General features: G+C 52.7%; 1 protein-coding gene across 5 annotated transcripts; it reads left to right on the top strand.

Moving 5' to 3' along the window:
- Positions 1-12,564: 12,564 nt before the first annotated feature.
- On the top strand, positions 12,565-53,127 carry CD6 (CD6 molecule). 5 transcript variants are annotated; one of them, XM_019414565.2, is made up of 13 exons: positions 12,568-12,816; positions 40,203-40,271; positions 41,348-41,695; positions 42,491-42,802; positions 43,532-43,834; positions 45,025-45,090; positions 47,232-47,372; positions 47,711-47,809; positions 48,857-48,979; positions 50,678-50,749; positions 50,847-51,101; positions 51,405-51,506; positions 52,036-53,127. In XM_019414565.2, the coding sequence occupies exons 1-13, from the start codon at positions 12,756-12,758 to the stop codon at positions 52,098-52,100; spliced, it is 2,016 nt and encodes a 671-aa protein (XP_019270110.2). In that variant the 5' UTR covers positions 12,568-12,755; the 3' UTR covers positions 52,101-53,127. The 5 variants fall into 5 exon arrangements, with proteins under 5 accessions (XP_019270113.2, XP_019270112.2, XP_019270110.2 ...); XM_019414564.2 differs by having other exon boundaries at positions 51,405-51,524; XM_019414569.2 differs by lacking the exon at positions 43,532-43,834 and having other exon boundaries at positions 12,569-12,816; positions 51,405-51,524.
- Positions 53,128-70,209: the final 17,082 nt, after the last annotated feature.

Raw genomic sequence — 70,209 nt, 5'->3', positions numbered from 1 at the left:
TTATCTGCAAAATGGAGAATGAAAATACTTAACCGTACGGGTTTTTCTTCGAGTATCCAAATGAGATAACCCAGCCCGGCGGCTGGCATATCGTAAGAGCTCAGGAAATGTCTGCACCTTAATGAACTAATAAATAAATAAAAACAAATGTGTAGAGATCGTTTACTATGTGCTGAGTGCTGTTCACGGGGCTGAGGATACAACAGGGAAGCAAATGGAGACAGTGGGGATGCTCCAGTGCTGGGGGAGACAGACAGGGAGCAAGCGAAGAGAAGGGAGTCAGAACGGGGTGCATTTAATGTCACATGTAACAAAGGCTGCAGTGAAACATAAAGTTGCAGCAAGACACAGGGATGACAGTGGAGGCTTCTTAGACGGGGTAGAAAATAATAATAATTTATTATAAAGTCTTTTCTCAACCTTGCCACTATTGACGCTTCGGACCAGATGCTTCTTTGTTGCGGGGACTGTCCTGTGCATTGGGGGGGTAGTTAGCAGTATCCCTGGCCTCTGTCAACAAGATGCTAGCTGTCCTCCTCCCCCTCAGTTGTAACAATCAAACTGTCTCCGGACATTACCAAACGTCCCCTGGTTGAGAACTGCCAATATGCAAATGTCTGCGGTTAAAGGGTATGGCGGGCTGATGGGTGGCCCCCCCCCAAATGTGTCCACATCCTAATCCCTGGAATCTATGAATATTGTCTGATATGACAAAAGATGTCATCAAATTAAGGATCTTGAGAGGGGGTGCTTATCCTGGGTTATCCCGGTGGCCCTAAATGCCATCGACAAGTGTCCTCGTAAGAGCAGGGCGGAGGGAGGTGAGACAGGGCCACGCAGAAAAGAAGGCACTGGGAAGACAGAGGCTGAGAGTGGAATGATGTGGCCACAAATCCAGGAATGCCAAGGAACTCCTGCCACCATGAGACAGGGAGGGGGCAAGGGACAGACTTTGTTTTTTGTGTTTTTTTTAATGTTTGTATTTACTTTTGAGAGAGAGACAGAGACAGAGTGCAAGCGAGGAGGGGCAGAGAGAGGGAGACACAGGATCCGAAGCAGGCTCCAGGCTCTAAGCTGTCAGCACAGAGTCCGATGCAGGGCTTGAACCCACGAATGCTGAGATCAGAGATCATGATCTGAGCCAAGTCGGACATTTAACTAACTGAGCCACCCAGGCACCCAAGGGACAGTCTTTGTGAGGGCCTCTGGAAGGAGTGCGTCCCTACCAACGTCTTGATGTCAGACTCCTGGCCTCCTGAACCGTGAGAGCATACATTTCTGTTGTCTGTCACCCGATTTATGGTCCTTTGTTAACAGCAGCCCCAGGAAACGAAAACAGAGGATATACATCATCAGTGTTTCTCAACATCGAATGTTCTAATCTAAGGTTCAAGTTGCCACATGGAGAATTTATGAAAGGGGTTGCTGATGTTGGATGAGGGTGATCTCATTTGCAGGTCACCCGAAGCCAGAAAAATTAGTAAAAACTTTGGCCACTGGACTCCAGACCCCAGAAGATGTCCACGGGGCAGTGGACAGATCTGAAGGTCAGGCTGTCTTCATGGGACACTGCAGCCCCATATGGAAAGGGCCAGGATGACGTGGCTTAGCTAGCAGGACAAAAAAAAAAAAAAACAACCTTGGGGATTTCATCAACAGATTCAGGATGAGTCAACATTTTTGGGGCCACGGTGTAACAGTGGCTGTCAAGGTGATGAGATTATAGGGCTTTGTTTTCTTTTCCTAAACTTCCGGGGTTCCTCTAATGTAGTTCTGAGGCTTTGATTGTGACACAAAGGTCAAATTTGGTATCACCTCTGCTCCAGGTTGGGTTCAGCAGAACATTGGGTCCAGTAGGTTCCACACTTAAAGATTCAATGGGGAGCGACCAGGAGGAGGAAGGGGCTTGAAATCCTGCCCACGGGAGAGAAGAGACAACGGGGCGGAAGGTCCCGGTTGCCGAACGTCCACAAGGCTGCCCCTCAAAGAAGGCTGACGTGTCTGGGGCAACGCTTTAGCAAAGAGCTAGGATTTCATGGTGATAGGTTTCAGCTCTGAGCACCATGGCCCTTTCCTTAGAACCAGCAGTTTACAAAGTCAGGTCCATGGACGCCCCTATGGGTCCCCGAGGCCACTGCCGGAATCTAGAGGGTCAAAACGATTCTCATACTAACATTAAGACAACATTCGCTTCTTTACTGTCATAATCTGCCTCGTACAAAAGCCTTGATGGCTATAACTGCAGTGGCATAAAGTTGTCCTAGAAGTCACAGAATTCTCCAACCCCGTGCTCAGAGGACAAGCGGGAGACGCATTGCTAGCTTTACTTAAGAATGTCCTCAACGAAGCAGCTAAAATTACTAACGTTATCAAATCACAACTCTTGCGTGCACAATTTTTTAGTATTCTGGGTGACAAGAGGAGAATATATAAAGCCCTACTGCTGAATCCCACGGTGCAGTGGCCACTACTGGGAAGAGTCTCGTGTCATCTGACTTGCCAGTGAGCTGGCTGGGTCGTCGTTTTTTGGGTTTTTTTTTGTGTTTTTGTTTTTTTTTTTTTTTGTCATGGAATGCCACCTTTACTTGAAAACTCTGGCTATTCAGACTGGAGAATTTGGCAGATAATTTTTTGAAACTGAGCAAAGGAAGCCTGTCACTTCCAAAAAAACCAAATGGCAGTATTTGCTGCCAGTCGTGAATTTGGAGCTCTCAAGTGAAATTTCGAATTTGAGAGAAACTCTTATCTACCACTGCGCTCTTGACAGCTTCCCACTACTTAAAGTTTTCTGAGGAGATCAGAGACGACATTAACGAAGGCGACTTTTTTCCTCTCATATAATGCCACATGTCAACATTTGGAAGATCTGCATAACTTTTGTGAGCCAGCATGCTCCAGAATGATCGATGCATGTTATTACACAAACATGCATGCATGAAAGATCCATTCAAAGTGCCAGGTAGGTCAATGGATTTTAATTTAACAGAGGATTAAAGTTCATTAACACAATTTTAGATCCCATACTCCAGCTAACCTTTAGAAAACATCACTCGTCAAACTTTGTTGCAGTATCGGCGAAGGATATCTAAATTATCTTTAAAAGGTATAAAAATATTTTTAAAAAATAAAAGGTATAAAAATGCTCCTTCTTTTTCCAACTGCATATTATGAGGCCAGATTTTTTTTTTCCATATACAGTGTGCTTCGACCAAAACAACACATTTCAACAGACTGAATGAAAAAGCTGATATGAGAGTCCAAACATCTTCTATAAAGTCAGACATTAAAGAGATTGCAAAACATGTGGAATCATGCTACTCTTCCCCCCCCCCCAATTTTTTTTGGTTTGGAATATATGGTAATTTTTCATTGAAAGTATTATTTACATTGACATGTGATGAGCTCATTGTTGCTACTTTTAAATGACTTAAATAAATGTTTAGAATATGTCAGTTTAATTTCTTTTTTTTTTTAATGTTTATTTCTGAGACAGAGAGAGACAGAGCATGAGTGAGGGAGGGGCAGAGAGAGAGGGAGACACAGAATCCGAAGCAGGCTCCAGGCTCTGAGCTGTCAGCACAGAGCCCGACGCGGGGCTCGAACTCACAAACCATGAGATCACGACTTGAGCCGAAGTCGGTCTCTCAACCAACTGAGCCACCCAGGCACCCCTATCAGTTTAATTTCTAATACGGTAAGTATCAATAGATACAACCCACATAAACAAAAGTTCTTTGGGTCTTTGATAATTTTTAAGAATATAGAGGAGGCTGGAAGGATCAGTCAGTTAACTGTCTGACTCTTGATTTTTGGCTCAGGTCATGATCTCACGGTTTGTGAGATTGAGCCCAGTGTCGGGCTCTGTGCTGACAGCGCGGAGCCCGCTTGGGATTCTCTCTCTCCCTCCCTCTCTGCCCTTCTCCCACCTCTCTTTCTCAAAAATAAATAAACAAACAAACAAACATTTAAAAAAAAATTGGAGGTGCCTGGATGGCTCAGTCTGTTGAGCATCTGATTCTTGATCTCAGCTCAGGTTATGATCTCAGGGTCCTGAATTCAACCCCTTTATTGGGTTTCATGCTGGGCATGAAGCCCACTTAAAAAAAAAAAAAGACCATAAAGGAGACTTGAGACCAACAAGGTTGAGAACTGTTGCCCCCTGTGTGCTAGAAGGTGGGAGACACCCCCCCCCCAAAGAGTCAGGTGGCTGCCATATTGGGCAAGATTTTAGGTGTCCAAAGGTCTGGGGCATGCCGGGACACTGCCTCTATGGCAAAGACCAAGACTTTGTTGGGGCGCCTGGGTGGCGCAGTCGGTTAAGCGTCCGACTTCAGCCAGGTCACGATCTCGCGGTCCGTGAGTTCGAGCCCCGCGTCAGGCTCTGGGCTGATGGCTCAGAGCCTGGAGCCTGTTTCCGATTCTGTGTCTCCCTCTCTCTCTGCCCCTCCCCCGTTCATGCTCTGTCTCTCTCTGTCCCAAAAATAAATAAAAAACGTTGAAAAAAAAAAATTAAAAAAAAAAAAAAAAAAGACTTTGCACCTGCAGCCCCTCCCACCAAGAACAGGGCCCAGTACGCAGTGGGCCTTTTGGGAACTTGGAACATAGACCATCCTTGGCAATTCTGTTCCCACCCGTTTATCATGTGACATGAGGGGCTGCCGGTTCTGAGTGGGGTCCAGAGCAAAAGAAGGCTTTGTGGCAGTTCCAGGCAGTGGCACAGGCTGCTGTGCCCCGCCCCGGCCCCCGGCTGTGAGACCTGGACAGTCCAATCATGCCAGAGACACCAAGATGGATACGGATGCTGTGTGTAGTCTCTGGAAGGCTGTAAAGGGGGAGACCTTGCAACACAAGCCTCTAGAGCCCTGGAGAAAAGAGGTCTGACTCCTGCAGCAGAGAACCACTTGTCATCTGAAAACCATCTCCTAGGGGCGTCTGGGTGGTGCAGTCGGTTAAGCATCTGACTCTTGGCTTAGGATCAGGTCATGATCTCATGGTTCGTGGGTTCAAGCCCCGTGTCAGGCTCTGCATTGACAGTGCAAAGCTTCCTTGGGCTTCTCTCTCTCCCTCTCTCTCTGCCCTCTCCCTGCAAAATAAATAAACTTAAAAAAGAAAACAACAAAGAACCATCTCCTGCTGGGCTACCAGGCCCTGATAGATACTTGTGTCTGATGATGGGTGGCCAACGACTAGGCGACCTAAGTGCTGGTCATCAGCTGGAGACTGTAAGATCTGTGGGGCGGGCAGCGGGGATTCACTGCACGCAACAGCTTCAGGCCCAAACGGGCCCAGAAGGTGCAATGATGTTCCAAGAACAGATGGCCCCGACCTCTGTGGCATCCATGTTTCTCTTTGAACTCATACCTCTGGCCTCTATGGAGCTGCCATTGATGGAAGAGAAAAAGCTCAGCCCCGGCTCACAAACGGGACAGCAGAGCAGGCCGTTAGTGAGCAGAAATGGGAATCTTGCCGGTGGGCAGAGATATGAAAGTACCTTTGGTCATCCGCTGCCTGTGGAAGGAAGTGGCTGAAGGCATGGGTGTGCGTGAACCCCTGGGCAGGGCCTGTGGACAGGTCTGGGGGAGCGGGCGTGTCTTACGTGAATGCCCAGCACAGAAGGTCTACCCAAAGGAGGCTCCAGCAATCCGGTGGGCGTGATGCCTTTTCCCGGAGGTGTTAGCCAGCTTCTCTCCTTCTGTCCTTCAGCGCTGGTGCATTGGGAGGCGGGAATGGGGGCTGGACCTGGGGTGGACTGTTCTGAGAACCATCACGGAAGTCTGACATCCAGTACCACTCGCTATAGTGGGGCCAACCCAATGGTGCTCCATTTTATTGACTTTCCTTCTTCTCCTTTGTCATCCCTCCACGTTCCTCTCTGTTCCCTGGGATCACATTCCCTAATAACCCATCTGCAACCAAGGCTCATCTGAGTAGGGGGGGCAGGCTAAGCCCCTATTTACAACTGTAACCCCTTCCTGGTTCTCCTAGTCCCCCTGCTTCAGCTCGACTTCTTTTCTCCATATAATTGACTTATTTGCTATGTCCGTTGTCTATAATGGGACTCTCCCACCAAGAATAGCAATGTTTGCCCGTTTCGCTCAATGCTGTGTCCCCAGTACCCAGAACACACGACATCTGTGCTGAATGCGTGACCAAGTGATGTGGGTTACTATGTGTACATTTAAGGACCGGATGTATAGACTGTGGTACAGAACGCTGGGCCTCAGGAAAGACGAGGACTGGCTGTGGACCTGCTTCGGGGATTGTCTCAGGACTCCGGAGACTGAGGAGGGGGCTTGACTTGAGCTGGGCAGGACTGGTCCAAATTCAGAGCCCCATAGAGCCAGAGCCTTCCTGCCAGAGATGCTGTGTCTCAGCCAAAGCATTCATGCTTCGACCACTCCCCCCCCACCCCCTCCATCGCAACAAGGCTGACCTGTCCAAGGCTAAGAGCTCAGGGTCTTGGGTTGGACAGACCTGAGTCGGGAGCCTAGCTCTACACCACTCCTTAACTGCGGGTCCTTGAGCAAACTGCCTAACCTCAGTTTCCTGATCTGCACAGGTGTATTAAGGACAGTACCCGTTTCATTGTGCTGCTGCGAGAACCAGAGTGTGTGTGGTGGCGGGGGCGGGGGGGGGTCCCATGTGAAACACTGGACACAAGACGATGAACTCACTAAGTGCCTGTCAGCATGAGGCTTCCCCCCTGTGCCACATGGCAGGGATGAAGTTTGAGGGCCTCCCTTCCTTCGGGCCAGAAAGGCAGACTTACTTCCCTCAATAATGTTGCTTATTCCACTTTGCTGGGCCAAGGTCAGGAGAGAGACACAGTGTAGATGGAAGATGCCAGGGGCACTAGGTGTCCCTGCAAATGGAGTTCAATGGGTCTTGGCTCCAGGGTGCCTGGCCCGCTCTGTCAGTAGAGCACGTGACTCTTGATCCCGGGGCCGTAAGTTCGAGCCCCATGTTGGGCATGGAGTTTCCTTTAAATCAATACATCAATAAATCAATACATAAAATCTTAAAAAAAAAAAGGTCTTGGCTCCAAGAGTTATAAATAAAAACGAGCTCATTGAGTTGGGTATCCAGCTGGGTTCATTTTCTAGGGTTCTGTTCAGAGCTTCACGTCCGTGACACGTTCCTGAGGTACGTCACATCAATTCCCAGGGATGCTCCCACCACGACGTCCTGCCTCAACTTACCCCATGCCCTCTGCCAGGAAACCTGCCATCCTTCTGTTTGTCCTGCTTGTCTTATTTCATTTCTTTTCCTTCCCTTTCCTGCACGTCTTTCTATCAGGCTCTTCAAGTCATTCCATGTTATTGTTCCGCTGGCTTAACATGCACGTTTCATTGAACAAAATCAAAAGCTGGTCGATGTTTTATGGGTCTGCCACAAAACAGATCTTTCCAACTCTGCGCACTCCTTCCTCGTTCATGCCATTATCTTCTGGTTCTCTGTTTTTATCTTGTGTTTCCTAACCCCACAAATTAGACGTTATTGTAATTGTTACATACCACCCATGCTTATTTAATTTGCCTCCGTGTTGACGTATTTCTTTCCTCACCATTCTTACTTGAAACGTATACTTTCCTTCTCGGATTCTTTTCTTTTCTTTTTTTTAATTAAAATTTTTAAAAAAAAATTTTAATGTTTATTTTTGAGAGAGCAGGAGAGGGGGAGGAGCAGAGAGAGAGGGAGACACAGAATTCTGAGCTGTCAGCACAGAGCCGGATGCGGGACTCAAACTCCCAAACCGCGAGATCATGTTTGAGGTGAAGTCGGATGCTTAACTGAGCCACCCAGGCACCCCTTGGACTATTCTCCTTGTTCTTGAAGATTGTCCTTTAAAATGTCCCTAGCTGGGGGTCTGTTAGTTGTAAATGCCCTCAATGTTTATCTGAAAATGATTCTGTTCAGCCTCATTTTTGTTTGAGTCTGTAGCAAAGCCATTTTGGTCTTTTTTTTTCTAATTGAGGCATAATCGATCTACATCATATTGGTTTCAGGTGTACAGGGTAATGATCTGATGCTTGTATACACTGCAAAATGATCACCACAATAAGCCCTATCGCCATCTGCCACCATCACAAGCTACAAAAAAAAGCTTCTGTGTTTTCCTTGAGATGAGAGCGTCCAAGATCCACCCTCCCGGCAACCTTCAAGCCTGCACCACGACACCCCTGCCGTGGTCGCCCTGCTGCACACATCCCGATGACCCGTTTGGTCCACACCTGGAGTCTGTACCTCCTGACCCCTTCATGCATTTGTGCACCCACAACTGCATCCCCTAGCAACCACCGCTCTGTTCTCTGTATCCATGAGTTTTGCTTTGTTGGTTTGGTTCGGTGTTTGGATTCCACACGTAAGTGAGATCATGCGGTATCTGTCTTTCCCTGTCTGACTTATTCCACTCAGCGTAATACCCTCGAGGTCCATTCGTTGTTGTTGCAGATGGCAAGATCTCATTCTTTTGTATGGTCGAGTAATAGTCCATGGCCTATACGTAGTTTTTATTTTTGAGGGGGGTCTAGCGGGGGAGGGACAGAGAGAGAGGGAGAGACTGATGTTCGGAAGCAGGCTCCACTCTGACAGCAGAGAGCCTGATGCGAGGCTCGGACTCACAAACTGTGAGATCATGACCTGAGTTGAAGTAGGGTGCTTGACAGACTGAGCCACCCAGGGACCCCTATCCCGTTGTGACTTTAATTTGCATCTCCCTGATGACTGGTGATGTTGGCACCTTTTCATGTGCCTGTCGTTCATTCGAATGTCTTCTTTGGAAAAATATCTATTCACATACCCTGCCCATTTTTAATCAGATTTTTTTTTTTTTTTTTGGCTACTGAGTTGTATGAGTTCTTTACATATTTTGGATATTAACCCCTCATCAGATAGATATATGATCTGCAAATCTATTCTCCATTCAATCTCCTTCTTGAAACATAGTCAAAATCGACTGTTATTTTCTTAGCACTTCGAGATGTTATTCCATTGTCTTCTGGCTTCCATTGCTACCATGAAAAAGTTAGCGGTAAATCTACTTTGTAGTTCATCTTTCTAGATTAACAATTTTGTTACCAGAAGTAATTGGTGTAGCTTGATTGATTGATGTGTGTATGAAAACATTTTCATTCTTTTAAAATTCTTTTTCCTCCTGGTTTTAATGAGAGAGATTTATTTTTATTTAACAGCTGGTGGTTGGAGGGAGCTTCTGGGATCGGAGGGCTATGTATTTCATCGATTCTGAATTCGAGCCATTCACCTTGTTCCGTCCTCTACGTTAACTTCTTTTTTAAAAATTTTTTAGGGGCGCCTGGGTGGCTCAGTCGGTTGAGCGTCCGACTTCAGCCCAGGTCATGATCTCACGGTCCGTGGGTTCGAGCCCCACATCGGGCTCTGTGCTGACAGCTCGGAGCCCGGAGCCTGTTTCAGATTCTGTGTCTCCCTCTTTCTCTGACCCTCCCCTGTTCCTGCTCTGTCTCTCTCTGTCGCAAAAATAAATAAACATTAAAAAAAATTTTTTTTTAATTTTTTTAATGTTTATTTATTTTTGAGAGAGTGAGAGCGTGAGCAGGGGAGGAGGAGAGAGAGAGAGAGATACAGAATCCGAAGCAGGCTCCAGGCTCCAAGCTGTCACCACAGAGCCCGATGTGGGGCTCGAACTCATGAGCCGTGAGATCATGACTTGAGCCAAAATCGGACACTCAACCAAGCTACCCAGGTGCCCCTGTGTTCTTAACTTCTGTTTCATAATTTCCTTTTTTGTCTCTCTGGGTGGCATTCTCAGTAAGTTCTTCAGGTCTACTGTCCAGCTCATTTGTTCTCTCTTCAGCTACATTAATCTGCTAGTTAATCTGTCCATTACATTGCTAGTTTTGAAGGTTACATTTTTCATTTATTGTATTTTTTTTTTTTTCCAAATCTTCCTGGTCACTTAGTGTCTTATCCATAGTCCCTTGTTCCTTCTCTATAGCCTCAATGATCAACTTTATTTTTCTTTGAGTATATGAAACAACCTTATTTGATATTATGTATACCATAATTCCAGCAGCTAAAGTGTTTGAAGGTCTGAGTTTACTGCTTCCTGCTTTGTGCAATTCTCACCTCAAGGGCCTTGTTGTGATGCTTACTTTTAGATGTCAGTTTGACTGATTCATAGGGTGCCCAGATATCTGGCTGACCATTATTCTGGGTGTGTTTGTGAGGGTGTTTCTGGATGAGATTAGCATTTGAATCAGTGCGCTGAGTAAAGCAGATTGCCCTCCCCACTGTGGATGGGCTTTATTCACTGAGGGCTTGAATAGAACAGGAAGGGATAATAGAGAATTGTCTCTCTCTGCCTGTCTTCAGATTAGGATGCCAGTGTTCCCCTGCCTTTCAGCTCAGGCTCCAACTGGAGCTTGTACCAATGGCTCTCCTGGGTCTTGGGCCTTTGGACTTAGACTGGAATGGTACCACCAGCTCTCCTGAGTTTCCAGTTTTCCAGCTGAGATCTTGGGGCTTAGTTTCCAAAATCACTTGAGACAATTCCATATAATAAATCTCATATAAATTCCATTAATTCTATTTCTCTGGAAAACCATGACTAATACACTTGCGTCCTATGTTTTATGTCTTCTTCTCTTCTCTTCTCTTCTCTTCTCTTCTCTTCTCTTCTCCCCTCCCCTCCCCTCCCCTTCCCTCCCTTCTTCCTTCCCTTCCTTTCTCTTTTCTTCTCTCTCAGACCCCATTGCAGGCGACCTTGTGGTTAGGAACATTCAGGGTTAGCATTTCTTTTTCTTCTACTCAGAAGTCAGTGCTGAGCCAAGCACATTCTATGTCGGATCCTTTTGAGAGGTTTCTCTTTCCTGTTCCTCCTAAGTGGGTGTTGTTTTTCATTGTTTTGCTTTAGGTGGGAGATTTCTGATTTTGCTTTTCATTTGCTCAGGCGCTAGGTTTTGTCCCATTAAACTGAAGTTCTTGGCCACCTGGGGCCAAGCGGGTACCTCAGGGCACCCTCTGCTTCTGTCGTCAATCATGTCTTCGGATTTGTGCTTTCTTGTCCTGTTGGTCTATCCTTACTTTCTTACCACCTCGCCTTTGCATTTCTAAAGGCGTTTAAAAATAGTTCTTGTAGCAGGAGAACTTTCAGCATATGCTGCTTACCGTATTGTCAGAAATGGAAGTCTAGCCTCTCCTCCAGCCCGTTCAGACGTGTCTCTCTTAGGACACTACTCATCAGCAGGAGACCTCTCCTGTGTTCATCTCACCCTGGCCTGTGGTTTGGTCCTCTGGGCTTGTGAACTCTGTTCTCCTTGAAAGCAGGTTCTGCTTTCTTGCGTTCACCTTCCACAGAGTTCCCCACACCAAAGTCTCCCTAAGAGTCCGTTAAAGGGAAGTGAACCCAGGAGGTAGAGGTCCCCGTCCCCTGCCTGTGCTACCAGTGACCCTCCACAAGAGGGCAGCGTCAGCTGGTGCCAGAGCCCTGTCCACCCCGCAGGTCTGGGCCGGGTTTACAGTGGAGGGGCCTGGCTCCCCGTGGCTCCCATACCGGCAACATCAGAGGCGCCCTTGGAGCGGGATCCAGTGGAGAAATCCTCCCCATTCCACAGACGGGGAAATGAAGTCAAGCAGGGAGGGGGGGAAGCGTCAGGCCAGGCCAGGTAAATCTGAGATGAGGTCACACGGGGAAGGGCCAAGATAAAACCAGTCTCTTCCGGACTCAGTTTCTTCAAGGGCTCTGCTTATACAACCAAATTAAATTGTCCATTCCTTCCTTCACTCAGCATTTATTCAGCGCCTACAGTATGCCCTGCAGGGAGTGCCCCACAGGGAGGGCAGTGGTGAATGAAACACACAGGTCCCTGCTTCCTTCCTACAGCGTTCACCATAGACCAACTGAACAACTCAGCACCTCCCAGCAGTCCTGGCCCTTTGCTCCTGCTGTTCCTTCTGGCCCTTCCAGACACTTTCCACCATCTGCCTGTTGAAATCCTGCTCATCCTTCTTGGACCAGCTCCCCTGCCTGACTCTCACCAGGGAATGAACACCCAGCCCCGTGACCATAGGTGGGGGCGGGGGGGGGCACTGGAGCCTCTTGTGCCATCTCAGAGGACAGGTCCAGCCTGGGAGGATGTGGGGGACACCCCATCTCTCAGACCCTTCTCCATTTACAATTCTCCAAAGGGCATCTGGGACTTTCCCCTCTCAAAAGTGCAGGACCCCACCCTCCTCCTGACCAGCTACAAACACACCCAAGGACGAGGTAAATGTTGCAATTTTATCCCAGAAGAGCTGGCTTCCGTGGACCGGGACAGGGGTGGGTCAGGCGCTCACTCTTCCCACATGGACTGATTGATCATCTACTGTGCTTCAGGTCTCCAGAAAGGAAGCGTGTCCGCATTTCCTTTTTCTTTGGGAGACACTTGGAGGAAGTGTGTGTGCGTGTGTGTGTCCCTCTCTATGACTTCTGGGGTTCAGCAGGGCTGGGTGGGCTCACAGGCATCTGGGCTCTCCCCCTCAGCCCCTGTGATACCAGCCTGGCTTCCTGGAGACCAAAACCACAAGTAGAGAGCACAGAGGTGTGAGAAACACACTCACAGGCTGGTTTGGTCGCATGCGTGCAAAGGAGCGCTCTCTCTTGCGGAGAGAGAGTTATAAACAGGAGCAGCCAAGGTCCGAGCGAGCGAGCGGGTGCGAGGAGCACCCAGCAGCCACGTCCACCTCCTGGCCCGGGGATGGGGCTTCCCGCTGGCTGGCGCGCATAGCTGCCAGAGATGGCCCCGGACATGTGGCTGTTCTCTGCCGTCCTTGGATTGCTGTCGGCAGCCCTCTCAGGTAGGGCCCCTTTGCCACCTCCTGCCGCTCATGCTGGGCGACCTGGGTCCTGGCCTCTTGCTTGGCCCCCTTTCCGGTCATTTTCTCACTCACCTTTCTAGAACCTTTTAGCCGAGACGGTGCCAGGGAGGCCCCAGCTACGGCAACAGCGGCTGGGACCTGGAGAGGGGCCAGGATCCCCCCGGGGGAGCTGGGCTGTGCCTGGACGGTGCCAGAAGGCTCAGCATGCACGCGTGATGTCTTGTCAGCGGGCTCCCAGGGTCTGAGGAGGGAGACGCCTCCCACCATAAGTTTGGGAACTCCCCATCCCCATTTCTCGGCGACTCTCAGGGAGAGAGAGAACGGTCCAGAGACAGAATTCAGGGAAGCCAATGGGAATTGAGGACAGCTGGGGGCTTGTGGCTCACATGCAACCAGTCAGGGGTAGTTTAGGGCACAAGTGAATAGGAGAGCTCTTGAGGACCCCCTCCTGCCCCCTCCTGAGCTCCCCCTGGGTGCCAAGGCACTTTGTGACCTGGGCAGGGGCATCAGGCAGGCAGTTTGGGGGCCGGCTGTGTTCATCAGACGCTGTTGGCCTCTGTCAAGTGCAGGGTCCTAGCTGGCGGGAGCTGGGCGGGGGCCTGCTCCTGTTGGGACCTTTCAGGGGATGGGGAGACTCATGGAAACAGAATTCTGGGCCAGGGAGCCCGGGTCCGCCTGGCAGTGGAGATACCAAGTGCTTTCACTTTGCTTTCACAAGGGGACCCAGAGAGGCCCCATCAGGAGGGCCACCCAAGCCCAAGCCGACTCGGAGAGCTGAGAGAGGTGGGGAGTTATTTGGGATGGCGGACAACTCCTCTCTCGGCCTCCATCTAGAGGCATGTGCTCCTGAACTCACCCCGGTTCGGGGAAAGCCATTTAGCTGGAACGCGTGTGCCTTCAGCTCCGTGTGGGGTCGTGTGGTCTCTCTCGCTCTACCAGGAGCACCCGGACTCAGCCGCCTTCTGCCCCTGAGCTAAGAGCTAAGACCTAAGACGGACAGAGGGTCAGAGCAGGGGCCCCTCCTTCCCCATCTCCACTGTCGCCACCCTCCGTCCTTTTCCATGAGGCCCGACCGCCGGCCTAGGCTCAGAATGAAATCTGGGGCAGAGAGGGTGGCTGGCCGGCCCCTGGGCCCCGGGGAACCGGCCTTGAGTGGTGCCGCAAGCAGGTGGGAACCCAGGGCCCCGGGAGAGCCCAGGAGGGTGAAATGAAGGGACTCCTGGAGCCAAGGTCCCTACACCCCAGCCCTTTTTGTCCCCTCCTGACACTCCTGCCCGCCTCACCCCACTCCCAGCACAGATATTTCACTCCGTGTTTCTAAAACCACATTCATATTCAATGGTCTCACTTGTTACTAATACCAGTTTAGTCTTGAAAGGAAACTTGATGTCACGATTCTAAGTGGAAAACCGACATCATGTGCCATAAATAAAAGATGAAGGTAAGCATAAAAATAAATGGGGGTGGAAACCAATTTCTATTACGTGCTAGCAAAAAGTTGAAAGAAAGCAAAGGTCCTTGAGCTTGAAGCCGACACCTGTCCCCCCTGTTAAAGGGGAGATGGGGTGGCGATAGAGATACCCTGGCTCCAAATTGTTACTTTCTTCTTGATCTTTCAGGGGGACTGATAGCACTTGGAATAGGGAATAGTTTCCCTGCCGTGTGATTTAATGGCACTAAATGCTGCTTCCTGAAAGCCTCCTAAAGGGTCCCCAGAGGCATATGTCCTACTGCTGACAAATAGGGCCTGGCAGGAAGAACATTGCCGGCAGAAGGAAACGGTGTCCCCAGGAGTAAGGTGGGGAAGGCCAGAGCGAGCTGGTGTAGGGAGGCTGCTCCCCGGGCCTGCCAGAATGTTCTTCCCCGCCCCGCCCAGGTCCAGCAGGCCCAAACCCCAGCAGAGCTGAGCCCTAGGCAGGCAAGATGGACCCCGATCTGCCTGAGGGGTTCTCCTTGGCGAAATCAGTGTGTTGGGCCGATCAGAGTTGGGGAAAGGAAATGAGGGTCTCCAAGGAAAGAAAGAAAAAGAAAGAAAGGAAAACAACAGAGACGAGGGAGGAAAGGATCCTGGAAGAATGAGGCCCCAGAGGGAGTCCCAGGGCCTTCACTCTGACAACTGCATAGAGCCCCGGAGAGGTTAGCAGGCTGCGTCTGGGGCCGCAGGAGGCCGGAGGCTGGCCCTCCTGGGCCCCGGAAGACCCAGCCATGGCTCTTTCGCGTTCAGCAGGCCTCCCCTCTCCGGCTGTCCTCTGTAGTCCTAGCACCAGGCTCCATCTTGGGCCTCACACAGCCATTCCTCTGGCCAGGCTGGCCTGGGTTCTGGGCCCTTCTCTCCTCAGGTCTGGGTGCCTGCTGTTCAATGACCAGGGCAGGGACCACGTTTTCCAGTTCTGCTGGTGCTCCCTGGAGGCCTGGGTCCAGGACCAGTTTGTCCACATGCCCTCCAGTTTTGTGCCTCAGTTTCCTGATCAGTCATCTGGGGACAAAGAGGGAGAAGGAATGGACTCGAAGCCTTTTTACTGGGGAAGATTGGGTGGGGTCAGGAGGCCAGGGTATTGCCTGGGCCCCGTCTCTGACTCACCCTGTGTTCTTCTCTGATCTGGACTTGGGTTTCTGCGCCAGTGAAATGGGGTGCTTTGGGTGGACGATCCCGAAGGGCTCGGTCAGACCTGACATTTCTGTGTGCAGAGCGATAACATAGAACCAGGCCTCTCCCCCAAGGGCCGTGCCGAGGTTGGTGACTCTAATTCCATCTGGACGGTGGTGGGTTGAGGGCTTCTGTTGTGCACTAAAAAGGCTGTTTGTGGTTGCTTTATTAAAAAAAAAAAAAAAGTTTCTTAAATTAACAAATTTTTTAACATCGATTTTTCCCCTTGGCTTGTAAATTCAATATACAAAAATCACTTTATTTATAAGTCCAGTAATTTTCGACAATGACTCTCAGGGAGCCTTTGATGAATATTTCATCAAATCAGGTTGAACGGAGTAAGCGCCTTAAATAATAAATACCACTCACAAAGGTAGCTGATTAAATTCCCTTAGATCTGTAATGTCTAATATAGCGGCCAGCGGAAGTTGCATTTGAAACGCGGTCGTCTGAGTTGAGAAGGTTGGAAAGGTAACATACACAGCAGATTTCGAAGATGGGTTCAAAAAAAGAACACAAAATACCTCATTAGTTACTTTTATGTGAATTGTATGTTGAGATGATAATTTGCTGGATATGTTAGGTTAAATACATTTTATCATTATAATTAGGTTGATCTATTCCTTCTTAACGTTTAAAAAATGTGGCTACTAGGACATTTTAAATGACCCAGGTAGCTTGCATGATGTTTATATCGGATAGCACTGCCTTACCTAATCTAAGCTGCATTTGCACATCTAACGAACTCGATTGTCTTATAAATGCTTCAAACAGCTCTAAGAAACACAACTGTTCCAAGGATTTCAGAGAATACTTACAGATCTAAAACACTAACTTTTAAACAGAGTATTAAGTTCTCTGAAATATGCCAATAATGTTTACAGACATTACCAAACTCTCTTAAGTTTTTAACTCAAAATTTCAACTGAAGTCAATTACTCGGTCACACACACGAGAAATTCCAGTGGCCACGTGTTCTTAAACATCACAGGTAACAGGACTTCATGCAGCAACGCACAGAAATTGATCCAACCGAAACTTAACATAAATTATATAATTACTCAGGGTTTCCACGTCTTTCCATCATCTTTATTTTTCAAATTCTAATCTTCTTGGGCTTCAAAGCCACTTGCCAAGGAGAAAAGGATTGTCCCATAGCAGATAACATGGATTATCCCCCCGGAGACTGGAGGGTCTGTCTTAGTGCATTGAGAGGAGGTCAGCTTTTCTATTGTTTTGCCGAAATAGAAGATTAAGATTCTCCTGCGCTGCTGATGCGTGTGAGATGAGCTTTTGGATAGGCTGTGCCCTTCACTTGAGCCGGTCCCTTGACCTGTGACCTCTGGACCCAACTTCTGCAAGCCTAATTCTCTATGTGTCCTGGATCAGATTTAATCCAATCCACCCGATTGGATTAAAACAAACAAATGTGTTTGCTATTCAGTTCTTCTTCTTTTTCTTCTTTCTTCCCCCCTCTCATTCTTCCCAGCTGGCAAGACAGATGTATAAATAATATATGACCGGCATCTGTGTATTTCTCCTGGCTTAGTCTGGCTCTCTGGTCACAGGTCAATGACTGGTGGGGGACGTTGGCATGACGGTCACCATCGTGGTGATGTGGGATGATGCGGCTCCTAGGGTAACGTGGCTTATTACAGAGGCATCTAGAATGGGTAAGAAACACTGTCCACTGACTGCCTCACTCAGTCTGCATTTATTGAGGCCTGCTGGGAGCCAGTCTCATTGCCTGATAGGGAAACTCAAGCATCACATTGGGCCCCCAGCTGTTGGATTCAAAGGCTGAAGAATCAGCCCTATTCCTGGGGACAAGGGAGGGATTAAGCAGGTGGCCCCAATGGAGGCTTTGGGACAGGGGCTTGGAGGAAAAGACTAGGCCATGTGGATGGCTGTGAAACCAGCAACCCGTACCCATGTTGATGCTCAGTCCTGCACTGAACAGACCCTGGCGGGGGCTGGAATCCCCAAGCCCATCTCCTCTCTACTCACAATGTCCTCAGACTCTCCATCCCAATCCCCGGCACTGCCTCCTACCCCCCCCCCCAAGCCTCCCCCAGAGTCAGGGCTACCAGAGTCCCTCAGAGCAGGACTTCCTGGGGCCCTCATTCCTGTCCCTTCCCAGGGTTTTCGAAAGCTGCCAATTCACTGATAATTTACTTAATATTTTCAGTGGATATTTTATTTTTGTTTTTATTTTTCAACAGCAGAGATCCCAATGCAGGGCTCAAATTGTCTTTTTGAGATCATTTTCTGAGCTGAAGTTGGATGCTTAAACAACTGAGCCACCCCAGGTGCCCCTAAGCTGATGTTTCAAAGTGTAAATACTTTCGTTTTTAGAAAAAAACTTTATGTTGCTCCCTTAAAGATAAAGCCATTGTAAATCACCTTAATGGTGGTAATGGTGAAAATAAACATCATGGAAACAAAATGTCACTAAATTCTAGCCAGATGTGTTGCTGTTTTCCTTGAGCTCAAATGGGAGGGTTTCTAGATGTCAGAGAGGCATTAGGGACTAGCGCCCTGAGAGATTTTCTCCTGCAAGTAGTCAGAAAGGCTGAAAAGGCATAACTGCCTTCATGTAGTTTAACACCATGTCAGTGACCACCTAAATCATTTCTCAAGGCTTCAGCTAAGGGCCTCACCCTGGTCCGGAGAAAGGGCGAGGGTGGTGGGCAATCTGTTCCCCTTACGGGACAAAGCCTGGGGAAGCCTTCTGCTTACCTTCCTGGTGGAACCCTAGACATGGCGACCCCGTTTCAGGCTGTCCCCAGGCCCCCAGGACAGCCCCTAGGCTCCTGGTGAGCCTTGAAGGTGAGAATGGTGCCCAGATTCACATCCCCCCGGTTTACCTCTGGGAACGAGCCCCTGTAGGGTGGGGACAAGGAACCAGGAAGACGGGTGAGCGTAGAATTTTAGAACTCATTCTGGCTCTCGATTGCAGGGGAATCTTGGGCAGGCCCATTCCTTCCTCTGGCCTTAGTTTCTTCTCTGGAAAATGGGCAAATTGAACACTAAAAACCCAGCCTAAAAACCCTCGTACTCTGTGGCTTTGCCGTTTGTGGAGCAGGGCAGCGGAGATCCAGCTGTTAGAAACCAACTGGAGTATGGGCGCAACATGGTAACCCCGGCCGGCACCTGCCACACGGAATCGTGGACCCTGGCCGGAGGCCGGCTTGGCTTCTCGGTCCCGGCTCTGGGTGACCTGGGTTATTTCTCAGCTTCTGTGTGCCTGCAGGCTACAAATAAAAACACCCACCTCACCACATTATGAAATTTAGATAATTGCATCGGAAAATGCCTGAACATAGTAGTGCTTAAAAATGTGAGTTATAAATGTTACACAGCCAGGAGAAGGGGCTTGTAAATGCGAGTGCAGGGGTTAGTGGTTAACACGCTGTTTGCACAGTGAGCTCGTTTACCCACATGACAAGCCCAGCGTATAGATGAGGAAACCAGGGTTTATCGAGGCCGAGAGACCGGTCCAAAGTCTGTAGCTAGTAAGTGACAGGACTTGAGCTTAGGAGTCGCAGCTCTGGCTCTTTCCCAGGGAAGAGCGGCCTGGCTTGCCTCCTGGAGGGCTGTCCTCGGGGCTCCTTGCAAATATGAGGTTCTCCCCCAGCTCCCCCATCCCCCCTAGCTTGCAGCCTGAGGGGCCTCTGAGGTTCCGGGGTCTCCTGGAAGGCTTCTCAGGGACAGATGGGGTCAAATGTGGCTGCGCCCTTGTGGGGTCCTGCTGTGCACCCACCCTGCCCGCCTAGGCCAGAAATGAATGAAGGGGAAGCTGAAGAGGCACCGCGAGCCTGGGGACGGTTTGTCTGGCGGGAGGTTCCATCTAGTCACATTTATTGGGCGCCTGCTGCGTGCCAGGCCCTGTACAACACCGAGATGTGAGATACGAAGGTTTGTCCTCGAGCACTTTACGTGCTGTGAGGAAGATGATAAAACACACAGGGTCAGCCTGGGGTACGTGTGACAACAGATGCAATCCGTTGACAGCAGTAACCACCATTCACTGCAGGAGACTTACTGTTCTGTAAGCATCGGCTGAGCGGATGCTGTCCCGCCCTGACATTGGGTCATTTTATGGTTGGGTCAACTAAGGCTCAGAAGTTTATGTATTTGGTCCCAGGCTGGGGGCGGATGCGGAGTTTAAATCCAGGTCCGTAGGTCTCCAAAACCCACATTCTCCGTCACGGGGCTACACTGCCTTCCAGACAGAGCTGGGAGTCTGAGAAGAGGAGGGCCCGAGCCTCCTGGAGACACTTGGTGGCTTCTCAGATGGGCGGTGGCGGTAGGGGCAGGGGGGTAGGGTGGAACCTGGCTGTCCCGAGGGGGCTGGACATACAGAGAAGGGTGGCCCAAACATCCTGGGCACAAAGTGTGCAAAAACTAATGAGGCCTGAGGAAAGTGTAAATGGTCCGTTGTGTTGTGGCAATATCAGCTTCCTGGTTTTGGTAAGTTACTCTGGTTGGTTACATAATATGTCATCACTGGGGGGAAGCCGGGCAATGGATACACGAGACTCGTCTCCGTGCTATACTGGGTGGGAAACATTCTTTGCAGAAGGACCGATTTGAGCAGAAGCCTGGAGGTGAGACAGTCAAGGTGAAAGCCCAGGACAGGCTGGCTGTGGGGGAGTGGCTGACCAGCCGGCCCTGCTGGTCCTATAGGGAACGTTCTCTTCCTCCTGATTCATCTGGACTGCTGTGTGGTGGGGATTCAATGAGCTGATATTCATGAAAATGCCAAGCCAGAGACTAGCCCACAGAAAGCACACACATAGACCGTATACACGTTTAAGGATGTTAGCCGGGCAGTCACAAGGGTAACAGCTTCCCAGACAGCACTCTGTAAATTCATAGATCTATTTCCTCATTGCAGCCCTATGAAATAGGAGTTATTACCCCCATTTTACCGATTAAGTGGCTGGGGCTCCGAGAGGCAAAGGGACTTTTCCTAGATCACACAGCTAGTAGATGCACAGCTAGTGGATCTTTAACTTGACCTTGTGACTCCTGATCCATGTTCTTTCCCAGCCCTGGAAAATAGGCAGGGTTTGGGCCACGGACCCCGTCCACTTCAAGATTTCTTCGGGAAAGGTCTCCCCATTCTTTGGAGACTTTTCATCTCACCCACTATCGGCTGGGCGGTCATGGAACCCGGTTAAAAAAAAAAAATAAAACCCTTGAAGCTACTCATGAGTCAGAAGCCACTTCCTGGCCAAGGAGCCACTCTGAGCCTCAGTTTCCCTGGCTGTAAAGCAGGGTTGATGTCAGCTTCCAGAACCCGGGTCTAGGATGAGGCTCCATGAGATGTTGGCTCTGAAGTACTTGGGAAAATATGGGATTCGTGGGCATGCTGAAGAGTCCCATGGCCATAACTGCTGCTGGGCCAGGGGCCATGACAGGAGCTCGTGGGGACAGCAGAAAAAGAAGAAGGAAGCCCCAGTTTCCGCCCACCATTTTGTAGAGTCCTGTGGCCCAACCGCCTTTGCCAGAAAATGGCAGCTGAGAGAGCCTCTGAGATGCCAGCCTGGACAGGGAGAGAGGGCGGAGGGGTCGTAAGAAGAAGTTGCCAGGCCCTTGGGGGATGCTAAACTGGGATCCCATAAGAGGAAAGTGATCCCCTGGCTTTCCCCTGTGTTTCCACCTATGTTAGAAGGTAGTGGCACACGTTAGAAGGTCTACCCTATATGTCTTCATGCCTCCCCTCCATCATGGCCAAGCTGAACTGGGCTCTCCAGGCAGTGCTCGCAGATGCCCAGGGGGTCTGTGCATGGGGCCGCAGGCTGTGCGAGTGAGGAAGGGCCTCAGCGCTGGGAGCTTCTCAAGATGTCTTGGGGGTCCCACCTGAGCACCCCACTTCCAATCTGGAAGTCAACTGCTGAGGCCTGAGCGAGGGAGGACACAGAGGTGAAGTCACCGTGTCGCCACAGCTATGCGCAAAGCCAAGCACAAGCTCTGTCCATTTGACAGAAGGACAAACTGATACTCAGAGAGCTCCAGCCATGCAGCCAGTCGCTGAGAGAACCGGGACCCTAGCCACCTTCTGGTCACCAACCCACCCCCACCAGCTGCCTCTTTCTAAATGGAGCTTAGGGGAAAGATTTTGATCTATGCATTTTTTTAAATTCTTTTTTGCTAGGGTGCTCACCTCATCTGGGAGGAGTGCGTGAGAGCTGGGCTGGGCGGGGGGGGGGGCAGAGGTGGGAAACCATCCCTGGACCGTGTCACCCCCCACCCCCTGCCGAGTCTGCTCAGGGAGATTCACTTTTCCCTACTTCCCTTGACTAAACTAAAGTCACTTGCCAAATGAATTCAACTCCTTGGAGAAATGTGCCACATTCTCCAGATAGGATTCTAGAAATATCATGACAGTATCTGGGCAGGAAGAAACCCCGGAGGGCTGCCAATCATGTACTCCTGTTTGTCAGAGGAGAAAACCAAGGCGCAGAGTGGCGGGATGGTGGGGGGACCGGATCAAGGGTCACGGAGCGGGAGTGGAAAGTGGGGCCTGCAGTGGGCATAGCGGGGGGGTCCTGTGCTCTCCCCAGTTGACATCAATACGAAACTAACCCTCATCCACAGAACTTTTTCAGATTTTTCCAGTTGTGCCAATAACGTCCTTTAAGGCAAAAGAAAACTCCAGTTAGGGGACTGTGCTTTATTCTCATGTCTCTTTCTGTTCCTTCAACCAAGAATAATTTCTCAGATTTTCTTTCTCTTTCATGACATTGATCCTTTGGAAGAGTATGGTCCAGTTATTCTGTGATCTGTATCCCAAGTCGTGGTTTGTCTGATGATTCCTTGTGATTAGTCATGTCTTCTATGGCAGAAATAGCACAGAAGTGCCGTGGTGCTATCGTCGGTCTCTCGTGTCAAGAGGCGTGCCCCATCGGCTTGTCCCATCCGGGTGTTCTAATTTTGACTGCGTGGCTAAGGGGATGTCTGTAGGTAAGGTTGCTCTTTTCTGCTTTGTGACTCATGTGCGTCCCGGGGGCAGAGTCTGTGAGAAAGTGTAAACACGTTAGCTGCCCTCAAACTTCTACCCTCTAGTTGTGACATTAGTGATGACCCTGGCCTGAATCGGTTACCATTGCTACCGTTTCTCCATGGTGATGTTATGACGCCATCGTTCCTTCTACAAGTTTAGTCACTGGCTTGGCTTTCTTGGCTCAGGTTCAGGGGGTAGGAGCCAACTGGTTCAGCGCCTCAAAGGCTGGAGCTGAAGAGGCCAAGGTGTGGGCCTCTCAGGCTGGGCCTCTGGCGGCGGCCATCTTGCTCCGCCTCAGAGGTTAGAGCTTGGTTCAGTTCCTCTCTGCTTCCGGGGCCGCTTCCCTCCCTGCCTACAAGTTTTGCCATTCATTTGTAGCTCCCACTACATGTCGGGCACCGTTTTCAGCCACTGAGGATGCGGGACACAGCCTCAGACTTCAAGGAGCTTATATTCTAGAGGGGGGAAAGCAGACAAATGAACAAGCACGTTTCAAAATCAGTATCACATCAGAAAGGAAGTACCTGCAACAAGGGAAATGAAGCAGAGTCCGAAAGACAGAGAGTGACTGGGGTCGGGGTCCAGGTAAGGCCTCTGGGGGCATTTGAGCAGAGATGTGACTCATGAGATTAACCTGGAATCGAGATGGAGAGATCAGGGAGCAGGACCTTCCGGGCGGAGGGAAGGCAGGCGCAAGGGCCCTGAGGTGGACCAGTTGAGGTGCTGGAGGAGATTGCTGAGGGAGCGGGGAGCAGAGAAGATAGAGACAGACGGGCTGCAGATGTCAGGGATCATCAGTCACGCAGGGGCTTGGAATGAACCCGTGGGAAATGGGAAATCTTCAGAGAGTTTTAGGTATAAAAAGACATGACCCGATCTGCGTTTAGGCGTATACAATTATTTAACAAATATGGTTTATGATCAACTCCACACTTAAACCTAAGTCAGTTTGTTTGGACCTCCTGTCACCATCATCCATTTTCAACAAATATTACCTCGGTAAACAGAATATGTCCGTATAAACAAAACACTGAAAACAAAGTGGCTTTAAAGAGCCTGCTATTCAAGCCTGAGTCACTCTCCCCTTGGTACGAAGTGTTACGTGTTCAAGGCTGGGCGGCACCAGCCAAGACTTGGAACCCCAAGCACCGAAGGACTGGAGAAGGGCTAATTTCCTTTACTGTGGGATTCAGTCCTAGTTAATACCCACTCTTAAATTGTCTGGGGACACTGGAGGGCCATGCCGTGAGGGAGGGAAGTGCAGTCTGCCGGGAACCCTCAAACCAGCCGTCAGAGGCAAGGGAGCCCCCTCCCTCCAGCGGTCAGACCCCATCTGGCCCGGTTGGCCCATTTTACCCTGGAGAAACTGAGCCCCCTCCCCACCCGCCGCCCCGTCCCACAGGGACTTACCCAAGGTCATAATCCTGGCTGGTATCACTTCTGCCAAATTCCGTTGTCACTTCCACCGGGCTCCAGCCGAAAATGCACACGCGCCGTAAACATCAGTCATCCTTATTGTAAAAAATCGTTCTAACAACCACACGAAAAGAACTGTCACCCGGCACAAAACTCGGCCTCTCGTTCTCGAAGGAGGCAGTGTGCAAGTCCCTGGAGCGAGGCGCGTGTTTCGTCCCTCACCAGCATGACGGTGGGTGCGGGGGGCATCGTGCTGCCTCTGATCAGTGTCTGTCAGGACTGCTGTGAGCACGTAGAATCTGGGGTCCGGGAGACGAGCGTTTGATTCCAGGCCCCACCACCTCCTCGGGGGCCCTGGGCGAGGTCCAGAACCTCCTGAGGGGACACGGGCCTACGCCCCAATGCCAGTTCCTCCATTCTTACCCTCGAGATGGACTTTCCACCTTCCCTGAAGATCTTTACGGACCATTTCTAGCCACCTGCACGTGCATGGATGGTCTCGGTTCCAGCCATGTCAACAGAAGCCGTGAAACAGTCCCGGGAGCACTTGCGGGTTTAGGGTCTGGCCCTCTGGAAGTGAAGGAGGGGGCACAACCATGCATCTTGCAAGTTCCCCCCTCCCACCCGCCTCCTGGAATTCCCTAGAAGTCCCAGGGGCCTTCCCCCCACCCCCAGCCCCTGCCTCTGGAAGGCCACCTTTGTTGCAGGTATATGTGACTTCGTTTTCTAGAGCTACCATAAGGCAGCACCACGGATTGGTGCGTGAGCAACAGAAGTGTATCGTGTCACAGCTCGGGAGGCTGCAAGTTCAAGATCAGGGTCTCCTTCTCAGGCGGGGAGGGAGCATCTCTCCCAGGCCTCTCTCCTAGCTTCCGACGGTTTGCTTGGCGTTCTTCGCCATTCTTTGGCTTGTAGAAGCCCTGATCCGATCTCGGCCTTCATCTTAACATGGCATTCTTCCTACGCGCATACACCCGTGTCCACACTTCCCCTTTTTATGAGGACCCCAGTCCTCCTGGACCAGCCGCCCCTCCCCACCCCCGCCCCCACCAATGACCTCGTTTTAACTTGACTACCTCTGTGAAGAGCCTATCTCCAAATAAGGTCACATTCTTAGGTACTGAGGTCAGGACTCCAACATATCTTTTTTGGTGAGACACAATTCCACCCATAGCCGTGTGTGCGTGCACGTGTGTGTGCATGTGTGTGTGTGGGTGTGTGTGTGAGAGAGAGAGAGAGAGAGAGAGAGAGACACTCAGGGGTAGAATTTCTGGGTCATGACTATGGAAATGTTTTTAAAGTCGTTGTGTGGGCTCGGCTCCCGCCAGCGATCTACAGAGTCCCTGCTGACCCCCGTTCTCAATACTCAGCATTACCCCACTTCTCAATTGTGGGTGTATGATACCGTTTCCCCGTGGCCTTACTTTGCATTTTTCTGATGACTGTGAGGCTGGATACTTCCCATGAGTTTATGGGTCCCGCGTGTTTCTGCTTCCGTGAAGTGCCTATCCAGGCCGCTTGCCCAGTGTTCCATCGCTTGCCTTTTCCTTATCGATTTATAGACAATCTCCTTTTCTAAGGAGGGTTTCCTTTAAGGGGAGGCGAGGAGAAGGGAAGGGGAGGGGGAGGTTAGGGCACCCTTTGTGGCCTTAGATGTGGAGGACTGACCTGCACAGTTACTCCTTCGGGAGAGAAACAGAAAACCGCTCTGGGTCCTCTGTCTCCTTCTGGAATCCGTGGGGCCGGGTGTGATTCAGAATCGAGACTGTTTGGACTTCTTCTCTGCTTTGTCAGGTCTCAGGCAGGGCCCGGTCAGCCACTGGCATCGAATACGTTAATATATCTGCAGCAACAATGTGTGATTGTCCACACCACACGAATAAACAAAGACCTTGCTTCGGTAAAGGTCAGGTGCCACCACCAACAGACTTATGAAAACACTTTCAGTTTGGGGGTCTCTGGGGCTCCCAGACCGCGGTAAGGGAGTGTGCACGCAAACCCCAAGCTGGGCCCTCTGGTGCCCCCTTTATCGGCTAATCCCCCTGACTGCTCCAGGGAGGTGACATGACCATCCCCATTCACGCTGGAGAAGGGTCGCCGAGGCGCGGAGAGGCTAAGAAATCCAGATCCTGGTATGAAGAGGAAGAGGGGGACTTGGACCCACATCGGTCTGACTCCAGGGCTCACAGACGTCCAACCCTCTGGTGGTGACTTCTTGGTTTCTCCGTTCCCCAGGACTCGAGAGTTTAGAAACAAAGTCACAAGCCAGAGGAGTGGATTGGGAGGGCAGAGCACAGCTGGGAGTGAGCGGTGGCTCCGTTGGCTGAGCCAGACCCTCACCCCAACGCAGTGGGTGCCGGTGGCCGGAGCTTGGGACGCCCACCCCAAAACTCTGCCGAACTTGCCAAGTGCCCATCATACTCTGGTACTGACCAAACATTCAGCCGGACCTCTGTGTATCCTGGTTTGAAGCCTAAAGGCTTGGGGAGAGGCGCTGATCAGAGATCTTAGCCGTCACTGGGAGCAGGGGCTTGAGAAAGCAGCATGTCTTCCCGGTGTATAAATCGGGGCCGAAGCACCTTGGCAGAGAATGATGGGAAGGCCTGTGAGGCCAGGCCACTGGCCGGGAGAACGAGGCGGGTACAGACAGAGGAATGGGTCGTTGCTGCCCTTGGTGATCTCTCCTCCTGGCCCACTCACCTCTGGAAAGGGGCAGGTTGGGTCTCTTGAGTCCTTTGTCCAAGGCTTGGATGGCTCTCTCTCTCTCCCCACCACTTTCTCATCCCTGAGAACTCCTACACATCCTCTAAGACCCCTCCCGATGGTCCCCTGCTCTTTGGAGTCAAAGTTATTCCCTCCCACCTCTACTTCTCCTAGAGCACTTTGCTCTGACCCCTGGGACAGAAATTCTCCCCGACTGTACTGAGCCATGAGTACACGTGTGAGCCCTACCGCGACGTGCGCACAGCCTGGCCAACGGTGAGGAATGAACGAAGGACTGAAAGAATGCACCTTCTTGGCTAAGGGTTAAGATAGGCGGAAACGTGGAAGGACTTTGAGCCCCCTCAAAAGCAAGCCTACGTGTGACTTGTGGAGGGAAGCGTGGGGCGACCGTGAGGCCTGGCGGCTAAGACTGTGGGCCCGGACTGGATCTGAAGTGATATTCTGTCCCCCGCCCCCCGCTCCCCCCAAGACATTCCGGTCCCAGCCTGAAGTCACGTGCTAGGGAAGGGGCCCTGGTTCCTTCCTTAGAGGGATGCCGATGGCTTCCAGCAGCTCTGGGTGCCTGACATCCGGGGGGCCCTTCTCCTGAGGGGGCTTTAGGCCCCCTCAGAAAGGTGTTAGCACTGCCTCTAGGAGCTGGGGGGATTTTCATCCCGTGCCCACACTCAAGCTTCATTCACCCAGAAACTGCTGTTCAGCAGCTCTCAGAGACTCAAACCAGAGTCCCTCCAGAGGGCCAGTGGGTGGGGACAGGCCCCCTGGAAAACCCTGTGCGGCCCAGCGGGGTTTCGGCTTCCACTGAAACCCAGAAGAAACCTAGCCCTGAGCTTTGCACAGGGGGCCATGCTCTGGAGGATTTTATTCTTGAATCTCATTCTGCCTTCACACACCAGTCCCTGACCTGCCCCGGGGCCTTCGCTCGTGCCATACTCCCGACCCAGAATGCCCTTCTGCCTCCTCTCACTGGCTGATGCCGCATGAAGTCATGGAAAGAATAAATATGGGGAGCAAACCTGCATTTGCATTCTGGGTCTGTCAACTCCAAGCTTTGTGACCTTGGGCTAGTAACTTAACTTCTCCGAGCCTCTTTGTCAGGAAGACGGGTTTCCTCACAGGGTTGTCATGAGGATTGTGTTCAATAATGTGTGGAAAGCACTCGGCACAGAGGAAGCCCTTGGTAAATGTGCATCTGTTCACCCGGTCCTAGTAAAACGCTCCTTGACCATCAAGGCCTCGCCCAAATCCTCCTCCCCTGCAGGAACTTTCTAGACCCACCCTCCTCAGGGTTCTTGGGGACACCCTTTGTGCAGCCAGAGAGACAGGATTTAGCCAACTCGTGACACCTGGGCCTCCCGGCTGGACTCCAAACTGCAGGCCGGCCTGGGGCTCCCTCACCTCCACCTTTCTACAGTAGAGCCCAGAGAGGGCCTGGCCACGGGCATGACTCTGGAAACGCGGGCGGAGGTAAGGCGACTTATACAGACTTCTATTAAAAATAACGGGGGGCGCCTGGGTGGCTCAGTCGGCTAAGCATCCGACTTCGGCTCAGGTCACGATCTCACGGTCCGTGAGTTCGGGCCCCGTGTCGGGCTCTGTGCTGACAGCTCGGAGCCTGGAGCCTGCTTCGGATTCTGTGTCCCCACTACCCTCGTTTAAGAAATGTTTACATTTAAAAAAAAAAAACCAAACAAGAAATGTTTCCATTTTTGCTACATTTGGCAAAATGATCTATATTAATAAGAAAGAAAATCAAATAGATACTGTTGAAATACGTATTATTCTTTTCCTTCCTTCCCCAGAGGATTCACACACTCCAAAGTGTGATGTGTATACCATTGTCTTCCGTGCTTTCATATTTTTATTACACAAAAATGTATCAATACCCAATGGATGGGCACATGTGCCATATTTTATATAAGTGTTAGCATGCTGGACAGGCTGTTCTAACACTTACTTTTCTCATTCAATATATTATGTTTGCAAGATCTATCCAAGTGGACAGATAAAGATCTAGTTCATGCTTCTAGCGAAATAATCCAGTCTATGAATATAACACAGTATCTTTAATTATTTCCTGCTGGTGGGTTGTTAGATTACTCTTAATTTTCTTTTTTTTTTGTTTTAATTCTTTTTTACATTTATTTATTTTTTAAGAAACAGAGTGAGACAAAGCGTGAGTGGGGGAGGGGCAGAGAGAGAAGGAGACACAGGATCCGAAGCAGGCTCCAGGCTCTGAGCAAGCGGTCAGCACAGAGCCCGATGCGGGGCTCAAACCCACGAACTGTGAGATCATGACCTGAGCTGAAGTCGGACGCTCAACCGACTGAGCCACCCAGGCGCCCCACTCCTAATTTTCCTTCTGCAGTAAAAATCCCTGTGGATGTTTGCATGTGAACATGCCAGATAATTTTTTCTAGGATATGTATGGAAAGGAATAGGTTTGGGGGTGAAGGTCTGAACATCTTCAGCTTTTTGAGGTATTATTGGCCATTTGTCGATCCGTTATATGTGTAACGATGTGACCATCCTGCGTAATGTGTTTATAATCCGCTTTATCCACCTCCTATGCCCATGTGCACACACACACACACACACACACACACACATCTGTCACATATACACGTTCATACTCGTTGACCCGGCAAGATCTTGAGTACTTAACCAGGGCCGGCGTTGGTTCTCTCTTGTGATCGTACGTCAGTCATACGAGGCATTTACACCTGTGAGGTGGGGGAAGCAAGGCTGGCATATAATGAGATTGGCCCAACACGCCCATGGCGTGGAGGCAGCTGGGCGCCAAACCCGGGCAGGGTTGGTTCAAACACCCCCCCACCCGAGACCTACTAGAATCAGAATTCTAGAGGAGGGACTGGACGTCTGCCTTGCGCACTCAGTGGTCTGAATTGTTATGGGGGATCGAGCAGGTGGGACCTGTGAAAGGCCAGTCAGTGCCTCTGGCCTGCTGGGCTCTCTTGGAACCACGTCCCTTCTGTCACCCCTTGGGCTTAGTATGGAGCTGCTCATGACTCTCCATGGGTGGTGGTGTCTCATCTCACCGGGCGGTGGCGGCCCAGAAGGTGGGGTCTGGCGGAGGCGCCTGTGGGGTCAGGACCACGGGAGCCTTTGGTTTTGGAGGAACTCCTGTTACCATGGCAACCGCAGGCCCCGTCTCGTCTCTAGGACCACCGGATGAACATCTCTAGGACTTGCAGAGCCAGGGAAGGGGGCAGCAAAATGTGAGTGTGGGGCAGCTCTGCTGAGGTTCATAAGAGGGATGGGGAGGAAGGAGGACATAACGAAGTCTTTGGGGAGCTGGAACTGTCCCTTTGCAGAGAAGGCTGAAGGGCCCTCAGAGCCATCTTCGTGCCTGGGACGGAACGTGTAATCGACAGCCAGATGCCCCCCCCCCCCCCCACCCCGTATCCACTCAGCACCGGACAAGAGAAAGTAGGCCAAAGCCTCAGGATGGGGGGTCTTCACGACAGCTTCCAGATACCACATCCGAGGCATTTCACGTATGTTCTCCCCGCAGCCCTCGAGGCAACCCACGGACCTTCCCAGTGACACGCTCGTGTCCCTGACACCTGCTCCCGTCCCGGCACGCGGCGAGCGGTCAACGGGTGTGAATGGAATTGAACGCAGGCCAGCCTCAGACTCATTTCTCAGCTCTCGGCACAGTGTCACTCACACAGCCTCGCTCTCTTGAGCAAGAGAGAGAACGGGGGACTTCCAGAAATCTAACGGGCCCCAAAGCGGGTTATGTTGCGTTGTTCCTATGGTTGAGCTTCCCTTTTGGTGGAAATTATGAGCGGCCGTTGGACGTGGCGATGGAGGGGACAGAAATTCCAGCTGGGCATGCAGGGAGGGGGTCACGCAGATGAACATCCTCTGTCGTGTGACAGGGTGACACAAGAAAGTTAAAAAAGGCTGGAAGTTCTCTGCCCTGAGGGAGTGGAGTCCTCTGGAGCTCTGAACTCCCATCAGTCATGTGCTGTCTCAGCTTGGGCTGCTAGAGCCAAATGCCACAGACTGGATGGCTCGAAGTACCAACGTGGTCTCACAGTTCTGGAGGCTGGGAAGTCCAAGGTCAAGGTGCCTGCAGGCTCAGTGTCTGGTGAGGAACCTCTTCCTGGTTCATGGCTGCCCCCCCTTCCTGCTGTGTCCTCACATGGCAGAGGGCCAGAGTGCCTGTCTCCTGTTCTTTTTTCCATCAGGAGGTCCCCACCCTCATGACCTCATCTAACCCGAATTGCGTCCCAAGCACCCCACCTCCTGAACCATCACACTGGGGAGGAGGGCTTCAATATACAGATTTGGTGGGTTGGGGGGGGACACAAAGGTCCAGTTCATAGCGTGTGCACTGAGTTTCCTCTGTGTCCCCAAGATTTTCCTAGGTAGAAGAGGAGAGAGTGAAATCAAACAAAAACGCCCGTCAAATAAAATAAAGCCAAAATCCAAAGTCATTGACTTCCCCTTACATTTTCTTTTTAATTATAAAAATTTTTTCTTTCAGTTCATTTAGTTTGAGAGACAGAGAGACTGAGTGGGGGAGGGGCAGAGAGAGAGAGGGAGAGAGAGAGAGAGAGAGAGAGAGAGAGAGAGAATCCCAAGCAGACTCCGTACTGTCAGTGAGGAGCCCCGTGCAGGACTCGAATCCACAAACCGTGAGATCACGACCTGAGCAGAAACCGAACGTCAGATGCTTAATCGACTGAGCCACCCAGGAGCCCCCTAACTTCTCTATAGGTTCCAAAGGGAGGAAGGTCACCCCAACCTTCTTGGACTTAGAGATTCCCAGCGGGTACAGCCTGGTCTATTCACCACAGCCACCGACACCAGTGAGCGAGGGCTGTGCTGTCCCACCAAGCCCCTGGGCCAGCCTCGGTCTCCGTGACAAAGTAAACGCAGCCCGACTGGATGTCACAATCTCCCCCCAAGTCCCTTCGAAGACAGAACACAGCTACCGGCTCCGACTCCGGTTGCAAGTTACTTGTGTAAACAGGCACCATGCTTCTTTCCAAATTTAATGGAATTGTAGCTTGTTCCTTTATTCTGTCCAGCCTTTCGGCGGATCGCTGCCCAGTTAACGACCTCCAGGGAATTTCTTGAAAGAGAACCAGTCGTCTAGTCCCGGCCCCCTCCCTCTCCTGGCTGCTTCCCCGATACCCGCCCCACCCCACCTCGGTTCCACTGGTGGTTGGTCTTCTAAGTGTCCCTTTCCTCCTCACAATAGAAACGGGGGGGGGGGGGGGAGGGGGCAGATGGTACCGGACTCAGCCTGGGTCGGGGAGCTGGTGGGGAAGGGGCAGGGGCAGCTCGTGGCTCAGCCGGCAGACTTGTGTCCTCCGTGTTAGGAGGGCAGTGGGACAAATGCCATCCCAGGGGCCTCTGCCCCAGGAAGGATGGTCTCCTCACGGTGGCAGCTCACCCTGGGAGTCAGGGCCCCTTTAGGAAATCAGCCCCCGGAAGCTGTACCACCATTATGGGGGGAGCTTTCATGTCTGAGTTCAGGGCTTGCTGAGCGGTGCAGAGGTGGAAGGAGTTTGGGAGATCCCCTGGCTTGTCAGAGCTCCCTGCCCCCCCCCACTCCACTCCCCCCCAACCACTCCCCTGCCCCCAGCACTGTCACTGAAGCCGAACCAGGACCCTGGATTCCAACCAGTGGAGTAGAGCGGTTGAGAGTGTGGGCTGTGGAACCAGAGAGCCTGGGTCCAAATCCCAGCTCCGACATTTTCTCACCGTGTCGTCTTGGGTAAATTACAAAACGTCTTTGTGCCTCAGTGTCCCCACTTTGTGGGCTTGCTGTGGGAATGAAATGAAATTAAATGAGTTCTTCTAAAGTATTGGAAGGGGCGCCTGGGTGGCTCAGTCAGTTAAGCATCTGATTCTTGGTTTTCGCTGGGGTCACGATCTCATGGTTCATGAGTTCAAGCCCCGAATCAGGCTCGGCGCTGACAGTACAGAGCCCTCCTAGGATTCGCTCTCTCTCCCCCTCTCTCTCTGCCCCTCTCCCACTTATGCACGCGTGCTCTCTCTCTCTCTCTCAAAATAAATAAACTTAAAAAAAAAATAGTAAGGGCAGGGCTGGGTCTCCTGTCCAAGCCTGTGGATGCAAGGCCCATGTTCTCCCCCACATCGTGCTGTCTGATGCAAATATGATGTGAGCCACATTGGTCATGTTAAATTCTCCTGTAGCCACATTTTAAAAAGTGAAAACAGATGAAGTGAACATAATGATATATTTTACTGAACCCATATGTCCAAAATATCATCTCAACATGCTGTCAATATACAAAGTTATTAATGAGCTATTTCACAGTCTACTTTTTTTCTTACCAAGTCTTCGAAATATGGTGTATACTTGGCATTTAAAGCCCATCTCAGTCTGGACCCTAAAGTTTCATCAGCAGCACTTGATCTGTACTCAGATTTCATAAAATTCGCTATGGCAAAGGTAGATTCACGGATCTAAGCAGCTCGAACGGTTTTTGAAGTTTTCCAACGACTGGATCGAATTATCAGTTTGCAAGATGAAGTTTAAACGAATTGCATTAAATAAAATGAAAATTGCAACCATACCGGACAGTGCAGCACAACACAGTTCTCCATTTTGGACAAAAGGATCTCTAACATCTCCAGATTTCTACTCCTCTTGCCGCATTTATACATACGAACTCTTTGCATATGATGAACCGCCCCCTGTAATGACAGACTGAGAGCACAGGACACATTTTCCATTTATATCGATAGGATATTGGAAGCACGATGTAGTGGTTTAAGAGTGGCTTCTCAAGCCAGACTGCCCAGGCTCTACGCTCGCCTCTAATGCTGACCAGCGGGGTGGCCGTGGGTGATTTGCTTAACCTCTCTGTGTTGCAGTTCTCTCTGTGATGACACAGGGAGGCTAATAGTTCCCACTTCATAGGATAGTTTCAGGATTCGAATAGATACTACATGGGATTAAAGCGCATTGATAATACTCATCATCTCTGGGGCATACAGTGAGTGTTCATTAGAGTTGTCTTTCATTATATATTTTATCTAATTATAATGAAAGGATCGAAGGACTTAAAGAGACCAGAAAGCTATCAGTCTGTTGTCTTGTAAGTGAGAAAACAGGTCTGGAGTATAAAAGACCCATCCGAGGTGACACAGAAAGTTAATGATAGAAATCAGCCCGGACCCACCTCCTCTAACACTCAGCCCCGGTGTGACCCCTCCACTCTGTCCCCAACAATCCTGACATTTACCAGAGAAGAAACGCCTTGACCCACGGAGCACACGAGCTCTTTGTTTCGCCTCCAGGCGTGAGTGTGGCTCTGGCTGACACGGCCACACTGGCCACGTGATCTGCCAGACCCTCTCCACAGGCTCAGGTGAGCGGAATGAGTGGACAGCTGGCTTCAAACTCATTGTGGGGGCACCTGGGTGGCTCAGTCGGTTAAGCGTCCAACTTCGGCTCCGGTCATGATCTCGTGGTTCATGAGTTCGAGCCCCGCGTGTCGGGCTCTGTGCGGACAGCTCTGCCCCTCCCCCACTTGGGCTCGCACTCTCTCTCTCTCTCTCTCTCAAAAAGAAACGAACACTAAAAAAACTCATTGTATTAGTACCGCGAGCCAACCACATGTTCTTCCCAAAAAAAGGCCCGCTTGTTTCTTTGGAGACCTTTAATTTTTAATTTGTCGTAGAAGATTTTAAAAATTTAAAGCAACCAAAAGAGAGAGAAAACAACAAAACTCACCGTATGGGCATATTTCCTGTTAGTGTTTTTATTTTTCCTATGCTTTTTTTTTTTTTCTGTAGTAGAGATCACATTTCATTTATTTATATCCTTTTAGCATCTCTTCTGGGCAAGGCACTGTGCCAAGTGCCGGGGATATGGAACATCCCTGTCCCTGTGACCCTTAGAATCTAGCGGGCCTGATGGGAATCAACAGCACATCACTAAAACCACCGTAACTGCATGCAACTGGGGCCACGGAGGGAAAAAGTCCAGGGTTCAAGGAGAGGACAGAATGGGGGACCGAACTCGGGCTCCCTCTGGGTCTCAGAAGACCTTCAGAAGCTTAAAACCGGGCTGGGTGGGGGCGGGGGCCAGAGGGGAGAGCCCAAAGTATTTGTAGTTTTCCCCACATCATTAAAAACTCTTTGTGAATATCTTTTTGCAAATATTTTTATTGTTGATCCTCCTAACCGATCCGCCAGTTGCTTTTAGACAATTCAGTTGTCCCCAGTTTAGAGGACTGTAAATTTTTTTCTTATTAGAAACAAGGGAAGGGAAGGCTTTGTCTAAAGTGTGTCGTATATTTTCATGTTCACGGTGAGCCTGCACTGGGGGTCTTTCTTGCTCCCATCTTACAGAGGGAATGCCCGAGGCTCAGAGAAGTTAAATGATTTGCCTGAATCTCACAGTTAGCAAAGGACTCGGGGGCACCTTGGTGGCTCGGTCAGTTAAGCCTCCGATTCTTGATTTAGGCTCAGGGCATGATCTCACGGTTCGTGAGTTCGAGCCCCGCATCGGGCTCTGCGCTGGCAGCACGGAGCCTGCCTGGGATTCTCTCTCTCCTTCTCTCTGCCCCTCCCCCACTCACACTCTCTTAAAAGGAAAAAAAAACAACAACAGAAAAGGGCTCAGGTGGAGAAAGGAATCTAGAACTTTCCAATTCTGACACATGGTCTCTAATCTCTATGGAGTATTCCAGATTATTTCTTTAGGACAGGTTTCCAGAAACGAAATGACTGGATCAAAAGGGCTCTGCTGCTGTTGTTCTCAAGGCCGTTGACGTGAGCTCATGACACTTTATACTGATGTTAAAAAGAAAACAATGTGCTTGTGACAGGCGACACATGCTCCCCTCCGCGCGCTGGTTCTCTCTGTGGGCCCCCTCCACGTACGTGGCTGTAGCCCTCCGTCTCCACCCTGCCTTCCCCCAAACCCCGGCCCTGCACCATCGTCCTCTCGGCAAACACTTATTATGTCTATGCTTTTCTCGGCACATCTTTGGAGCCTTCAGCTGGTGTTTCTCTCACCCCGTGTGCCGGGCGTGCCCAGGGCGGTGTTCTGGTGACCCCGAAGGGGCCTGACAGCTCCCCTCCCCCACTTGCTCTGACACTGGGCCGGCCAGCTGGGCCTCGGCCTCTCCTTCAGGGTCTACGCCTCTTCCCTTTCCATGTCCCCCAGCTCTCCAAGCCCCGGGGTGTCCCACGGGCCTGGGTGACACAAGAGGAGGACAAGTGTCTCTCAGCCTCCAGGCAAGGTGACTCTTCATTTTTCCTGTCCTCAGTCGCCTACATTTCACGTTCCCTTGGCATCTTCCCCTGGCTACCCTGTCCAGGGTCCTGGCCTGTTCTGCTCGGGCCGGCCGGAAAAGCTGCTGTCCGTCGTCCTGCGCTGGGGGGGGTAAGTTTTTCTCCCCCCGGTCGGAGCCCTCCCCTCCATCTCTCATCCCTGTGGGTCCATACTTTTGCAGAACGGGGAGGGGCGCACAACTCAAGATGATTTTGTGGGGCACACAGCATAACCGAGTTTAGTATCCAATAACACGGAGCCGCGTGGGAAGAAAAAGATTTAATTATTTCAATGATTTTCTCTTCGAGGCTCTGTCATTCTTTCTGAGCCTATCAAAGAGACCGTCTTTATTCGATGATGACGCGCCTTTTAATATTTCTTATGCGGCTTTCCTTTTAGTACACTTAGTTTCGCAGTTAGCTTCCATTTGGGGCACGCCGTACTAAAAGTCCATTTGGCTCTATATTTGCTATATATTTGGCTCTATATTCGCTAAGTTTGCGCACGTCTACCTCGGTACCTGATTTTATAGAAATGGATTCATACCACCCATGGTTTTCTAAATACAGCCTTTTATCTCCTTCTTTCCTTGTCTGCTTTCTCTCTCTCTCCCTCTCTTCTCCCACCAGCATAAGGCTCGGCCCCAGGACCAGTTACAAAATGTGAAGGGCCCCCCCCCAGTGCAATAGAAAAATGTAGAGCCCCTTGTTAAAAAACTATTAAGAATTTCAAGATGGAGACAGCACTAAACCACGTCCAGGGAACCTTCTGGGTTGGGGGCCTGTGAATGCACAGGTCACACGCCCATAAATCTGGCCCCCTCTGTCTCTCCCCCCACGCTCTTCCCCATGTCCATAGAATCGTACCAGTTCATAAAAGGTGTTTTTTTTTTCTTTTTGGCCATCGCTTTACCAAAATTGTATCACATTACACCTCCTTCCCTGCATCTTGCTTCCTTACTCAACACAGGATGGAAACCCCTCCAACCAGTGTGTCCATTTCATTCTTTATAAAGGCGGCATCAGAGGACATGCTGTAAATGGGCCATAATTCATTCCATTTCCCCAACGAATGAGCATTCACTCTGCGTCCAGTGATTAGCCATCCAAGACACTGCAATCCACACTTTTATAGTTGAGTATCTTAATGTTGTAGAGCAGATTCCCGGGAAAAGGTAACGGTTCCTTTTCAAATAAATTTACTCCAGCAAAAAGTGAATCAAATGCAAAGAAAAGTGTGAGACGCAGGACCAGACAAAGGCAGCAATGATGCCTGGGACGCACCGGTGCTACGTTGGGCCCCGCGTGCCAGCCGAGGCCTGGATGCAAGGAGGGTGGGAGGGAAATTCTTCGTTTGTTCCTACAGGCACAGGACTCAGAGAACACAAAAGCCAGGATCCCTTCTTGGGATTGGGGGCAGGAAAATGCCTGGGACACAGAAAACAAACCCTTGAGAATGAATAAACTGCCTTGGTGACAGCTGTCGTTAAAGCTGGCAGGTCTAGGGGCGCCTGGGTGGCTTAGTCGGTTGAGCGTCTGACTTCTACTCAGGTCATGACATCACGGTTTGTGAGTTCGAGCCCCGCGTCGGGCTCTGTGCTGACAGCTCCCAGCCTGGAGCCTGCTTCGGATTCTGTGTCTCCTTCTCTCTCTGCCCCTCCCCCACGTGTGCTCTGTCTCTGTCTGTCTCTCAAAAATAAATAAATGTAAAAAAAAAAAATAAAACCTGGCAGGTCTACTCACTCCTCCATCAGCCAATCAGCAACCACGGGGTTGGACAGCCTGGGACACAGGGCTGGTTCAGCTTTGAGCCTCGCCCTCCAGGGTTTTCTGGTCTAGCAGAAAGCATGTGTGTTTTTGCACATGAGAGAGTGGTTTCCCAGACCCAGAGAGACACACGCAGTCGATCTAGGGCCCTCCACACACACACACACACACACACACACGCACACACACACAGACGCTTGCACACAAATGGTCACAACCACACACTCACACACCCACCACAATCACAAGCACATACACGCCCCAGCCAACACCCCATTCCCCACCCCGGGCCCTGGCATACACACACACGTATTGAAAACTGTTACTCTGTGGCACTGGGACCCTTGCTGTGGGAACCGGGATTCTGCAGTCCTAACCTCGGGGCGTCTGGATCCTGGTTCTGAATATTCCATTAGCCACAGAGTTTGTGCTCTGAATTCTGAGTCGTTTCCCTCCCCGGGGGTCAGGCCGGGCAGCCAAGCAGGGAGCTGGCAAGGACAGGCAATTCTAGGCCTGATTACTTTCTGTCTGAGTGATGGAGTGGCCCACATGGGTGCCTACAGGAGAGCTGTGTCTGCAGGCCTGAGCGTTGGGTGCGCCTGCGCGCACGGCTGGGTACGAGTCCGGAGAAGCTTCTCAGAATATGTAGCAGCCGTGCCTGAGTCTGCAGCCCCTAGATCAGTCAGGCCAGGCCAGGCTGGGCCGGGGTAACAAACATAGGGTGAAATCTTCATGGCTTACCCCAGCAAAGGTTCACTTCTGGGTTTTTTGGTTTTTTTGGAGGGTTTGCGTATGTTTTTTCGGAGGGGGCACCAGGATGTGAACCGGAAAAAAGGTTTACTTCTTACACAAAATTCCAGTTGGGTCCGCATTTCCCTCCATCTTGTGGTTGCATCAGGGCCTCCAATACTGGGTCAAAAGAGAAGAAAGAGAAGGAAGGGACGAAGGAGGCTCGCTGCCTCTTCCCCACATCGGCCCATCAGTGAGCACACGTCCTTCTGAATGCAGGGGAGAGACCCTGAATGCAGGGGTGCTCCTTTGGGAGCACAGCGGCCCTGGCCACAGCCCTCCCTTTCTGCGTCTGCAAACTGGAATATCCCTGCCCAGCACAGAGTCCATTCCTCGGAGACTATTCAAATCCAAGCTCTGCTTTTTGCTCAGCTGGGGCGGGGGTGCCTCGGGCCAATATCAGTCAGGGTCCCAACAGGAAACGGGAGGCGCTTTCAAAATAGGAGACTTTGAAGGGGCTTATTTACAAAAAGACTATTTACAGGGGCGCCTGGGTGGATCAGTTGGTTAAGCATCTTCAGCTCAGGTCATGATCTCAGTTTGTGGGTTTGAGTCCCGCGTCGGGCTCTGCACTGACCGTGTGGAGCCTGCCTGGGATTCTGTCTCCTTCCCTCTCTGCCCCTCCCCTGCTTGTGTGTTCTCTCTCTCTCTCTCTCTCTCTCTCTCTCTCAAAAATAAATAAACATTTAAAAACACACAGAAAAACAAAAAGACTATTTACAAAGGATAAGGTAAGCAAGAACCAGAAGTGGCTGAGCTGTTGCCACTCTGGACCCAAGGAGACAAGACCAGGGAGTGGTCAGTGAGACCTGGAAGGAGAGAGTCAAGGACAGGAGGAGCCAGGGGAATAAGCACCTACCACTCCACGCTCCTCCCTCCCTCCTACCTCTGCTGGGGCTCCCCGTTGGCTGAGCCAAGCAAAAGCTAAAGGGCCTAGGGAGATGCTGATTTAGCCCAAACAGGTCAGCCCCCAGGGGGCCAAGAGGACAGGGCTCTGGAAAGACAAAGGGGTACCATCTGGGCCAGGCGATTGGTTTCTATTCTTTGGGCCTCCCTTTCCCAATTTGTAAAAAGCAAACGCTAATATCTACCTCACTGCCTGTTTGGAGGAAAATGGAATACTATCTGCGAGGACCTTGCATAACTTCAGCCTTTGGCAAATGTTAGTTTCTCCGCATCTGAAAGCTCCGCAGTCTGATGGTCCCGCCCCCCTATGCCACCATTACCCAGAAGCCTGGTGTGAGTTTCTCAAACAGGTTTTCCAAACAACAATGTTCTTCCTGACAATAACTCCCATTTGAGCTTCTTCTGTAGGTCTAGTATTTTATAGGTATTGACTCCTTTTCGCCTCACAATACCTGCCTAAGTGCTATTGCCAACAAACTGGGACTCTGACCCAGAGAGGGTAGTAGCCCATCCACGGTCACTCAGCCAGGAAGTGTGTCCCCAAAGCCCCCAGTCACTCCTCCCTGCTCTACTCTGATGTCTGAGCACGTTTGCACAATTCAAAGGGGAAGTGGAAAATGCCCCAGAAGAAAGCTTGAGAATTTCCCTACCCTGAATGGAGGCAACTATGCCCAATGCCCAGGGCCATGTCGTATCAAGGTCCCCACGTAGCCACAGAAACTGGCTCCAGAAAGTGTCTCCTGTCCTTGAAGGCACCTCTGTGCCCTCTACCTCTGTGCTCACTCACCCACCATGGCCGCTGCTGGTTAATTTCAGGTCACCCGTCTCCAACCCCATCCGGCCAGCCCAACACCAGCAGCACAGAGACCCAGCCCTTGGAGTCAGGTAAGGAAACAATCTTTCTGGGGTGCACAGCCAGCTTTCTGAGACCAAGCAGGGGGTGTCCTGAGTGATGGGGAAAGGAAACAGACTTTTAGGGTATCAGGGAGGCTCCCTAACTTCCTGGCTCAGTGCCTGAGTCCTAGCATCACCTTCCCTCTGAGATCTTAGAACTGTCATCTTTGAAAGGCCACTGATAAAATGTCACATATGCTTGGGGCACCTGGGTGGCTCAGCCCATTAAACATCTGACTCTCGATCTCGGCTCAGGTCTGGATCTCAAGGTCATGAGTTCAAGCCCCACGCTGGGCAAGGGGCTTACCTTAAAATAAAATGTCACGTATGGGTGGTCAAAATGTTCAGTAAGCATTTTAAGGAGACTTGCTGAGAACAAGCTGAAGAACTCTTAGTTGGGGGGGTGTGGGTTCTGCCAAGTGGGTCCTTGATTAACTTAATACATATTAAGCACCTACTCTGTGCAAAGCTGTGTGCTATCCTGAGGGTGCAGTCCTGGGCAAAAATAGGCAGGTGACTCCCCAAGGACGGTGTCTGGGTTACCACTATCCCAAGAAGCCCGTCTTCAACCCCATATCCATCCTCCAGGGCTTCAAGGTCATGATGGCGGCCTCAATGGTAACCCTCAGAACAGCAGAGGAGCCTAAGAGTGGACGCATGGCATCCACAGTACAAGGGCAGGGCCTGGCACCCAGAACTCTGCCCTTCCTCCCCACAAGGGTGCCCTGAGGACAGGGGCAAGAGAGGGAGGTTTGTGGGGACTGGACCCCTGGTTCTCTGTCACCCTAGATGGAACAAAGGCATCCTAACCTCTACAGTCACCCTCAGCCCCCGTCTCCTGACTCTAAGGAGAACCAGGTCAGGCCCCAAAGGGGGATTGGGGATGAACCAGCCCAGCCCCATTCTGCAGATGGGAAGGCTGAGGCCCAGAGCCCAGGAGGGTATAGTCTGAGGTAACACAGCAGGTCAGCGGTGGAGCCCCTGGAAGCCGCCGCCCCCCACTGCCATCCCTGGGATCTGCAGAGTCCCAATCGGTGGAGGTCTCAGCTGGCGTCTGGCACTTCCAGGAGAGCCGCTCGGGATCCGCCTGGTGAATGGGAGCAGCCACTGCAGCGGGACGGTGGAGGTCTGGATCCGGAAGTCGTGGGAGCCCGCGTGCGGGGCGTTCTGGAACCACAATGCCACTGAGGCCGCGTGCCGCGCGCTGAGCTGCGGCGGGGCGGGGGCAGCCGTCCAGCCCACCCTGACGCCCTCAGAGCTGCCGCCTGGTCCAGGCGCGGGGAACGCCAGCGAGGCCCCGAACGCCACACTGGCCCTGGCGCCCGCCGTCCTGTGCAGAGGGCCCGAGTGGCCACTCTGCGACGTGGTGGAGCGTCCGTGCGACAGCGACAGGCCAGCTGAGGTCACCTGCGCAGGTACAAGTAAACCGCCACCTTGGCCCTGCCTGCCCTACCCTCAGGCCTTCAAGCCATTGTCCCTCACTCCTGTCCCCAGCCCTGGCCACTGGACCCAAGGCCTGCCCGCCGGACCCTCCTTTCCCCCACCCCCCACCCCACCCCCCGCCGCCCGCCACCGGCCACCCACCACCAATGCAAGCACAGCTGGCTCCCACACTGGAGGACTGCAGCACTGTCTCATTTCCAGCTCTGAGCAAGTCCTCAGATCTGGACTTGCTCTGGACTCCCCCTACTAGATCTCCAGCTCCGCCACTGTGGTCCCCAACCTGACCCCTTGGCTCCCCAATCCTAACTGGGTCTCTAGCCCTTACCTACTGGTCCCGCCTCTGCTTTCGCTCAGGACCTCTATCTCTGCCCCTACCTCCCATGTGCATAAATATGCCACGTTCCCTGTGTCCCTTAGCAGCACGGCTCTCCAGCCCCGAGGACGGCCTGCTCTTCGGGCTCCGCTCACCAGGCCTCTAGCCCCACCCACCAGCCTGCAGCTCCGCCCACCCAGTCCGCAAGCCCACAGATTTCCCCTGTCCCGCCCACCAGGTTACTAGCCCCTCCCACCGGCCCCATAGCCCACCCACAGGTCCTTAGTCCTGCGGAGTCCCCCACGTCTGCCCACTAGGTCCTCAGCCCTGACTGGGTTTTCCAGTCCTGCCCACCGAGCTACCAGCTCGTCTCATCGGATCCACCGCTAGGACCACCCTCTCCCCTCCCCCCACGCTCTTCCCAACCACCCACAAACCTCTTCTCCTTCCCCAGAGAACCGCGCGGTGCGGTTGGTGGGCGGCAGCGGTCCGTGCGCCGGCCGCGTGGAGATGCTAGAGCGCGGCCAGTGGGGGTCGGTGTGCGACGACACGTGGGACCTGAAGGACGCCCACGTGGTGTGCCGGCAGCTGAACTGCGGCTGGGCGGTCCAGGCCCTGCCCGGCCTGCACTTCGCGCCCGGCCAAGGACCCATCCACCGGGACCAGGTGAACTGCTCGGGGACCGAGGACCACCTGTGGGACTGCCCTGGGCTGCCAGGAAACGGCTACTGCGGTCACAAGGAGGACGCCGGCGTGCTGTGCTCAGGTGAGCCGGGGGTCATCTACCCGCACTTACTGGGAGCCGGGAGGGATGACCCCTGCCGGAGCGAGGTCGAGTCCTCGCAAATACGGGGACAAGCAAATAAGAGACAAGCACATAAGAGACAGGCAACATCGGAGGGAGAGAGTGACAAGCGCCCTAAGAAAGCAAGCCAGGTGGAGTTTAGAGGGAGACAGGACTCCAGAGTTGGAGGTTAAGCCTGCCCACCTCCTGGAGGAAGCCACATCGGTGGTGAGACTCTTCCCCGGGGCCAGCCGGTCACCGGGTTCAGAGCAGCAAGGGGAGCCGGACGGAGGAGGCTGTCAGCCTTCCAGATGAGGCCACGAAGCTCTGGTCCAGCCAGTGTTTCTTTCTACTTGGGCGCGGGCATGGGGGCTGGGGAGAAGCGGTCTTGGTAAATAGGGATTCTGACTCAGTAGGTGCGGGCAGGGCTGGAGAGTCTGAGTTTCTGACCAGATCCCACGCCACGCCGATGCTGCAGATCCACGGACCACAGTTTGAGTAGCAGAGCAGCATGGGCCAGTGTAGATGGCAGCAGATGATGTGTGGGCAGATATAGACGGGGAAGGACACGGATTCTGGAGACTGGTTGGCTGTAGGGTGTTTGCATCCATGAGCCAGGCCTGCTTGGGGGGGGGGAGCGGGGGGTTTCAGCCCAAAGGGTCCTGACCTGACTCTGCCCCCACCCCCACCCCCCGCACCTCTCCTCTGCAGAGCACCAGTCCTGGCGCCTGACTGGGGGCGCCGACTCCTGCGAGGGGCAGGTGGAAGTACATTTCCGTGGGGTCTGGAGCACAGTGTGTGACAGTGAGTGGTACTCCTCGGAGGCCCAGGTGCTCTGCCGGACCTTGGGCTGTGGGACCGTGGCCACAAGACTCCAGGGGCTGCCCCATTCCCTGCCGGGGAAAATGTACTACTCATGCAAGGGGGAGGAGCCCACCCCCTCCGATTGCTTCTGGAGGTTCAACAACCCCTATCTCTGCAGACAGTCGAGGGCAGCCAGAGTCCTCTGCTCAGGTATCCCTCCTCCCCACCCACCCCTACCTCACCTACCCCCGGATGTAGACTAGCGATTCCACCCGAATCTGAAGCCTGAGAACTGGTGGGCCAGGGACCACGGCTTGGACTAGGTTAGGAATGACAACTACTGGCCTTCCAGGGACCGTTGCCCTTACCATGCCCAGGGAGACACGGCTAATTAATCAGGGCACTCTTGCCCCCAGATTCCTCAATTCAGCCCCCAGATCGTGACGTCCAATATTTGGTGAGACATTCCTGCATGCTAAGCAATGGTCTCTGTTGACCGGAACTGGCTCAAGGACATGAAACCAACTGCTATCCCAGGGTTGGTGGCATAGAAGGATAACAGTGGGAGACACTAATAACATCAGCGACAGAGTCTGGGGCCCCGATCACGTGCCAGGCATTGGGGAGCACCCGGTACCTCTTATTTCCGCTAAGCCTCATTTCCTCACTAAGAATCGGACTCTGCCGTATTTCGCCAAATCTAAGGCGGCATCGGGAGGTCACGCTTATTATTTTATGTACCATAAAGGACAACAATGCTGCCAAAATAAACTCGTGGCACGCCATCCATTGTAACAATGGATGCCATCGCCCCAATTTCGGAGGTGTTAAACTATGACAAAGCCAGAGCGTTAGACCCAGAGAAACATGGCATTAGGCGTCGCGAGGGAGCTCAGACACCTGTCTACGAAGCCTAGCTCCACCGTTTACCCACTGGGGCGGGGGGGTTCAGTTCCATGACCGTGTGGTTGCCGATCCTTGCCCTTTCGCAGGGTAGCTGGGAAATCGGGTGATATCCACCGAGGGACTTTGTAAGCCCCGTCCCTTACCTGTCAAGCGATTATGATAGTGATCGTAATGTCGGCTTCCCAGCTCCCGAGGCCAATGTGAAGAACGAACCCAGGACTTGACAGAAAAAGAGATTTGGGGTCTGTAGCAGATTTTACAGAAAGAAAGGATCGTTCTTTTCTCATCAGCCTCTTACTCTAACCCAAGAAACTTCCCAGCATGAAGTTTCCTTAGTGTGGGGGGTGGGGGGTGGGAAAGGCAGGTTTTCTTACCCATATGCACCCCCAAGTTCCAGGTCACTTGTCTGTCTTGCTCAGTTTCTAACACAAGGACTGGCACACAGTAGGCGCTTGGTAATACGTGTTGAGTAAATGATCGGTGCTTTCTGACAGGCTCCCGAAGTCTGCTCAATCTGTCCACTTCCGAAGCCCCTGCAAGCGTTCAGCCGGTCACTGTGGGTGAGTGTCGCTGGGTGTGCGGTTTCTCAGGGAGGTGGGTGCACGCCTCCCACGTCCCCTACCTCCAGCCGATGGACTTGCCGCTCCCTCCGCCCCCTCCCTGTCCCCGGGCTCCATTCTGTGGGTGCTTTTGCCCCTCTCCTCTCCCCTCCCTGCCATGTAAGCTCCACAGCTCTCCCGAATCCTGGTATTTCATGGACAGGAGCCCACTCTCCTGTCAGGCAGGAGAACAGGGCTGGAGAGAGCCAGCGCTGACCTGGTCTGACACGGGCCAGTGGCAGCTCACAGTCAGTGGGTTGATAACATCCCGGGCACCGGTCCAGAGCTTTGCCATCATTAGTTCCCGGCCCTGTAATGCTCCTGGTGTCCCCATCGGGGAGGTCTCATTAGAGCCTTTACACGGAGAAAAAAGCTCGCGCTCACAGGATGAAGGCGCAGCCAGCCGGCATTTGGCCGGAGTTTGCATCCAAGGCTCTGATCTGAACCAGGCTTGGTCTGCCCGCCAGCTGTGTGTAGCTTGGCTGACTTCCAGGAAGACTCCTGAGGCTCAAAGCCCAGCCGTGTCCCCTGCTAGCTGGGTAATGTTGGGCTGAGTCTCTCTGAGCCTCAGATCCCTTGACTATAAAGTGGGGATGATAATCGCCGTAGCTTTCTCCTGGCATTGCTGTGAGTCTCCAGTGAATTCATTTTTCTAAAGCACTTAGAACAGGGCAGAGCACACGGTAAGCACTGCCGGAGCATTAGGTGTTCTCGTGATTAGTTAGTCCGGGCACGGAGCCCCTTGGCAACCCCGGGATAGGCGGGGGGCCTGGCCCAGGTTCACGGGCTGGGTGCCGTCCCCTGCTTCCACTGGAGGAAGGTGGACAGGGGCCTGGGGACGGAGTGGAGGGGCACTAAGTCCTGACAGACAACTGGCAATGGATGAAGGCACAGAGAGGGAATGGAACGCTGGGAAGGGTACGGGCTGTAGGGTGAACTCCTGCCAGGACCCCAGACACCCACTCGCATACTCCCTCTCTCTCTCTGAGGTCAAGGTGGGAAGCCTCATCAGCCTTCAAAGAGCAAAGAAAGGTCCACCTCCAAAGACCACACTCTAGCCCTTGGCCCCACAGCCCTGCCTTCAGCCTGTCCCTCTGGGCCCGAATTCACTGGTCTCTTCATGGCCCCTGCAGCCCAGCTTACACCCACTCTTACACCCACTTCCTGCTGCTAAACCCACCTCCCACCCTGGTTCAAGTCAAGCCCTTTGCAGATGCAGGGGAGGGGAAAAAATGAGAACAGGGAGAGGGTAATTTCTTGGCAGTGGGGAGCAGTCACTATGCCCAGCCAGGGGGTCAGGATGCTTGCATCCCACCAGCCCCCTGTGGTGCTGTCACTACCCTTCATCCAGCCCTGTGGCCTAACACCGAGGAGGAGATGAGTCCCATCTCTCCTCTCTCGAGGGCTCCAAGCACCTGCCTCATTATAGCCTCTTTGCAGGCTTTGGGTTCTTTTTTAGCAGGGGTGGCACCGAGAGAGGGGTGAAGACAGGAAGTCACATCAGGGCTGCGGAGCTGGGAGGTCCAGAATCACGGCCCTCACCTCTGCCCTCAGGGAGTACGTGTCTGATGGGAACAATGCATCCAGGGCACAGAAAGGACATCTCGCCCTCCTGATGGTCTGTTCGCTGCCAGAGGTGGCTCCACGTCACCTTCTCTGGAAAGCCAGCCTCGGTGTCCACCTCCCACCCTGCCCTACCCGAGAAGGCCCCTTGTAAGGCCTCATGCCTGCCCATACCTCCTTCCCAGTAAGCCTGGCGCCATATTGGATGAGTCAACGTGTTGATCTCCCCACTAGACAGTGGCCCTCAAGGCCTATGATGCCAATGTCGTATTTGTATCCCTAGAGCCTAGTGGGCACACAGTGGGCACTCAGTGATTACTGAGCGGGTGGCCAGGGGAAAGGCTCACTCAGCTAATTGTTCATTCAACATTTCTTGGGCACCTCCCAATATAAAGTGTCTAAAAGCAGATGGGGACATTCGGAAAAAAGAAGAGAGGAGGAAGATAAGTCCAAAAGGGAAGTAGGTCGGCTGCAGAGATGCTGGAGAGGCAAGAAGTCTATGTCCGTTCCTCTTTCTGATTTGGGGTTCTTGCTTCCAGAACCTACTACGATCCAGAAAGCAGAAGCCTGGAAATCGCGAGAACTAATGCTTTTCATCCTCTGCATCATTCTGGGAATTCTCCTCCTTGGCTTACTCATCTCCACAGCCTTCATCTTCTTGAAAGTTAAAGGAAAATACGGTAGGTGCAGAGTTCTTGGAGCCACAGGAAAGGCCCAGAGAGGGAAAGCAGCAGGCCTGAGGTGTGGCCTTCTCAGGGGGATGGGGGCCTCAAGGGACTCAGCAGAATGGAGCACCACCCAGCAATGGCCACCCAGCCCAGACCCCTGGGAGCACCTCCCGATGGGCAGGATTTTCCCAGCATGCCTGGCAGAAGCGGTCCATGGGAGGACTAGACTGCGTGCGTGCGTGTGGATTCGAGGGAGAGATGGGGAGAGAGGCATCTCCGTGAGAACAGGACCAGCTAGACCGGGAGAGACCAAAAAGTGACTTATAGCGTCTCTGCCTCTCCTCTCTCAGCCCTGCCCATTATGGTGAATGACCAGCACCCACCCACCACCACCCCAGAGGGGATCAATAGCTATCAAGATGTTCCCATCACCATTTCCAAAGAAGAAGGTACGATGTCCACCACCCTGGGAGTGAGGAAGGCTGGGGAGGACAGGAAAGGAATCCTTTTTTGGAGGGTCAGACCTGTGTAGGTCAAAGCAGCGTCCCAGTTGGAGATGAGACCTCAGTCAGCCCACTGGTGCCCGTGGGACCTTGAGCATGTCGTGCCTCGATCTGGGCAGAGGACCCTCCAAGGCAGCCGTTCTAGACTAGGCTTTAGAGTTCTGGAATAATACAGGGCATTTCTCAGAGGAAAGTTCTGCCCTGCTAATTGGCTGGTAGGTTTGTGATATTATCGCGTCTTTCAATAGCCTCAATCAGCCTTCCTGCAGAGCCCCATCCAGGTTTCCTGGAACATAATTTTATTTCATTTTTCTGAATGAAAAAAAAAATCAGATCAGTCATCCATCTTTTACAACGTAGGGATTTATACCTCTTGAAAGTCTTGTAAAGGAACTCGAGTTTCATTGCATTGCATTATGACTGCATTAAATCACCTTTATTTGAAAGCATTCGGTGACCGGAAAAGCAATACAAAACTCAGCCAAATTATATACATATTCTCTCTGCACGGTATCCGTGTATTTGAGAAGAGACTATGAATACAGAACTTAGCACACAAGTTGGGCCCAGAGCATTCGCTCACTGAATGTTATGGTCTCGAGGTTAAGAGCCACACTGCCCGCTTCTCTGGGCAAGGTGAGAACCTCCCTGTGCCTCAGTTTCTTCGGCTGTAAAAGAGGGACCGTAATGCACCTACCTCACAGAGTTGTTCCGAGAATCCAGACGAGATCATGTTTTAAATGTTAGAACAGCGCCTCACATGTAGTGACTGCACCTTCCTTGTGAAATAAACACGTGTTACTAGTTCCCCGTGTTTGAAGTGGGGGGGGGGGGGCTTGGAAAACCCAGGCTGGATGGGCTTGTACAAGATGGGCTACCCCGTGCTCTCCCTGCCGCTCTGTCTCTGGTCCCCCCCACCCACGCTCTCTGCTGCCTCTCCCTGCGCCTTTCTGCCCACCACTCCCCGGTGCCCCAACTCTGCTCTCTCCCCAGTTCCCAAGCTGCCCATCCAGGTCCAGGCCCTACCCCCCAAGGACTCGGACTCCAGCTCGGACTCAGACTATGAGCATTATGACTTCAGCGCCCAGCCTCCCGTGGCCCTGACCACCTTCTACAGTGAGTGCCTGGGCCCCCGAGGGCCCACCCGCCCCTACCAGGGAGAGGGCCCATGTGGCTGGGGACCCTCCGTAGGTTCCATCTGGTGACCCCTGCATGACATGGGTTGAATGCCCCTTCTTACCCACTGGATCCACTGCAGATGGTCCTACACTGAGGCTCTCACAATACTTTGTGACCCTAGAGACCTCTCCATGGCTCCAACTTCCTTCTTTCCCACGTTTGTCTCTGGCCACGCAGGGTCTTAAGACCCGCCCCTCGACATTCACCAGAAGGTGGCTGTGGCCGTGTTAGACAAGCAAGTCCAAGCAAGAGACATTCATTCAGATGGTTTCTCCCACACCCCTTCTGCGTCCCATTCTGCCCATCAACCTGGCACCCTCCCCTCCCTTCATGGGCAAGCCCAGCTTGAACCTCTCAGCCGGCTTTTCCAGCTTTCCTTCCCGCCTGCTGGGGATAGGACGAGGAAAGACAGTGCTTAAGGCAGGGCCCATGCAATGCTGGAGGTTAGAGCACAGAATCCCATGCCTATTGTGAAGTCCCTTGGGAGCTTGTCAAACCTTCCCCGGTTCTCCCCGGGACCCACCATATAAGCGACGATGAGAGTTTGGCTGTGTGTGATGGAGGTCCCCAAATGACAGCGTCCTAAGAAGTCGGCAGGGACCCAGCCTCCTCCTTTCTTGCCGCTGTGCAATCCCTAAGCTGTTGCCCTTGTCCACATGGTCCAGCGTGGCTCACTACAACATCCACATTCTGGGCAGCAGGAGGGGAAGGGAAGGTGGGGCATGCCCTACCCTAAAAGGCAGGATGCCAGAGATGCCCACATCACAGCCACCCACATCACCCCGGCTGGAACTTAAGCCCCACCCCCACCCCCCCCCCAGCTGTAAGAGAGGACGACAGACGAAACCTCTGTCCCAAGCAGTTGTGTGTCCAGATAAAGGCCAGAGGGGAGAATGGATATTGGGGACCACCGGTTGTCTGTGCCCCACCCGGCACACCAGGGCCAATGGGGTGGGAGGTGGGTGATTCCACTTCTGCTCTGTGCCACAAATCAGCATTTGGGAGCCACCGGGATGAGGCATCCTTAGAGCCCGGGATTCTGAGCCCAGGCACGTAAGAGGCAAGACCAGGAGTCCAAAATCCTGTGACATTGTGAAGGAAATTCAGGGGTACCGGTTCTGAGAGAGCTGATGGCAAGGTTTCAGACCCTCAAGTCCTTAAGACTCAACAAATCCACATCTCTCCAGTTCTGAAACAGGGAACTGGATGTAAGCAAGGCTTCCACTCCGGAAAGTTCTAGGTGCTCTTAGAAAGTTCTAGGTGCTCCTAGAAGGCACCGCCTGCCCCTTTCCTGCCCAGAGTCTCCAGGGCATGAGCGGAGAGCCCAGGACTCTTCCTATTTCCTTAAGGAGGAGGAGGGGCAGCTGGCGGGCCAGAGAGGCTCGAGGCACTGGGGTCTCTGGCCAGAAGCAGCCTGTCCCCGTGCTGGTTAGAGATTGAGGTTTGGGGTCTGGCTGGACAAGAGCCTGGGGTGTGATGGGAAATTCTAAGCCCCTCGGTACCCCTGGGCTTGTCCTCCTCCACTGCTCGGCCTCGGGGCCCCCTCCCAAGTCCCGAGGCCCACCCACCCCTCCTCCGGGCTCCCAGGACCAGGAGGTGGACCTTCACCCCTCCTCACCACCGCTCTGCTTCTAGATTCCCAGCGGCACCGGGTCACGGAGGAGGAGATCCAGCAGAGCAGGTTCCAGATGCCTCCCCTGGAGGAAGGTGAGTCGGTGATACGGGATGTCGGCCCCGACCGAGTTGAAAGCCCCCTTGGTGCATTGCCGCTTCTTTCCTCACCATCCTCCCTTTCCTGGCCCAGGACTTGAAGAGACGAGTGCCTCCCAGGTCCCACCCGCCAGGGCTGGACACTACATCGCAGACACGCCCTCCCTGGGCTCTCAGCGCCACCCAGGAAGCAACAGGGGATCCAGCACGTCCTCCGGGGAGGATTACTGCAACAGCCCCAGTAGCAGGCTACCTCTGTGGACCCCTCAGGTGTTTTCTACAGAGAGGAGCCCCTTCTTGGAGCAGCCCCCGAACTTGGAGCTGGCTGGCTCCCAGGCTACCTTTTCAGGTAAGCTGGGCCCAGGAGGACTCTGCGTGTACCCCAGCCTCCCATCCCGTAGCCGGCCTGGCTGGAGGAAGCGTGCAGCCGGAAGCCCTGAGCCAGGCTGAGTTCGGGATCCCGGCCCCAGCCCCGCAGCCACTCGCTGTGTGACCTTGGGCAAGCCTCCACCCCTCTCCGGACCTTCATTTTCTTATTCGTGGTCAAGCCAGGGACTTCACTCTTGTGAGTCGGGAGGGCCTCCTAGCCCTGGCAGCTCGTGAGCTGGCTGTCCCCAGGCAGAGAGTGACCGGCTCTGGGGCTTTCCGGCAGGGCCCTCGGCTGACGACAGCTCCAGCACCTCCTCCGGGGAGTGGTACCAGAACTTCCAGCCGCCGCCCCAGCCTCCCTCGACGGACCAGTTTCAGTATCCAGGTGCCAGCGGCAGGGGAGGTGGGTCCCGGAAGGGGGGGATGGTCAGGGGCAGCGGGTGCACGCGTAGGGGGAACTCTGGATCCATCGGATCCATTGGCCCAAGGGGAAAAGGAAGGAAGTAAAATGAGGAGGTGGGGAACATGGATGGGGATGAGACAGAGAAAGACTCAAAGAGTGCCTCGAGAGGAAGTGAGCTCCCCATTAGCGGAGGCATTCAAACAGAAGTGGCCGATGGTCCCTTGGGGGGGACACTGAGGTGGCAAGCGTCTGCCAGCACTCAGTCGCCCAGCACTTCCTGTGCAAGCTTGGGGACTGTAGCCCTACACCGCACAGACGAGGCTCTGCCTTCTGGGCTGACAGGCCAGCAAGGGAGCTGGCCGCGACCAAGAGCATACAACGGGAGTCTCATCACTGCACACCGCCCGGCATCACAGGGGAGGGGGCGGACTCGGACCCGCTCGGCTCTGTCCCATGGGGCAGGAGGGGCGGTGACGAGCCTCCCACTAACCCGAGCCCCCTGGCCACACAGGATCCCCCACGCCCCAGCCTGGTTCCACTGGCAATGAGGACTATGACGACATCGGGGCATCCTAGGCCGGGCCCACGAGAGGCTCCGGCGACTCCCTTCCGCTGGACTCCTGCTCTCCCTGCCCCCGCTCTCCCACCCCGTCCTCCCAGCTCGCCACCCCCCCCCCCAGGGGGCTGAGAAGCCTCCCCCGGAGAGATGCAAGGAAAGCCCTCACCTTGCACCGCTCAGTCTCCGTCCATCAAACAGAAGCTGCTGGCCCAGCCCTCCCCCGGCCCCAAACAGCCACAAGGTGGAGGGTGCTGCCTCGGAGAGGTGGTGAGCTCTCCGTCTCAAGGATGAACGAGCCGCCTGGGCCACCTCTCAGCAGGCTGCAAGGAGGGGCTGAGCTGAATGACTCCTGAGGCCCCTTCGGGTCCTCAGGCGTCTACGATGCGTTTGCTTCCCCGGGTTCTCAGACGACTCCGGGTCCAGAGGTGCTGAGAGAACAGAAACAGGCCCCGTCCCAGCGCTGCCCAGGGAAGCCCCACGTGCAGGGGCTGCTGGGCTGCTTCGGCAGGTGGATTCTGGGGCTGGGGGTGGCACACCCACTGGCCCAGGTTGGCAAGGGCCCGGGCATGGAGTCCAGCCTTCCTGGGAACCGCCAGCTGACCGCCAGCAGGACGACTGCCCCTCCCCCATGACCAAGGTGCTGGCGCCCGCAGCTAGCCCTGCCTCTAGAGACCCTTGGAGCCCACCGGGGCACAGCCCTGCTCTGCGGTGACTGTCCCTGGACAGAAGATCCTTATTCTAAGCTTCCCATGGCTTACGACGATGGCCCTAGCCCAGCTCCCCCATAGACCCAGAGCTGGGCGCCAGTGCCCACGGCAGCAGGAGGGGCCCAGAGGCTGTGCAAAGTACCTCGCACCCATCTGTCTGCTTGGATTGCTGGGAGCTTCCCGAGGAGCACGGGAATATACAGTGTCACACCCAGAGCCACAAACACGTCCCGGCAGCCTCCAGAGAGAGGCCCGAGGGCTTGGGGCCGGCTGCTGGTGTTCCTAGGGTCCTGAGATTAAAGTAATTGCTGAATAAAAATGGGGCATTGAGTGACAAGTCCTTGAACTCTCACTCGCGTGTGTGTGTGTGTGTGTGTGGAGGGCGGGACAAGGTGGACACAGACACCCGTGAGGGAGGTCAGTGGCTGCGTCCCTCTCTTCTCTGCCCCACTCGGCCGGCGCTGGCTCAGTAGCTCCACGGGTTTCCAAGACAGGGTCATGTGATTGACGCTCAGAGCTGCCGCCTGGCAAAGAATCGCTCCCAGGCCCGGGGGAGTTGAAATGAGCGTGGCATATGCCCGGAGGGGATGGGTTGTGGAGTGGCTTCGTACAGAGGAATCCTTTTCCTCCGTCGGCCCAGAGGCCGTGATTTGGGCCCAGTGGCAAGGGCCAGCGGCCGGCTCTGCCCGGGGCTCAGGTTTCCTCCCAGAGCGGGCGGATGGTACAGGAGGCTGGGCTGTGGGTCCTGCCCAGCGGGGCTGAGGAGGGCCTGTTTTCCGTTCACCTGTCCCAGACTTGGAGAGAAAGCGAGCTCTCCCCAGGGCAACTGTCACAGGATGTGGTTCCCGGTGATGGCCCCCTTCTGGCCCTCTGAACCCTCCCCAGCCTTCGGGTTGAGGTGGGGGGGGGGGGGGATTTCAGGGGGAGGAGTCAGGGCTGGGGTGGGCCGGGACAGAGTCCCAGGGTGGTTTGTGAAAGTTTTTTGGTTTTTTGCAGCCTGGGTTCAAATCCCGTCTTCTCCCTGTGTGGCCTCTGGCAAGCCACTCGGCATCTCTGAGCCTTTGCTGTGAAGTTCATCTGGAAAGGGGGCATGGCAGTGATACCACACAGCTGGCAGCAAGGGTTAGAGGCTTAGTTCTTTCTCAGTGGAGGTGAGAGAGCTCCTTAAAAGGAGAGAGAGGGGGAGGAGAAGACAGCCACCAATCCCTGGGTCTTAGCACCGTCTCGTTTTCCAGATGAGGATGCTGAGCCCCAGGAGGGAAAGGACTCGCCCAAGGTCACTCAGAGCATTAATAGTCAAGTCACAGTTCAGCCCTATCCCCTCTACGCCCCCACCCGGCCCCCGCCACCACCCAGGACTCAGACAGGGGGCTGTTGACGCCCTCTGAGTTCTGGCTCCTCTCTGACGAGAGCCACCTCCCCATCCCCGGCCCCTTCTCCACCCACACACACCAGTCTGAGAGAAAGTGGGAAGCTCTGAGACGTGTCTCCCTTGCCCCCTTGCAGCCTGGTGGCACCAGGGTCACACGCGTCAGGGGGACTTTCTGACGCCTGGGGTCCAGAACCACAAGGCCTCCTGCGCTGGGTGATGGGGGCTGCTCACAGAGCCGGCCTTCCGCAGCCATCTCTATGCCTCCGGGGGACGTGGAGGGTTCCTTATGGAGCCAGATTGCGCCCGGAGTGGAGAGGCAGAGACCCGAATGGCCTCCAGCTTCGATCCGAAGAGGGGAGGGGGGTGGGAGCCTGGCAGGGAAGCGTCCCTAACTAACATAAGCTGGTGTGCTCACCGTCCACTCTTCAGAGACCAACCATTACGATAAGCCTCAGGGATCTGGGAGAAGAAACACCAAGATGTTAAACGGATGTGGCAGCCGCATCCCGATTTCAGAAACGTCGATACAGCGGGAGGGGTTGTATCCGAGCACGAAAGCACGGCAGGAATTCTTCGACTCTGCAAGCCAGCGAGAGAATGAGCCCCAGGAATGAGGGGCCCGGAGAGCCCCTGACCCAGCTGGAGGGAGGCCATCCGAAAAGACCTGGGCGGGGTGGGGGTGGGGATGGGGGGCGCTGCAGCCTGAGCTGGGCTGTAAAGGATGAGTAGGAGTTTGCTGTCTGGGAGAGGAGAGGAAAGGGCATTCCAAGTCAATGCAATGGCACGAGCAGAGACAGCACAGCAAACCAGGTCGCTCACAAGGTAAAGGGCGGTCCCGCCCGATCAGAGGCTGAGGACAGTCAACTCTCACACCAACTCAGTTTTGTTGGTAAGAAAACCGAGGCCCTGACGGGTTAAGTCAAATGCCGGAGTCACACAGCTAAAAAAGCGGCAGCTTTTACGGGCTGTCTAGCTTCAGAGTCTGAGCATTAACCATGGCACTTCCGGTGGAAACCTATTCTTGTCCCCGTGCCCCCTGGAGTCACACTGCTGGGCACAGCCAGAGCCCCGGCCCAGCTCTGAGATCTGGAAACACGAGCCTGGAAACACCAGCACTGGCACCTGCTGGGTACTGGGATTCTGCGCTCATTACCCGGGCACCTGTGTGGAATGAGGCACAGAGAGGAGGGAGACTGAGCCCTTCCCTTGCGGAGTTGAAGGCCTCTGCGGCAGACATACAGAGACCAGTAGCCACAGTATGTCACCATGGATACGGTGGCGATGGCGATGACGGGGGTGAGTGGCATTTGCTACGTGCAAGGCTTAAATCATTTCACGTAATCCTCCTACGAGCTCTTTGAGAAGGTAGTATCCTCCCTAATTTACAAAGAAGGAAACGAGGTCCAGAGAGGTTAAGTGACAAGCCGGAGGTCACACAGCTCGGCAGGTAGTACGACTTTTCTACCTGACTCGAAAGCCCCAGTGTGAAACCAACCGTTGCAAATGCACAGTGAGGACCCACCATGGCCATATTTAACCCACACAAACTTCAGTGTATCTGCCCGGCAGCAGAAGAGAAAGGAAAGGAACGATGGCGCCCACAGTCCCCCTCCGTGAACAAACACCCAGCGGGAAGGAGGGAGGCGGGAGGGAGGAGCCGGGGGGCCCTCTGTTCCCTCGGACCCTGAGAACAATTCATCACCTGGGCATCCTGCCACATCAGATAAGACTTTAGTTACTAACAACTAAACCCTCGTGCACTGTGGGCCCGAACACAACCCCCCACCCCCCCTTCATCTGGGTCAGCCAGCGCCGGAGGGGGAAACATCGAAATTGGAGACGATGCACGAGACTCAAATACGGGAGAGCCTTCCTAACAGCGTTTACTTTTCCTCTCCCTTCCTCCAGCCCTCTTTCTTTTTCCCCTTCTTTCGTTTTCTTTCTTTTTTTTTTAATTTTTAAATGTTTATTTATTTTTTGAAAGAGAGAGAGAGAGAGAGAGAGCACGAGCATGAGTGGGGGAGGGGCAGAGAGAAAGAGGGAGACACAGAATTCGAAGCAGGCTCCAGGCTCTGAGCCGGCAGCACAGAGCCCGACGCGGGGCTCGAACTCACGAACCAGGAGATCGTGACCTGAGCCAAAGTCGGACGCTTAACCGACTGAGCCACCCGGGTGCCCCTTCGTTTTCTTTCTTTTAAATAGTCACGTGGTTCAAAACTCATACACATGCATATCATTAAAATCTTGTTACCCACCCATCCGCCCTCCCCCTCCTCTTACCCCCTTCCCAGGTGAACAGTACTGTTTCTGTGATACAAAGACAAGCAACTGTGACTATCTCTTGCTTCCCCCACGTCCCTGCTTATTAAAAACACAAACAAACAAAAACCAAAGCAAAAAATGGCATTCTACCCACGGTCCTAGGCTCCTTGCTTCTTTTCACTTCTTAAAGCATGCGAGAGAATTCTCCCGAGGGATCTTTGAGAGTAACGTTGACCATTTTTGAGTTTTGTCCCATGTGCTAGTCAAGCATACGATCTCTATTTCATGGGTGACTCCGACACAGTGCTCCAGGGGGCTGTGCAGACAGAGAGGAAGAAGCCACTAACTTTGATGGAAAGCTGGGGAAAGCAGGACAGAGGAGAGAACAAATGAATTGGCCATTGAAGGATGAGTAGGAGTTGGATGGACAGAAAAGAGAGTGAAGGGTGTTCCCAGAGGCAACATGTGTGGAGCGTGTTGGCTGAAGTGTGGGGAGCAGGGAGTCTACTGCACATGGGAAGAGACACTGGTGAGCATCTCAGAGGGTCTATAACCTCAGCCAGGGGTTCGGTCGTGGTCCTGCAGGCACTGGGGAGTCGTGAGTAGTTTCTAAGGCAGGGAAGTGACCAGATGAGACGGATGCTCTAGAAAGATCACCGCTGTGAGGTGGGGGTGGGTTGGAGGGAGACCAGTTGGGGGGTGGTCACTGAACACTGATGGCCAGGACTGGGGGCTGGAGAAGGGTCCCAGGACGTGAAGAGTGAGCACATACACGGGAGATGACTTTCTGACACAGTACCCCCAGCCACAGTGATAATTATGATGACAGTGACAGTAAAACAGCCTCCATTCCTGGGATGCCTGGGTGGCTCAGTCGGTTGAGCGGCTGACTTCAGCTCAGGTCACGATCTCAAGGTTCAAGGGTTTGAGCCCCGCATCGGGGTCTGTGCTGATGGCTCAGAGCCTGCTTCAGATTTTGTGTCTCCCTCTTGATCCCTACCCCTCTCATTCCCTCTCTCCCTCTCTTTCTCCTTCTCTCTCTCTCCCTTTTGTTCTTAAAAATGAATAAACATTTAGAAAAATTTTTAAAAACAGCTTCCATTCCTGAGTACTCCGTCAGGTGCTGTTCTGGGCATTTTCCAGGTACTAACACATTAATGTTCTGCGAGGTATTAATATTTATCTCCATCTCACAGCTAAGGAAACCAAGGCTCGGAAAGATCCAGAGTTTTCGCCAGAGCTGTCCGCTGGTCATGGTGTGGCTGGGCCGTGGCTCCCCTTCCACGTGGCCTCCTGAGGTGGGACGGGCTAAGCTAAAGGTTCATTTCTGTGCTTACTGATCCGAATGCCCAGCCAGAGAGCACCACACCACTTACTCTTCAGGCCTCGCAGCTCATTTGCATCCTCCAGGCATTTGGGGGACCCTGAGGGCTGAACCCAGAAGGAGGCCTGGGCTAGATTATCCTGCCAGAGGCCCGTCCCTGGGCTGCAGCATGTGGCTCTGAGGTCACTCCCAGGGGCACGGGCTCTGGCTTCCCTGCCCTGCTGGGATCCGAACTTTTCCACTGGAAACCTCTGCCCCAGAGTGCATCTGCCAAGCCCTGCTCGGGCCCCCATCCTCCCCGCCGCCCCGTCTGCGGTCCCCACTTCCACCCCTCCCCTGGAGGCGGGCAGAAGTGGCCAGGGCCCCGTGCGGCTGCTCGTCGTGGGCCTCTCTTGGCCGTGGCCCCAGACCCCCCCGTCCTGGCTTTGCGAAGATGGGATGGAGTCTCCACAAGGCGGGGGGAGCAGGGGAGACCCATCGGGGAAGGGGTAAGTTCAAAGTCGCCCCAGTGGAAAGTTCATCTCCCACCACATCCTTCAGCTGTTTACCAGTTTGACGCGGTGCTGGCATCCTGACATGAAAAGAGGCTCACCCCTCACCAAGCATCGTCGAGGAAGGACCGAAATAGCAACAGAGGAAGACAAAGAACAGAGAGACAAAGGCGGGGAGGAGGGAGAGAGTGCGTGATGAGACAGAGAGGAAAGTAATCCGGAGGCAACGTGGGTCGTGGGTCGCAGCAGGCAGCCAAAGCTGACTTTATCCACACCCCCTCCCTTGGAGCGGGGCACCGTCCTCGGTCCCTTAGCCTTGGGCATCCCTTGGACCTCAAGGGCCTCTCAGGGCAGCTGGATATTCTAATCTCCATTGTCTTCAAGGTGAGAAAAGTGAAGCCCGGAGAAGTCATGGGACTTATTTGAGGTCACCCAGCTAGGACCCGGATGGAGAAGCCAGTCAGTAGGCTGGAAGGAGAAAGGAAAGACGATGGAAGAGTGGAAGGACTGGAGAATGAGACAGGACGGGTTGGAGGCCCAGGAAGGATCGCGAAGCGTCTTCTCCTGGGGAGGGACTGCCCCCCACCAAGAGGACCCCAGCCCTATCCTGGCTGAAGGCAGGTGTCTCCTCCTGGCTCCTTCTCTCCAGGCTCACCCCCCACCCCCCACCCCCACAAGTGCAGAAGGAGAGAGGAGGAGTCATCCTCCAGCCGTCACTGCCTTCTGAGCAACCCCCTCTGCCTGTGGGGTCTCCTGCCCGCCCCGCCACGGCAGAGGGGGGCCAGGCCCTTCTCGACCCCCTCCAGTCTCTCACAGCGGGGAGAGAAAAATGATCCCCATCTGTACCCGCAAACACATTCTCCCTCATGGGCCTGTGAGCCACGCTCCACTCGAGCGTGAACATGGGGTCCCACTCCCCTCCCCCGCCCCCCGCCGAGGCCTCCCCTCTGAGTTGTGGCCACCCCTCTCGTGGGCTTCGCTCGGCCCCCCGGGGCCTGGCGTGAAGGCAGGTGGAGGCCTGCTCTCGTCTGAGGAGATGCTAACATAACTGGAGTCAGTAACCCCCAGCTCTTCTGAGTGACTGAGATGTAGTGATACCTTTTGTCACACGTCCACGACAGCCACCCTCTACTCTGCACCAGTGCCCCGACCACCCAGGGCTTCCTCCATTTCCCCACTCCTTCTCCTTCCCGGGAGGCTGCAGGACCACCCCAGCTCATACCCACACCCCTGCTCTGGCAAGAACAGCCTATCCCTGGAGAAGGTCCCTGTGGGGTCTCGGGTGACACAAGACCATCTTGGCCTTCTGTCCCCAGGCCACCTACCCTGGGGATAGTTAGTGCAGGACCCAAAGTAGGCGGGCCATCCTGCTCCTCCAACATTGGGGAACACTCCAGAGTGTGGGGGAGGGGAGGGGGGTGCAATAGCTGTGAGTCTGAGGCTGCTGAGATACCTTCCTCTGCTTCCAGAAAACTCTCCTATCCACATTCAAGTCTTCCTGCTGCCTCGTTGGGCTGTTTCCTCCATTCTCCATGTTATGAACCATTCGTTCAGATCTGCGCAAGCCTTCCCCCCCCCCCCCCCCCAGCCGCTGACCAGCACCCAGGAGGGAGCCCAACACCCTCATGCCTGCTCCCTGAGGCTGAGTTTCCACCCAGCGTGACCCACAGGCTCTAACCCAGCCCCCCAGGCCCGAACCCCGCCGGAGGGGACGAGGAGCCAGGGGCAGAAGGAAGTTGATCCAAACCATCAGCATTTCTTAAACCTCAGTTTTCCGTGTGTCTCCACGGTCTTGCTTTATCGGGGGACCATTTGTTCTCTGGTTGCTTAATGCGGGCGCGTCTCCTTTTATCGCCATTGGCTGAATCGCGCTCCGCGGATACGTCTCCTTTTATCGCCGTTGGCTGCATCGCGCTCCGCAGATACGTCTCATTTGATCGCGATTCTCAGTATCGCGCTCCGCAGATAGTGCGTGTTTTACAGACTGAAGGTTTCCTGGCCGCCCAGCAACAACCAAGTTTCTGCACGTGCACACTTTTCCAAAAGCACTGGCTTCACTTCGTGTCTCTGGGTCACATACTGGTCGTGCTCAGAACATTTCGACTTTTTCATTATTGTTATAGTTGCTATGCTGACCTGTGATCAGTGATCTTTGATGCGACTGTGGTACCAGGGGGCACCGTGACCCGCGCCGTGCAAGACAGCGAGCCTGATGGATAAATGTACGTGTTCTGACCCCTCCGCCCACCAGCCGTTTCAGTCTCCCTCCCTCTCTTTGGGGCCTCCCTGTTCCTTGAGAGGCAACAATAGTGAAATTTGGGAAATGACTAAGCCCACAACGGCCCAGAAACCTTCAGGTGAGGAAGACTCAATCAGCGCAGCAAACCTGATGGTCTCATTTTAAGAAATTGCCTCCAGCCACCCCAGCCTTCAGCGAACCACCACCCTGATGGGTCAGCAGCCAGCAACATCCAAGCAAGACCCTCCACCAGCAAAAAATGATAACTCACTGGACTCACTGAAAGCTCAGGTGACAGGTAGCAATTTTTAGCAATAGTTTAAATTAAGGTATGTACATTGTTTTTATTTTTAGACATAACACCGTGGCACTCTTAATAGACTATGGTATAGTATGAACATAACCTTTACATACACTGGGAAACCAAAAAGTTCATTTGATTTGCTTTATTTCAGCGGTGGTCTGGAACGAATCTATGATATGTCCTACGTATGCCTGCAATTTTTCTATAGATGGATTCACAGTTTTGAAAACGTAAATGTAAAGGAAATAGCCATTTTACAAAACATCGACTGTGTGCTTCTCAAAAATACTAACATCACCCAATACAAAGTTCCAAGACATATTTCAGACCAAAGGAGCTGAGGAGAGAACAACTGAATTCAAGCTGTGATCTGGGATTTCCTTTCACTATAAAGGACATTACTGGGGCAGACGGAGAAATAGGAATGATGTCTACAGTTTAGAAAATAGTGCTGTATCCAGGGACGCCTGGGTGGCTCAGTCGGCTAGGCATCTGATTCTTAATTTCAGCTCAGGTCATGATCGCACAGTCGTGAGATCGAGCCTCGCGTGGGGCTCTGTGCTGAGTGTGGAGCCTACTTGAGATTCTCTCTCTCCCTCTGCCCCTGCCCCGCTTGCGTGCGCTCGTGCACCCACACACGCTCTCTCTCTCAAAAAATAAAAATAAAGGAAAACAAAGAGAATCAACTCCTCTCTACCCTCAAAAAACAATAGTGTTGTATCAGTGTTAACTCCCTGATTTTGATATGTGAACTATGGTTAATGGAAGAAAATATTCTTGCTTTTAGGAAATACACACTAAAATATTGACGTATTTAGGAGTAAAGGGACAGCCTACTTTCAAGTGGTTCATTAAAAAATTTTCTGTTTGGGAAAGGGGTTAGGTAGGGGGAGGGGGTAATTAAGTTGTAAAATATTAACATTAGGGGATATCCAGCAATGAGCAGTTTCCAGGAATTTTTTTTATTTTTTTTAATGTTTATTCATTTTTGAAAGACAGAGAGAGACAGAGCACAAGCAGGGGTGGGGCGGAGAGAGAGGGGGACACAGAATCTGAAGCAGGCTCCAGGTTTCGAGCTGTCAGCACAGAGCCCGACGCGGGGTTCGAACTCACGAACCACGAGATCATGACCTGAGCCGAAGTCGGATGCTCAACCGACTGAGCCACCCAGGCACCACTATATATATATTTTTTAATGTTTATTTATTTATTTTTGAGAGAGAGAGAGCATATGCACGTGCACACAAGTGGGGGAGGGGCAGAGAGAGAGGGAAAGAGAGAATCCTGAGCAGGTTCCGTGCTGCCAGCACAGGGCCCGACGCAGGACTCGAACCCGTGAACTGCGAGATCGTGACCTGAGCCAAAATCAAGAATCGGACACTTAACCGATTGAGCCACCCTGGCACCCCTCTTTATATTATTCTTGCAGCTTTTCTCTAAGTCTGAAATTGCTTTAAAATGTAAAACACATTTAAAGGAAGCATTGTGTTGCCGTCTTGAGGGGGAAACCAGTATCGCTCGCTACAAATTGAAGGTCATTCTTCAAGGGCAATGCCACTCCTTTTGCTAGATACATCAGTCAGCTGAGTCTGAGCCTAAGACCCGCCTGTTCTTGGTTACATGCGGGGATGGGCAACAGAGGGGAGGTGCAGGGACATCCTCCCGCTGGCCTGAGTTGTCCCTGATGTCAGAGAAAAGCTGGCACAGTTCTGACAAGGGCGTTGCTTTCTCAATCTGTGATCTGATGGTATTTAGAGTCCTGTCCTATGGCTATGAGCTCAGGGACACCCATTTCATGACAGTTTAATGGGCACCCTCAGGGCCCCGGCCCTGAAAGAAGACAGGGTCCCTGCCCTCAGGAAGCTCACTGTGGGACAGAGACAGTTATGGGCAGTACTAGAATGGAATAGTGTCTGGGTAGGGCTCGCTTCTCTGAATCCAGTGCTCCCGAAGTTTCCAGAATCCAGAGGCCGTGACCCCGGGGCCAGCAGGTGCCAACGGAGCAGGCACACAGCAGCGGCCACTGGGAGCTGGAGAAGAAAAGAGAACATCGTCAGTGTGTGAGAAACGTGTCTTGTTTTGATTCCCCCTCTTACTCCGCACCCGCCCTGCTCCCTGCTCAGACGGCAAGTGAGGCTTTCCCCCCATTTTTCTTATGGCATATCTAATTTTTAGAAAGTCACTTTTTATTTTAGGGGCACCTGGGCGGCTCAGTCGGTTGAGCGACTTCGGCTCAGGTCACGATCTCACCGTTTGTGAGTCCGAGCCTCGTGTCAGCCTCCTTGCTCACAGCTCGGAGCCTGGAGCCTGCTTCCGATTCTGTGTCCCCCTCTCTCTCTGCCCCTCCCCCTTCACTCTCTCTCTCTCTCTCTCTCTCTCTCTCAAAAATAAAATAAATAGAGACAGACCGTGAGGGGGGGAGGGGTAGAGAAAGAGGGAGACACAGAATCCGAAGCAGGCTCCAGGCTCCGAGCTGTCACCACAGAGCCCGACGCGAGGCTCGAACTCACGAACGGTGGGATCGTGACCTGAGCCAAAGTCAGACGCTCGACTGACTGAGCCACCCAGGCTTCCCCTAATATATTTGTTGAGTGTCCACTATGAGCCATTTTCCCTGCTCATCTCTAGGGATGCAAAGACGAGCAGGATGTGACACTGACTCTGATGGCTCCCACTGCCGATAAATCCTCCTTGAGCATTGAACGAAAGCTCTTGGCCCCTGCCTGGCGTGCCAAGACGGCCACATCACAAGACGAGGGCCCCAGAAAAAGGAGACACAGACTGCCGCGTCAGCTCCGGGCAGGTCGTGAGTGTTGCCCCCTTTGTTTCCTGGGGTACCCGCGGGACACCTGCCTTTTGAGGAATAGACTCAACAGCTCTTACGGGGCCTCGGCAGGTCTTTGGTTAATCGTCTCTCTGTTTGAAAAGTGGGCTTGCTCCTTCCTTGGACGTGTTTCTATAAATAGATTATGCTGCAACCTGAACATCTGTGTCCCCAAAAGGGTTGTTTTTTTTTTTTTAAGTTGTGAATGGTTTGTCACTGTCATCCCTCATTTCTGCCCCAATTTAAAACAATAAAGGGGCTCAGCCTCGCTCCTCTCTCTCGCTCCCTCCGCCCCTCCTGCCCGCCCCCTCCTGCTGTGCACCCCTCCATCATCCTGCCCTCTGGGGGACACACCGGTTTCCTGAAGGTCCCAGACCCACGCAGGGGTTGTTCTTCACTGTCACTGAGCCCCATGCTGTAGGAGCCCAGGCCCCACCTGAGGGAGCTAGAAGACCCCCTCCTGCAGGCACGGAGCCCCGCGTGAGCTGGGAGTGATGCCTCTGAACACCAAAGTCTCCTGGGTACCACCCTTCTTTTTATTTTTTTAAAAATTTTTTAACGTTTATTTATTAAAAAAATGGTTTTTTAAATATTTATTTTTGAGAGAGAGACAGAGCCCAAGCAGGGGAGGGGGAGAAAGAGACAGAAACACAGAAACGGAAGCAGGCTCCAGGCTCCGAGCTGCGCGCACAGAGCCCGACGCGGGGCTCGAACCGCGAGATCGTGACCTGAGCCGAAGTCAGACGCTTAACCGACTGAGCCACTCTATAGTAACTTCTTAATTAGGCTTAAAGTAGGCTTAATTAGGCTTAATTAAATTAGGCTTAATTAAATTAGGCTTAATTGGGCTTAAAAAGACGAAAAGATGCAACGGAATTAGAGAACAAGCCTTTGGGGCGTGGTGATGGGGATCGAACGCACTCCCAAAGCAGAGAGAAGTCATTCTTGTGCCATCCGGGGTTTACAGCAAACGTTCCTCCTCACTCATCCGTTCAGTGCCATCCCCATTCATCCTGCTCCTCCTCCAGCGGCCCTCCCTCTGCACGCTGCTCTGCGGGCGGGATTCAAACCCGGGTCCGCCAGCACCCGCCCGGGCCCCCTGACCCGGCCGCACCCGGGGCTGCGCCCCATGAGGATGGCCTCGTGCGGTCACCATCACGGTCAAGGCACCTGCGGCAGGGAAAACTTGGTGGACCCACCTCTAATCTTCCTCTAAGGGGAAAACGCCCACACGAAAACCGGAAAAGAGTCACCCTCGCTGCAAAACTCTTATCAGGGCCATCTCAGCAGCTCCCCCCTCCCCAGGGTGGCGATCAGTGGGATCTAAGCATCTCCGGTCTGACAGGCTTCCTCGGGTGGGTGGAGGTGCCTCAAGGCAGTGCCTGAGAGGGCAAGACAAGACAGTTACCCAGGTAAGTCCCGCCCGCCCTTCCAGAAGCATCCAGAAATGGAGCGGTGGGCAGCACAGCAAACCCACCTGACAACCGGCCCCGACTTCATTTCTCTCGTCATCAGGAGACACAGCCAGTTTCCGAGTCAGGAGAGGAGGGACGCCCGTGAGGACGCCCGTGAGGACGATCATCCCACCTTGGAAGTGAGGAAATCGATGCTCTGGGGGCCTCAGTTGACCACACTGGCAGAGCTGAGGCCCACCTGGGCTCCCAAGTCCAGAGCTTAGGGTTTGCCCCCTCACAGGCCTTGATCTTGCAGCCTGGAGCCTGAATTTGACCTATAGATTTGCTTTCCTGAGAGACCAGCTCGGTTTTTTAATGTTTTTGAAACAAACTGCCAACATTTGGAAATCAGATTTCCCATTGAATTCCAGATTTCCGGTTTCTTTAGAAAATTTGGAACTGCTGGCAACCCCAGACCTGGAATTTCAACAATCGGCTACAGTCAGCTGAGACTAGAGCCAGAGAGGGGCCCCTTTGAGATGGGACAAGGCTGCCTGTCACCCAGACTAGGACCCTGTTGGCACTGGGTTCGTCACCCCTCCCCCACCCCACTGGCCTTCCACAAAAGCCAGCAGGGCCACGTTTGACCCATGGGGGAGCAGGGCATGCTGGCACCTTGGCTGGGGAAGCCGGGGGAGTCAGAGGGAGACCCTGAACGCCCAGCCCTCCCTTCCTTCTGTGGGAGACCCCAGTGCACAGCCCGCTGGAGTGGGTGGGGCCTGCACAGCATGGCCTGCCTCACTCAGTGTGGCCTGCCCCTGGTCTGCCTGTAACCTCGCCCTCCCTGCAAGCCCAGCATGAAACAAGAGCTCTCCATAGACAGAGACAGAGGGCGTGAAAAGTCCTGCATGTGCCCGGCCTTCCTGAGGCCTCTACAGGAAGTCGGTGGGCTGGGAACGAACCAGGAGTGGCCTCTAGGGGACGTTGGTGGATGCTCGTCACTGGACAGATTGATTTGTTCAAACCTTTGTCTGTTCACCATAAACACTGTGAATGGACGATGCTGGAAAGAACCCCTTCACCAAAATGGCGGCCACCAACCCATGGTGGGGTAGCACCCCACCTCTTTGGGTTAAGAAGCTGCCTCTTCCGGGGTCACTGTCAAAGGTGAGTACTCCTGGGAGGTATTGGCCATGAATACCTGAGTGTGCATTGCCTTCCCAAGCTTGCCAAATTTTTAGAGGTGGTAGAGAACTCAAACACGACTTTGTCCAAGTGGCACGTTTTTTTCAGATGAGAGGCCCGAGTCTCAGAGCCCTGGAGTGGTTTGTCCACGGTTGGGAACAGAGCCGGAACCACTACCCCGATGTCCTTAGTCTGTGGTAGGCAAACACCTTCTACAAATGGCCACATAGTAAATATTCCAGGCTTTGCGGGCCATATGGTCTGTGTCACAACTACTCAACTCTTCCTTCGTGCTGGGAAAGCAGCCAGAGACGAGACGTAGATGAATGAGATTAACTGCGTTCCAATCGAAGTCTATTTATGGGCCCTGAAATTTGAATTTCATACCTTTTTTATGTGTCACAAAATATTCTTCTTTTCACTTCTTTTCAATCACATAAAAATGCAGGAGCCCTTCTTAATTTGCAGGCCAAGCCAAACCAAGCCCCGGGCCCCGACCGCCCAAGAGCGAGAGTTTGCTCACCCTCTGGTCTCGTGAATGGTTTCGAGAGAACTGCATCAGACATCCTGGGACCTTTTTTGCTTGTTTTCTAAAACGTTGCATCAAGAGTCTGATGAGGCAGGATGTGATTCATATTTCATATTCAATGTCACATTTTAAATACTGACATGTTAAAAAAAAAAACAGTTACTATTCTCCTTTTCAACGAACCTAGTGGAATAGAATGTTGATATCTACCATTGTCCTTTTCTCTTTCCAAATATTTTTATTGTGGTAAAATACACACAAGGCAAGTTTTACCATCTTCTCTATATTTAAGTGCACAGTTCAGTGTATTAAATACATTCAGAACGTGGCACGGCCGTCCCCACCGGCCATGCCCATAGCCTGTGTCATCTTGGAAACCTGAAACTCTGTCCCCATGAAACACTGGCTCCCCTCGCCCTCTCCAGCCCCAGGCAGCCTCCATTCTACTCTCTGTCTTTATGATTTTGACCACTTCCAGTCCCTCGCAGGAGTGGAATATGCAGTAGTATGTGCTTTTTTGCCACTGGCTCATTTCACTTCGCATAATGTCCTCAAGGTCCATCCAGGTCATAGCAGGTGTCAGAAATTCCTTCCTTTGGGGCCACCTGGGTGGCTCAGTTGGTTGAACGTCTGACTTCGGCTCAGGTCACCTTCTCACAGTTCGTGGGTTCGAGCCCTGCGTCGGGCTCTGTGCTGACAGCTCAGAACCTGGAACCGACTTCAGAGTCTGTGTCTCCCTCTCTTTTTACCCGTCCTCCTCTCCTGTCTCTCTCTCTCTCTCTCAAAAATAAATAAACAAATTAAACATTTTTTTTAAAAAAGAAAGAAAGAAAAATTCCTTCCTTTGTACTCAGCCTTTTGGGCCAAGATAATATTGTAAGTATAGGCCACATTTTGCTTATCCATTCACATCTGTCAAAGGGTTGCTTCTACATTTTAGCTGTTGTGAACAGTGATGCCAAGAACATGGGTGTTGGAGTACGGCAGAATATACCACCCTAAAATACACCACTTTGGCATAAGGATTATTTTGAGTTAAAGCCACTTGGAAAACAGCAAAGGCAAGAAAAACACTCTGGCCTTCTTTCCTTTTCTTGAAAGCAGGAGATGAAATCTCCATGTGAAAGACGTCTTCCTTATAAGACCAGAAGGAAAGTAACTTTCTTATCATCAAGGACCAGAAGTTGAGATGGAGAAAATTCTGTCTGAACAGAATCTGTTAAAATAATTCTCATCTCCCTTTAGCCTCTCGTCTGGTTTAGTTTCTTTCCCACAATTGCTGCTCTTTGTTTAACCTGTTTTAAAAGCACGCAGGCTTTATCACGTCTTTGGGTCTTCATTCATCACAAGGCCCCCAGTGCTTTTCTCCTGCTAATTAATCCATTTTAAGTCAGTTTCTCAAGCCCAGCCAGAAACCTAACAAGAGTTGGAGGTGAAACTTTGCCTCTCAGGGGCCCCTGGCTGGCTCAGTCCACAGAACGTGTGACTTTTGATCTTGGGGTTGTAGGTTCGAGCCCCACGTTGGGTGCACAGATTAATAAAAAATAAAATCTTAAAAACACATTCGCCTCCCCCCAGTGTGCAGCCATCATCTATTTAAAAACTACAGTTGATGGGGCGCCTGGATGGCTCAGTGGGTTAAGCATCCGACTTTGGCTCAGGTCATGATCTCACAGTCCGTGAGTTCGAGCCCCGCATCGGGCTCTGTGCTGACAGCTCGGAGCCTGGAGCCTGCTTCGGATTCTGTGTCTCCCTCTCTCTCTCACCCTCCCCCATTCATGCTCTGTGTCTCTCTGTCTCAAAAATAAATTTAAAAGCATTAAGAAAAATAAAGATGAAAAAATAAAAACTACAGTTGACTCTTGAACAATGCGGGGGGCTAGGGGGGCCAACCCCCCTCCCCACATAGTCAAAAATCCGCATATAACCTTGGACTCCCCCCAAATTTAACTACTAACAGTTACCTTTGACCAGAAGCTTTGCCAGTAACAGAAATAGCCAATCAACACATATTTTGTATGGTATATGCATTACATACTGTATTCTTATAATAAGGCAAGCTAGAAAACAGAAAATATTACTAAGAAAATCATAAGAAAGGGAAACTACATCGATAGTACTATTCATATAGCGATAGAAAAAAATCCGCATATACGTGGACCCACACTCAGTTCAAACCCGTGTCGTACCAGCATCAGTTGTATGCGAGTAAAGCCTCATAATAATCCTCCGATCGTGTTTTAAAACAACGATATGCATAAATTAAAACATTAAAACTTTACCACTTCCGCGGTCATGAGGCTCTGATCAAATTTCCCCCCCTCCACCAGGTGGTCATTACAATTATTCTTTGCACACAAATCACAGTAATGTGGGTATTACAATTTTGATAAATGATGATTAGCCACAAAAGGCTAAATGTTATTAGAAAGGCATCTCTCTCGTAATGAGGTGTTTAGATATTTTCTCCTCCTCATTGTTTCTCCTCCTCATTGAGTCGATGCACCCACGGATGGATGTTGTTTATTGCGAAAACCAGACAGACACCAGCATCCCGTTTTTCATTTTTACAGGATGCACACGCTGGCTGGATGACACTGGAAGGGATTTTTTTTTTTTTTTTCTAGTGAGGCCCATCCATTTCTTCAACTGTGTCCAGCTTAGATGCCAAACATCACAAAGTAATCCAGCGTCAAATTCGTTTTTAATTTTTCGGATTCTGTTGAGGATAAAAACACGAGAACCCATCCTTCTCGCGAAGTGATTTGTTCTCTCGGGGTCACTTCATTCCTGGTGCTGTTTGCTCCGGCCGACACCCGAGGATGGCTTCCTTTCCACGGAGCATTTATTGGGAAAAAAAAAAAAAAAAAAAAACCTTAGAATCGTAAACCTTTTCTCTGTCCCTCCGAGATGTACCCACATCTCCCACCACCCAGGGCTGTCTTTCTCAAGGACCTGAGGACCATCCCTTTGAATGGAATTGTCAGGAAGGACGGGGCCTCTGCCTCCCTGCCTCAGAGTAGAATCCGGGCTTTGATAAAAGCCAGTTAGCAGACGCCGGCTGACCTGATCAGTTGACATTCACCAACCGCCCTACCTGCTCTTGGGAATCTGTCGCTCCCCTGACTCCGGCCCCCTCTCACTGCACCCTCACCCTCTCTCCAGACTCCGCAGTCACGCTGTGTGACTGGCACCCGAGCTCGGTTGACGCTCTGGACTGTCCTCCCTAATGCAGGAGTCAGCATCTCCCTTCCCCCCAGCAAAACTACTGATGCTCTTTGCCAAGCGATCTGAGGCCACATGGGGCCCGAGAGCCCTTCCCAGGAGCGCTCAACGCCCTCGCGGACACTGGACCCCCATCAGCCCGTCCGGCCAAGTTAAAACAACGGGCTTCGAACCCCCCAACCTCCCACCCTAGGGCAGACTCCCTAGAGAACATGCTGCTGTCCTTCTAAGCTGAGGAAAGTGCGTCCCGTCTGGAGGGGGCAGACAGGA

This window comes from Panthera pardus, unplaced genomic scaffold (genome assembly GCF_024362965.1).
Source record: "Panthera pardus isolate Hobbes unplaced genomic scaffold, ASM2436296v1 HiC_scaffold_12, whole genome shotgun sequence".
Classification (NCBI taxonomy): domain Eukaryota; kingdom Metazoa; phylum Chordata; class Mammalia; order Carnivora; family Felidae; genus Panthera; species Panthera pardus.
This window is presented reverse-complemented; position numbering and strand designations above follow the sequence as displayed.

Bases quoted from the DNA above. Each gene is read 5' to 3' on its own strand.
- CD6 (XM_019414564.2), top strand. From the start codon at position 12,756: ATGGCCCCGGACATGTGGCTGTTCTCTGCCGTCCTTGGATTGCTGTCG. The intron at 40,272-41,347 runs GTAAGGAAACAA...TGGCACTTCCAG, and splicing joins GACCCAGCCCTTGGAGTCAG to GAGAGCCGCTCGGGATCCGC. The intron at 47,810-48,856 runs GTACGATGTCCA...CTCTCTCCCCAG, and splicing joins CACCATTTCCAAAGAAGAAG to TTCCCAAGCTGCCCATCCAG.